General features: G+C 43.6%; 1 protein-coding gene across 3 annotated transcripts; it reads left to right on the top strand.

Annotated features, from left to right (window-relative positions):
- Positions 1-24,781: 24,781 nt before the first annotated feature.
- Positions 24,782-43,678, top strand: ZNF286A (zinc finger protein 286A). Of its 3 annotated transcripts, XM_081110807.1 has the most exons (7): positions 24,782-24,884; positions 25,177-25,463; positions 26,384-26,472; positions 30,978-31,092; positions 33,211-33,303; positions 39,746-40,997; positions 41,845-43,007. In XM_081110807.1, exons 2-6 carry the CDS (start codon positions 25,427-25,429, stop codon positions 40,972-40,974), a joined length of 1,563 nt encoding a protein of 520 aa, XP_080966933.1. In that variant the 5' UTR covers positions 24,782-24,884; positions 25,177-25,426; the 3' UTR covers positions 40,975-40,997; positions 41,845-43,007. The 3 variants fall into 3 exon arrangements, with proteins under 3 accessions (XP_080966933.1, XP_080966931.1, XP_080966932.1); XM_081110805.1 differs by having other exon boundaries at positions 39,746-43,678; XM_081110806.1 differs by lacking the exon at positions 24,782-24,884 and having other exon boundaries at positions 25,061-25,463; positions 39,746-43,678.
- Positions 43,679-71,872: the final 28,194 nt, after the last annotated feature.

The following is a 71,872-nucleotide window of genomic DNA, read 5'->3' as shown; positions in this document are numbered from 1 at the left end:
TCTTTGTCTGTCATGTTGCATGCTTCTGTATTACTTAGCTGCTTTTCTGGAGAGTCCTCCTTCTCTTTCCTTTGGGGGTTTCTTTGTCTACCCATGTTTGATCTCACTGACATATCTATACATTGAGTCGTTCAGTGGTTGCTCCCTTGGTGGCAGTGACTCCTTGGTCTGTGGTTGCTCTTCGGGCGGTTGCGGTAGCAGCTGCTCTTCAGTTGGCAGCAGCTCCTCTGGTGGGTGCTGTTCACAGCTGTGGTGGCTCTTCTGGCTGGTGGGGCGAGGTTTCACGTACAGCTGCTGTTCCTCAGCAGAGGGTGTTGGTGCTCAGGAGGTTGCTGTTGCTTAGATCTGCTGCGTTGATTTAAAGGCACAAAATACAACACAACAAGGCACCACGTACTAGGCACTATACACAAATATTTTCACGATATTAATAACCCCAAATAAAGGTGACCACCTGAATTAAGAGAATTAGGGGATAAGGAAGAAGGAAGAGAAAAAGATAAAAGAGAAAAAAGAAAAGAAAAGTAGGGACCAAAAAAAGGAGTGCAAAAATGAAATTGGGAAAAAGGAGGGGGGAAAATAAAAGCGAGAAAAGAAAAGAAAAGGAAAAAAAAAGAGCGAAAAGAGAGAATGAAGTGGAAGAGGGGAAGAGACTTTTTTATATGAGGAGAATACTCCTATAGAACAGTCATTAATCTCAACAAATTCCAGCAACAGCTCCCTGGAGATGAATGCAAACTAGAAACAACCAATAATATAACGATGAAAATAGAATGGAGAACACTAATCCCAAAATAAAATAAAGAGAAAATAAAATGGCACTTTAAAAAAAAATGGTAAAATGGTAGCAGTAATAATACTGGTTAAAAATAAGAAGGTAGTAATTAAAAGGGTAAAATCAGGTGATGGAAAAAAGAAGAAAGAAAAAAAGAAAGAAAAAAAAAGAAGAAAAGAAAAAAAAAGAAAAAAAAATGGTTTCTTAGTTAAAAGATGAAAAAAGAAAAAAAAAATTGCAGTAGTGAAGGTCCTTCGGTTCTTCTATTCTTCAGTGTGGCTCGCCTTAGACCTGCCAGGTATTCAGGAGAGTGTTGAGTTTCCCTGCGATACACTGTTCCTCTGTGTTGTAAACCACAGTCCTTATTTTAAAGCAAGCCGCGTTTGTTTCCCAGACTGCCTTATTTTGTGTTTAGCAAAGAGTCAGTTTGTGGGTCAGCCTCTGGGTGGCAGAGTTCTGGGGTTGGCCTCTGAGGCTATAGGGCCTCTCTGTTCAGTGGAAGTTCACTGCCCAGAGCTGGCTGCGTAATAGTTAGTTACTGGCGCTGTGTTGTTGCTGGGATTGAAAATCCCTCTATAGGCCTGACCCTGTTAACTCCCAGGGACTGATCAGGTTATTTTAATCCTTGATCTCCTACAGGGTGGAATCTGGGTGTGGCTGTGCTCCTTGCCTGGGGGCTGGGGGGAGAAGTCTCACTCTCCGGAGAGAATGGCTGCCCCAGTCCTGGGCTCAGGGGTGTCTCAGCACTCAATTCGCTGCCACCTCTCCCGGCCCCCCTTCTCTCCTCAGTCTCTCCCCAGATTCCACTCCTCCGCACACTCTCCCTCTCTTCAGCACAGGTGAGTGTCTGTATCCGAAATGTCCCATGAACAGGATTCAGTGAAAACAAACAAACAAACGCCGACCTCGGAAACGGGAAAGGCTTGGTTTCTGTAAGCTTCTTCTCTAACCGGGACTGCATGGTCTGGTAAGCTCTTCAGGCTGCCCCCTTTAGGCTCAGTCCTCTGTGATGACAGAACCCAGCTCTCAACTCTCCTGGCAGTGCCAGGAATCCCGCGGTTCTCCTTTCCCCCGTCAGGGGCTGTGCCTGTCCCAAGGGACGCGGCTGTCTGCCACGCGGTCTCCCTCCGACTCTCTGGGATCAGAGGTCTGGCAAACTTTCCTGCCCAAATCCCTGGTTTTTTTTTACCTTTCCAGAGGAGTTCTGCTCTTCCCGGCTGCAAACTGTCTCACCAGCTGAGCAATTTCGCCAATTCGGGGTGGATGTTACTAGTTTCAGCTGCTCACTCCATTTGCTCCGGGACATAACCTGGGACGCGTCTGCCTATACCGCCGCAATCTTCTTGATTGTGGTTTTAATGGATGTTTTATTTTAGAATACTTCCAGATTTACAGAAAAATTGTGAAGATAATAACCATGTACACCATACACAATTTCCCTTATTACTAATATCTTATGTATGGGGCAAATGTAACATGAAGTGAATCATCAGTGAAACAGAGTGAAACCTCACTTCTCTAGTATCTCCAATATACAGCAATGCTGTTCTACACCAAGTTGTTAAAGGAAAAACTGGAACACTTGTGGCATAAAACTTCAGATCTTGAGCTGACCATCCTTTCAATAGTTTAACAGTATTTAATAGTCTACCATGTAAAAAGGAAATCAAATTCATTATTATACACTGCCAGCACTAACACAACACCCTGTTCCTCATGACTGTGACCACCACCATGCATCCCACCCCCCCAATCCAAACCAAAATTAAACATCAGCTTCTTTTTTCCTTACCAGTATGAGAAAGTGTTGAAGAAAAAAAATCCCCATTCAAACTTCTCCTTGTCCTTATTCTAAGTGTTTGGCTCATTATGGAATGGCTTGTCTGGTGCCACAACTAAAGAAATCTACATTACTCCCTTCTCACATCCATCCCCCTCCTTTAATCCCTCCCCATCAGTGAAAGAGTGTCAAAACTCACTTCTCTAGTATCTCCAATATCCAACAATGCTCTTCTAGACCATGATGTGAAAGGAAATACTGTACCAGTTGTGGCATGAATCTTCACACCTTGAGCTGACCATCCTTTCAATAGTTTAACAAGATTCAATAGTCTGCCATGTAAAAAGGAAATCAAATTCTTTATTATACACTGCCAGCCCTAACACAACAACCTGTTCCTCATTACTGCGACCACCATCATCCATCCCACCCACCCCCGCCACCTCCCCCACCCCCGCAATACAAACATTATTCACTTTATGACTTGCAGTTTCTTCATCCATCCTTGGGTTTGGAGTCTTAGTCCTTAAATCTACTAGTCTACAATTTCGTCTATTAAGATTCGCTATCTTGAGGCAACAGACACTACTCAAAGGGTCCTGGACTCTGCATATACTCTTTGGTTAATGAGGAGCCACTTACTTCAGCTCTGGTTGCCCAAAATCAGTGGTTGCCATGGTGTGGCTTGACATCACAAAGCCTCAACTTCACCATCCAGGAGGGGCGGGGGTGGCAGAGGATGCAGAAAATTCAGACACTCTGGTTCTAGAACAGAGACCTTCCTCTTAACTCCTAAAAATTTAACCAAACTGACCTCTCCCTCTCTCTCTCATTTCCTCTAGTACCATTAAAGTCCAGCATTTGGCAGGGAGGTGGTGTTTCCTCTAAGACTATTCCCATACTCCCCCGTCATTTCAGTGGTCCATTCCACTATATTCAGTTGCTACCATTTCCTAAGATTTTGATTGTTGTTTTAATGGATGTTTTATTTTAGAATAGTTCTAGATTTACAGAAAAATTGTGAATAACCATGTACACCATACCCAATTTCCCTTATTACTAATATCTTACTTATGTATGGGGCAAATGTAACATGAAGTGAATCATCAGAGAAACAGAGTGAAACCTCACTTCTCTAGTATCTCCAATATACAGCAATGCTGTTCTAGACCAAGTTGTTAAAGGAAAAACTGGAACACTTGTGGCATAAAACTTCAGATCTTGAGCTGACCATCCTTTCAATAGTTTAACAGTATTTAATAGTCTACCATGTAAAAAGGAAATCAAATTCATTATTATACACTGCCAGCACTAACACAACACCCTGTTCCTCATGACTGTGACCACCACCATGCATCCCACCCCCAAATCCAAACCTAAATTAAACATCAGCTTCTTTTTTGCTTACCAGTATGAGAAAGTGTTGAGAGAAAAAAAATCCCCATTCAGACTTCTCCTTGTCCTTATTCTAACTGTCTGGCTCAGTATGCAATGGCTTGTCTGGTGCCACAACTAAAGAAATCTACATTACTCCCTTCTCACATGCCTGCCCTCTCCTTTGATCCCTCCCCATCAGTGAAAGAGAGTCAAAACTCACTTCTCTAGTATCTCCAATATCCAACAATGCTCTTCTAGACCATGATGTGAAAGGAAATACTGTACCAGCTGTGGCATAAATCTTCACACCTTGAGCTGACCATCCTTTCAATAGTTTAACAATATTCAATAGTCTACCATGTAAAAAGGAAATCAAATTCTTTATTATACACTGCCAGCCCTAACACAACAACCTGTTCCTCATTACTGAGACCACCATCATCCATCCCACGCCCCCCCCCCCCGCCACTTCCCCCCCCACAATACAAACATTATTCACTTTATGACTTGCAGTTTCTTCATCCATCCTTGGGTTTGGAGTCTTAGTCCTTATCTCTACCAGCCTACAATATCGTCTTATTAAGTTTCGCTATCTTAAGGCAACAGACACTACTCAAAGGGTCCTGGCCTCTACATTTACTCTTTAGGTTAATGAGGAGCCACTTACTTCAGCTCTGGCTGCCCAAAATCAGTGGTTGCCATGGTGTGGCTTGACATCACAAAACCTCAGCTTCACTACCCAGGAGTGGGGGTGGTGGCAGAGGATGCAGAAAATTCAGACACTCTGGTTATAGAACAGAGACCTTCCTCTTAACTCCTAAAAATTTAACCAAACTGACCTCTCTCTCTCTCTCATTTCCTCTACTTCCATTAAAGCCCAGCATATGGCAGGGAGGTGGTGTTTCCTCTAAGACAATTCCCATACTCCCCCGTCATTTCAGTGGTCCCTTCCACTATGATCAGTTGCTACCATTTCCTAGGATTTTGAGTGTTGTTTTAATGGATGTTTTATTTCATATTAGTTCCAGAATTACCGAAAAATTGTGAAGATAATAACCATGTACACCATACCCAATAACCCTTATTACTAATATCTTACTTATGTATGGGGCAAATGTTACATGAAGTGCATCATCAGTGAAACAGAGTGAAACCTCACTTCTCTAGTATCTCCAATATCCAGCAATGCTGTTCTAGACCAAGTTGTTGAAGGAAAAACTGGAACACTTGTGGCATAAAACTTCAGATCTTGAGCTGACCATCTTTTCAATAGTTTAACAGTATTTAATAGTCTACCATGTAAAAAGGAAATCAAATTCATTATTATACACTGCCAGCACTAACACAACACCATGTTCCTCATGGCTGCGACCACCACCATCCATTCCTCCCCCCAAATCCAAACCCAAATTAAACATCAGCTTCTTATTCCTTGGCAGTATGAGAAAGTGTTGAGAGAAAAAAAATCCCCATTCAGACTTCTCCTTGTCCTTATTCTAAGTGTCTGGCTCATTATGGAATGGCTTGTCTGGTGCCACAACTAAAGAAATCTGCATTACTCCCTTCTCACATGCCTGAGCATTAGAATCACCTGGCAATCTTTTAAAATCCTGATTTCTGGGCCTCATCCCCTAGAAATTCTGTTTCTTTGTTATGGGGTGGGGCCACAACATTAGTAACAAAGAAACAGAATTTCTGGAGGATTAGGCCTAGAAATCAGGATTTGAAAAAGATTCCCAGGTGATTCTAATGTGCAGCCAAGGTTGAGAACCACTGGTCTAGAAGGTATTATGCTAAGTGAACTAAGTCAGGCAGCGAAAGACAATTACCATAGAGTTTTATTCATATGTGGAATCAAAAAAACAAAACAAAACAAAAACAGACTCATATAAAAAGAGAGAAAAGATGTGGTTACCAGAAGGGATGGTGTGGAGTGGGTGAAAAGGGGAAGGGAAATATAGTCAATAATATTGGGATAAGTTTGCATGATGACAGATGGTTATATGAATTGGTGAGGTGATAAAATTGTTGATTCACTATATCATACACCAGAAACAATATAACCATATAAGATTGTATATCAACTATACTTAAATTAAAAATAAATAAATAAGTTTCTCAGATGCTGTAGGTTTGTTAAGAAATTAAACCTAGGGCCCTAACTGGTTTGGCTCAGTGGATAGAGCATCAGCCCGCGGACTGAAAGGTCGCAGGTTTGATTCCGGTCAAGGGCATGTACGTGGTTGTGGGCACATCCCCAGTAGGGGGTATGCAGGAGGCAGATGATCGATGTTTCTCTCTCATCGATGTTTCTACCTCTCTATCCCTCTTCCTTCCTCTCTGCAAAGCAATTAATAAAATATATTTTTTTAAAAAAAGAAATTAAACCTAGGAATGAATATTCAAAAATAAAAACCGTGTCTTTATAAAAGTTAATAAAATGTACTAGGTACTGCAAAAGCATCTGATCAAAAATGCAACAGCCAAGTCTGATTATTAAAGTACTATTTTCAAATACAAATAGAAAGATAGTTGCTAAATGTCTTTCACTTAAAATCCTCTAAAAGTCCTCATGGCACTTGGAATAAATTTTACAGCTTGAGCAAGACTCTGCAGGATCGGGGACCCCATTGACCAGCACAACGTCCTGTCTCACACTCTCCTCTTAACTCCAGCCACCCTGGCCCGTGTGTCATTCCTTCACCCCAGTGGGCTCTTTCCCACCTCAGGCCTTTGCACACATACCTCTCTGTCTGCAAGGCTCTTTGCTCAGGACTTCATAGGACTGACCTTTTCTCTCCTTTACATCTCACCCAAAAAAGACATCAACATGTGGGAAGTGTTCTCTATATCATGGAATTAAATAGAGTTTATGTATATTCTCTCATTTTTTATTTTTAAAATTTTGATTCCACCTTCATTCGATTTTCAGAAGGAAAAGACAGTAAAATATATTAATCGTAAATACATTAAAATGTCTTGGGTAAGATCTGAAATATTGATCTAAAGTTTTCCCCTCAATAATTGAGCAGCTGCCCCAGTGCTATTTGCTGCCAAAGGGCCCCCACAATAATCCCCTGAGTCTCATGTGTGCTGTGCCCTGTTCCTGATGTCGCTACCCAGCTCCCAGGACCTGCTCACTCCAGCACCAGGGCAGCACTTCTTGAGAATCCTTCCTAATTGACAAAGCAAGTCCCCTTCCTATAGTCTTGTCAACTGTTTCCTGATTTGTTTGCATATTTATTTGTAGATAAAATTTAGAACAATGTTTGTTTCCCCAAAATCCTATTATAATTTTTACTTTAAACTAGAGGCCCAGCACTCTATTGAAATCGCTGGACGAGGTACCTCGAGGGCTGCCACAGGAGTTGGATCTGACCCGCGCTGCAGGCAGCAGGACCCGCACCTGACTTCTGCCCCAGGCACCCCCTGACCCCCTGCCTGTGTCCCTTCCAGGGCTGCCCTAGCCAGGCGCAGTGACTCAGCCAACCCCAGTCCTCCCTGGCCCCCCTGCCTGTGTCCGCTCTGGCTCAGGCAAGCCCCCTGTGTCTGTCTCCATCTCTGCCCCTGGCCTCACTTGCACAGGCAACCTCCTCCTGTCTTGTCGTGACCCTTTAAAGCAGTGGTTCTCAACCTTCCTAATGCTGCGACCCTTTAATACAGTTCCTCATGTTGTGGTGACCCCCAACCATAAAATTATTTTTGTTGCTACTTCATAACTGTAATTTTGCTACTGTTATGAATCATAATGTAAATATCTGATATGCAGGATGTATTTTCATTATTACAAATTGAACATAATTAAAGCAAGTGATTAATCACAAAAACAATATGTAATTATATATGTGTTTTCCAATGGTCTTAGGCGACCCCTCTGAAAGGGTTGTTCAACCCTCAAAGGGGTCGCAACCCACAGGTTGAGAACCACTGCATTAAAGCTTCCTGGCCTAATCTGCATATTACATATATATGTGCATTTTAGATTAATTCAGGAGAGTATGTGCCTTTGCAATATTTTATCTTTCTATCCAGAAATGAGTAAGTCCATGCATTTATGATTAAATGGAGAAATAGAGCATTGGAAGGCCCTGGGCAATTCCTGTTAACATCTTAGTGCTTTAGATTATTTTGTCGATGTTACACATGGTCTTTCCACTTGATGATTGTTTACATACATATCTTACCTAATAATAGACAAACATGCAAATTGGTCATACCTTTGCTATGCCAAGCAGCCAATCGTATGAGTATGCAAATTAACCAAACAAACATGGCAGTTAATTTGCATACATAGGCGCCCAGCGGCAATCGGAGCCTGCAATCAGAGCTGAGGGGTCTCCTGCCCAGGCCCAATGCCTTGAGGAGTTAGGCCTGGGCAGGTGTGGAGCCGGCAATGGCGCGGTGAATGTGAGGAGTCGGTGATCGGTGATCACTGGGAGCTGGGAGTCCCCTGCCAGACCTAATGCCTCGGCCACAGGCATTAGGCCTGGGCAGGGGCAGAGCCGAAAATTGAGGAGAGCTGGGGATCCCCTGCCCAGGCCTTACACCTTGGCCAGAAGCGTTAGGCCTGGGCTGGTGTGGAGTCAGTGATCGCGGGGTGCAGCGGCAGAGTCAGCGATCGTAGGGCCTGGGGCGTCCCACGCCTAGGCCTACAGCCTCGGTGAGAGGCATTAGGCCTGGGCAGTGGTGGAGCCAGCGATGGCAGAGAGCAGGAAGTGGGCTTGCGATGGCTGGGAGCAGGGGCAGAGCCAGTGATCGCGGGGAGCAGGGTCAGATCGCACAATTGGGGGAGCTGGCGGTCCCCTGCCCAGGCCTAATGCCGAGGCATTAGGCTTGGGGATGGGCGGAGGGGGGATTGCAGGAGCTGGGGGTCTCCTGCCCAGGCCTAATGACTCGGCCAGAGGAGTTAGGCCTGGGCAGAGGCCGAGCCGGCAATTGATGTAACTACAGAGGAAACACCTTTTCTGACTGCTCATTGGCTAAGCTCCCTGTATGCCATTCATAATATTATTAGTAACTTGGGTAATAAGACTCCAATAAGGTGATCTAGGGTTTTTTACCACACTCCTGTTGAAAAAAAAGGAAGGTCCGCTGCTGGAGGGCTAAGAAATGTCATATCCTGCCCTAGCTGGTTTTGGTCAGTGGATAATGCCTCGGGCTACCCACCACAGGGTCCGGGTTCAATTCTGACTAAGGGCATGTACCTAGGTTGCAGGCTCCTCCCTGGCCTGGGCCCAGGTCAGGGCTCATACAGGAGGCAAACAATCAAAGTGTTCCTCTCACTTTGATGTTTCTCTCTGTCTTTCGCTTTCTCTTCCACATTCTCTAAAATTCAATGGAAACATATCCTCAGGTGAGGATAAAAAAAGAAAGAAAGAAAGAAATGTCATATCCTATAACACACATCTTGAAAATGCCTAAAGAAAGTTGTCTTTTTTTCATGGTGAAGGGACTGGAGTCCGTGTTGATGAAAACACCTTGGTGACTGCGGTAAATGGCAATGGCTGCAACAGCGGGGTGATGGGGCTGATGAGCCTGGTCGCCTCCCACAAAGGGAGGCCAGACTGTGGTTTAGGCCCGCTCCCCAAGGGGAACAGGGAGCAGCCCTAAGCCGTCACTAGGACATCCCCTTAGAGCTCCCAGTATGTCATAAGGGGTAGGCTGGGCTGAGGGACCCCCCCCACGACCAGTGCACAAATTTTCGTGCACCGGGCCTCTAGTGTATTTATAATAGTAATGGGCAATATATACTAAGTGCCTACCATATGCCAACTCTCTATGTTAAGCACTTTATTATTCAATTTTATCCTTGCAACTCATTTTTCACGTGAAAAGAACAAGACGTAAAGAATTCAGCTAACGTGCCTGAGGTTTTAATGCAAGTGGCAGTGCCATTCTTATCACTACAGTTTTCTTTGTCAATCCTCACCCAAGGATAATGTTCCCTGGCCCAGACCAGGGCCAAGAATCTAGCCTGCAACTGAGGTATGTACCTGGACTGGAATCAAACCCAAGATGTTTCAGTCCACTGGTTCCCAGCTCTGTCTCTTTCTCTCACTCACAGGCTGCTCTAATTTCATTGGAAACATCCAGAATTGTCTTCTGGTCACTAGTATAAATAATCTTATTAAACTCACTGGGTTGGCAGGTCTAGGACTGGAAAGGTGAGCTCTATGGAGGCCAAAAGCATGATCAGGCTGGGAAATTCTGGCGGCTAATAAAAATCTTCAGGGTACTGGTCCAGTTAGATGCCCAAGATGCAGGAGATGACCCTGGGGAGAGAGATAGACAGACAGCAGGGTTTGAGACCTGGGCTTTTTTCCACATGACCCTCCCAGAGCACCACTCAGAGAGCCTGGGGTCCTGTGCCTGCTACTCCTGCCCATCCAGAAGGCAGACCTATCCCTTGCCCACATTCAACCTGGAAGTCCTGGCAGAGATGTGCCTGGTCATTCAAGAGGGCATGGCAGAAAGCCCACCTAAATGACAGCTCTGCAACAATTAGGGAACCGCCGTCGTCTTCTTCAGGGGAACCTGACATGCTCTCTCAGTGTCCCTATACCCTCCTACTACCCTCCTGCCAAAATGTCAACTCCATGAGGACAGGGAGAGCTGGTTTCCACTCTGTTCATGTCACTCATTGGCACACAGTAGGTGCTCCAAGAGTAGCTGATCAATGAATAAACGAAGAAAATCCATCTGCATTTCTGATGTCCAGAGACTACCTCACACCTCAAACTTTGGCTCCTGCTCCTACATGCTGCCTAATTCACTAGCTGCTCTGTGGGGTTCTTCTCCTCTAATTGACAGTTAACTCCCATGGGTAGAGAGCAACAGCCAAGCTGCCACTGAGGAGGTTCTACCAGATTAGTGAGCAAGGTCCCTGGATAGGGGTGCAGACTGGGCTGGGATTAGAAGCAGAAGGGTATGAATTTTCTGAGGGGCTCACTCTGTCCATTGACTTCCCCACTCGCCCACTCCACCCATATCTACATGCACAGCTCTCTGAGTCCTGCCCTTTTTCCTAGAAGAAGCCCTCAGACCTCTGCCCTCTTGCAGAAGGAAGAGTCCTTGTAGAAGGACTCTCGACTAGAAGGAAGCTCTGGAGTGCAGGCTTGGGGTCTGCTCTGTGCACTGGATTATGGTCAGTGCCTAGAGACGTGTCTGTACCTGGCAGGGCTTCTCATATATTTGCTGAATGAATGAACCTGTTAACGTAAAAAAACCATTGAAACCTGTAAAGAATTTTTGTGAGTTTATTTGAGCCAAACTGTCGACATATGCCGGGAAGCAGAACCTCAATGAATTGAGATAGTGCTCCGGAGAATGGCAGGGTTACATCCGTATTTATACATGAAATTCATTGGTGGACTGTCTAGGGCGGGGGGATAAAATGGACACATATGTAATACCCTTTGTAATACTTTAAGCAATAAATTTAAAAAAAAAAAAAAGAACACTGATAGAAAGGTAAAAAAAAAAAAAAAGAAATTCATTGGTGACAGATTTAAGGAGGTGGGATTAAGCGAAGCAGGGAAACCTCTGTGATAGGATAAAAAGTAAAATGATGGACACATACTTAGGTGGGTGCAGGATCAATCAACATGATAATGAAGGAATTTGTAGTATCTGCCCTGGCGCCCAGAACATTTGGTTATGCCCCAGGGGTTCCAGAAAAAGGGAAGTTACAAGTTACCCAGACACTTCAAAGGAATGTTATCTTAGAGGCAAAAAGGCAAATGGGCTCAGTAAGGATCAAAGTTGATCTTGTCAGTGAAGATACTGGCCTAGGACATAACTGCCCACCATAACTGCTTTTAGTCAAAGTTTAATTTCAGACCATCCTTTGTGGTTATTTTAGGTCTCTGAGTCTGCTAGGCTGCCACGCAGGCCTTCCCTGAGCTTGTCAGGTCAGCGTGTGGCCCCTTTCGTCCACAAACCCAAACCATGCCCAGCTCAGACAGCTGGGTGAGTCTGAACTCCACCTCTCAAACATGGGGTTTCTGATCTGGCTTCACCAAGGACCGGGACTCATAATGGATCTCCAATCTCTTTATCTCATGAGAAAAGTGCTTAGCCCTGAGCCCTGAGTAGAAACACAAATTTGGCAGAGACTTTGTCAACAGAATGAAAAAATAAGCAATTGGCTAAAACACAGCCCTCCAGCAGACCTCACCACTGTCCAGGCACCCAGAGGCACCCCACTGAGACCCTACAGTAACCCTATTGGGCCTCACATTCTGGGGAACAATCACTTAGAGACATGCAGTGACCTGAAGATTCACAGCAAACAAGTGGCCAAATGACCACTGTGCTGTGCAGGGGCAGGAGCTCACCTGGTACATGGTTGATTCAACTCCTGTTGTAGCAAATGTTCCATAAAAACACGGAGAGGTGGGGACAAAAGTGGGGTCCCTGCCCAGGAAGGTGGGCATCAGGTATTTGCCCAGTTTGTCCAGTCAGTGTGCCCAGGTGGTCAGTACCACATTGGTCCTTGGTTTTTCTCTTCTGTTCTGCCTCACGAGGCTGGAGTTTATTGGACAGCATGAGCGGGTAGTGCTGGGGCCACTGGGATGGTTGGCAGTGGGGCCCAAGGCTGGCTGACCAGCCTCTGCTTTCAGTCAGGTGCCCCCATGGGAGGCCAGCACTGAGTCGGGCAGAAAGTGAAGCTGACTCCCCGGGAGGCGGAGTCCAGGCTTCCAGGATGGGCAGGTGTTGGCACTGAGAAGCTTTCTCAATGGCAGTTTTTGGGTCCTGAAGACCATCACCTTCAATGATTGCCCAGCTCAACACTGTTGGCCTCCCACTTGCCAGAGCATTCTGGGTAATAAGCAGAGCAGTTGGGGGCTCCCTGTGGGCACCACCACGTTAGTTTCCAGGTTATGAGCTTATTCACACTGAAAGGGTTACACTTTGTGTTTCAAGAGTCTGTCTCGGTGCTAAACCGAAATGTGAACAGAAAAGCAGCTCATCCTTCAAGGGCTTGGCCAGGGCAGAGGGAAGGGTAGGGGACGGGCAGGCTCAAAGGTGGGGTTGGAGCTTCCCACTATGCAGGTGGGGAAGTGCTGGACGTGGGAGCTCCAGGCTGTTCCACTCCACACCGTCAACAAGGACCCACAGTTGTCCTGCTGGTGCTTGGCCCTGCTGAACAGGCGGCTGATGCCCTCCAGGCACTGGCTCTGGTTCTCCAGTTCCTTGTCCTTGGTTTTCTTGGGAAAACACATCACCTTCTTGTTGTTCTCCTTGTCCATGACCTGGAGGGCGTGGCTGCAGCCTCACCACTGCTGGGCAGCCTGCTCACCTAGAGAAACTGGAAGGGGAACTGGAGGGTGTTGTTGGCGGTAGCCTGGGCTTTGTTCTCAGAGTCTCCTTTTCTGTCTGTGGGCTTGGCTGCCATCCAGGAGTCCACCTGCAGCCCCATCAGCTCAGCTCCAACACCCTGGCTGGGGGAGGACTCATCTCCTCTCACTGACGGGGAGTAGAGAAGGATGTGTGATGTCTCCTTGTTTGCCGCAGACCCGTATGGAGGGTGGACAACAGCACTCCAGAGCCCAAGCGGGCCGCATAATCTGAGTGTCCTGAGGCGACCCAGAGTGGTCTCACAATACCAAGCTCCACAACCCCCACGAAGGGAATGATGTTCAAGGACTCCTCACTGGGGCTCCTCTGTTTGTAGCTGAGTGTGGCCTCCACGATGGGCAGTTGGTGGACACAATTGGCTCCTGTGACGCACTGTGTGGTTCTCAACACCATGGGCAGCGTGTCCTGCACAGCCCTCTGGGCCTCCTTGTAGAACAGGTCCCACCTGGGCAGATCTTGGAAGAGGCAGTTGTAGCGGTAATGCACGGAGCCCGGGTACCTGGCCACGAGGTGGTAACCCAGCAGGATGACCACCAAGTGAATGTAGCCCAGCCAGGGGGACAGGGGCACAGGTTGTAGGAGAGCAGCTTCAGGAAGAGCCATAGCACAGCACTAAAGTACTGCTGTGCCCCTGACACCACGATCTTCACAGGCTGGGGGGCTGGGAATTGTAGTGACGGTATCTCTACATCCATGAAATGATGGTGATGAAGGCCATCTGGACCTCAGTCTTGGAGCAGGTGCACAGCCCAGGCAGCATGTGATCCTGTGGGACTCAGACGGGAACTGCCCCTGCCAGTCGGATGTGGGAAACTGCTTATTGCTTTCACTATCTGATAAGCATAGACAGAGAACCCCCCGAAGGCTGGGTGCCTTTGAAGCCCTCCCAAAGGTCTGAGCTAGGAGCCACCTCTGTTTGTCCAGACAGTGGTAGCTGAATCTACTCCCCCATTTATTATTATGTAAGTCCTTGCTGATGGGCTAGTCTGCCTGAAGCAGGGGGTCACCTGCCTAGGGCTATGCTATGGGTGCATCCCAGATCAATAAAAGCTTGGTGAGGCCTGAGCACAGGGAGGGGAAGTCCTTCTGGACTTGCCGCCTGGTCCCCCAATATTGCAAAATTATCTCGTGTCTTTTGCTCTCATTTGCTGTGCGGCTCCTCTTTCAGATACCGAACCCTACTCCACGCGAGTCGTGGAAGGAAACACACTCAACATCTGGCGCCCGACGGGTAATCTGGAAGTGCAGGTCTCACTGGAGCGAGAAAAGGAAGTTTTCACCGAAAAGGTGTGGAAAACTCACAGAAAAAAGGTGAGGGGAAGTCTACCGCACGCAATGCCCTGGATCAACTACAGAAGCCCGGGTCTGTAAGTACACTGGGAACGTTTTCTTAACCAGGCTAACAAACGGGGAAGGATTTGCCTTTCAAAAAGTAGATTCAGCTTTAAAAAGGTATATTTGGCTTTAAAAAAAGTAAGAAACTTTATTATAGACTTTTGATTTGCATGTTTAAAGTATTAAAATTTTAGAAGGTAATATCTTATAGTTTTTGCATGTTATTATAGAACATAACCCTTGGTTTCTTGAAAAAGGTACATTAGATCTTAAAAGTTTGCCAAAAAGTTCATCAGAACTTGCCAAAAATTGTTTCCCCTTGTGGAACACGGCATTTCATTTCCTAGAGCCTTTAGGAGAGGTCAAGGAGGATAAATCTCCTCCCCTTGCACCCTCCGCTCCTTAAGAGGAACAGAAAGAAAAGAAAAAATGGGAGGAATGGCATTCATGGCTCCCTCCACCTCCATGTCCTAATCCTGATATGTTTAATTTGCTGTTAATAGAATCACCTGTGCAAAAAGGCCAAATTATAAAGAAATTGGAATATTAAAAGGTACTCCTTAAAATCAGGCTGAAAAAAGAGTGCCATGGTCACATCAATGTGGTTTCTTGTCCAAATTAAAATCTTAATTTGTATTTGGAATCTAAAATCTGTAATAAGAAATGAAACCCTGCTGCCGAGTCCGCCTCTGGTGCGGAGAGATTCAAAGGTGGCAGGAAAAGGCAGAGTTATAACCTCTCCCACAATGAGATTACTTAATGTTTTGTTTAAAAATTACCAGAGAACATCTTATGACAACCAAACTTTGGCTAAGATAACCTTGGGTGCTAGCCATGACTTTAGAAAGCGAAATAGGAAAAAATTTAAAATGTTTTCTATTAAGCATGACTTTGGGAAAAATACGCCATCTGAGTCATTTGCTGAAACTTCCCCCAAAAGCAGGATGTGGGGAAAGGGAAGAAGGAGCACGTGGCGATCCAGTGTGGACGCCCCCTCCCCAAGTATTCTAATTTAAAGTCTCCTTCTCTTAATTGAAAAGCTTTTACAAATTTATAAATGCATCTGGGATTTCTGTGCACATGTAAAGGGAAAAGGCCAGTTTAAAAACGAGTGCGCATAGTTTTGAGCTGAACTTGACCTTTTGCTGTGTACAGAATAAAAACCTGAGACTGTTTTGGCCTTAAAAATGGCAAAGTTGAACCTAAGAAAGAAATACAGGCAGGTTTCCCAAGGCGATTTAAAGTAGCTTTTGAAATTTCCCACCCTGAGGCAAGTACCACCAGGAAGTTGATAGTCAAGTTTACATGTGAATAGCTATGGTTTTGTTTCTTGACTTCCCCAACAGGAAAATTGTGACCATTTTAGCAGCTATGCCAGGCTTATTGGCTGGAAACGTAAAGCTTTTAAGTTCAAATCATCTAAAAGTATTGAAATTTATAATACTGAAATGTTGATCTGAGTATGCCTATTATGAAGTCTAGAAGATAGAAGTTAATCTATTAATTGAAAATGCCTTATATTTTATTTGAAATGTCTAAGATTTAAAGCTCTGAAAGTTTAAAGTGCAAATTGAATCGGGAGAAATTAAATATCTAATGTATAATTTGTTTTTGAAAAAATAAAATGTGTTTTCTCTTAAATGATTAGGAATTCAAAATATGTTACTCATTGGTTCTATTTAAAAAAAAGATTAATTTTATGATCTCAACTGAAAATTTTTTAATACAAAAACCAGTTTAAATTTGATTGATATTCTTTAAGATAATTAAAAAATGTATAAACAGCTAATGAGATTTCGGTTTGTCTACAATATAATGTTGGCCATCTACCTTTTAGGAGTTTTGGTTTGCTCTGTCAAAGAACAGTGTAGACAGCGCCACTTTGAGCTGCCTGACTTGGCAGCCACCATGTTGGCCGCATGGCTTACCGCGCCCCTGGGGGCTGCCATCTTGGAACAGCCCTCTGACTTAGCCAATCACAAAAGGAGTGTCTTCTCACTGAGGCAGGATGGAATTTCAGGGGTGGAGTTTTAAGGCGGAGTTTTACTGCGGAAATGCGGATGGGGCAAAAAGTGTGCTTGCCTCGCGGATTTATTTAATACTATTTTTAAGAAGATATTTTTAATGCTTAATAAATTAGCAATCATGGTCTTAATATAATTTCAGTGGTATGATAGACCAATGTTTTAAGCAGTTGGCTTTATAAGGGCCGACAATAGAGGTCATATTTCTTAAAAGGCTTGTAGATACATTTTTAATAGATACCTTAAATTCTCAGTAGAACCACAGTTATGCATATATCATAAACAAATTAATAGTAATTGATTCCATGGTCAAGGCTAGATCCTATTATGTTGAAAACTGTTTTTTAGTGTTGAAAATGTTTTAATTAGATATGTATTTGACAGTTTTTCCAGAGTACAATATTTCAAAATATAATATACTTGGTTGCATAAGGAATTTCTGTCAAATAAAAGAAAGAATTGATTTATTAGTAGCAAAGTCTTTACTTAAACTAGCAATGTCTTTTATTTAAAAGCTCCTCACCGCTGCATTTTAAATTAGGCTGGAAGTGAAGCAGCGTTTGCACCTCGTGTATCAGACATAAAACTTTACTGAATTTACTAATCCTTGTAAGCAATTGAATCCTAGTAAAGTAAAATTCTTCTAAAAAGTTACTGAAGGCTTCCCATGATCCCTCTGTATATGCAAATAAGCCGAAAGGGAATGCTGTTTAAAAATATTATTCTAAATTTAATAAAAAAAAGAAATTTTAATATTTTGAAATATCTTCCACTCATATTTATAGGATAATCTAGTGATTTGCTGTTAAAATACCAAATATGAAAACAAGTACAGTCACCATAAATGTTTAATGACTTTGACTTGAAATACATGGCCTTGTGGCACTATCAGTCAAGATCCAAGAAGTAATCCTATAGGTTACTTGGTGTAAAAAAGAAAGATTTTTCTTTTTTAAGTTGAAGTTCTCCAAGTATAATCCAGCAGGAAGAAGACAAACCAGACAACCAACAGCCCAGAGACCACCTGGGGCATGGTAAAGTGAAGTATGGTAACAATTAATTCAGGTAAGAACTGTAAGTTTCATATGTCTTAGAAGGCACATTTTTTCCTTTACCTGGGAAGGACAGCACAACTATCCCAAGGTCAGAGGGCTGTAGTTAGTGTGTCAATTCAGTGTTCTGAAGACCCAAAACTGTAATTTAAATAACATGCCTAAGTTTAACCTGGGTTACCCAAGGACTCTAGATAATGTGTTTACCCAAAACTGTAGTTTGGATGGCATGCTGTCTCTGTTTCTGTAAATTGCTTTTTTTTGCAAACTAGGTTCCTCATTCCAAACCTCGAGACAGCCAATTTAAAATTGAATTGTCATGACCTAGAACAAAGAATATTCTTACATGGTATTATTCTACAAGTTTCATTAATAATTGTTGATGCTTTACAACAGTATATTGTGCATTTATCCCAAACAAATTTACAAATGAATTTGAATGTTTTACATGAAGGAATTTGGATTTATTCCTTTCCACTGTGTGGAGGGCCTCCTGGGGAAGGCACTTAAGCATTCTGTATTGACCTATCTTGACTTTTTTTGCCAAGAGGAATCCAATTGCCTACAGCTGTTATCTGAGCTCTCTGTTCAAGCTGGGATCATGAAAAGCTGGTACCATGGATCTGTCTCTTGCCCAATGGCGTAAGCTGGGCCCTCTCTAGAGGAGAAACCTGGGTTCCCTATGATCAATGCCGGGGCCCCGCCAGCAGGCGAGGAGACCCAAAGGCAGTTGCTGGGCATGGAGGCCAGAGGGACATAGGCTATCAAGGAGACAGAACTGAACCTCACATCACCCTACTTGGCCCAGAGATAGCTGGTAGTCAACGACGGGTAAGATCCCACAGGGTGGGATGACCTAAGACAGGCACAGCTGGGGGCCAGTAGGAGAAAACTTGGGGTGCAACAAAGGTGGGGCACAGATCCTCACCCCCCCCCAATGGTGCACGGGCTTGAACACTCGCCCCTTCTGAGGAAGGTCTCCTGTCCCCATGGCTGCTTCTTGCTTCCCATGCCCAGCCCAGGTCAGGAACCAAAAAATAGAAGAGATTTGGTCCAGCTGAAATCAGTACCCAGAAAAACGGAGGCTTGGCTAACAGACCCTATGTCTAAATCTAGCCTAACAACAGGAATGCTTAGAGCCTTCACAAGGATGTAAAGTGATCCTTTCAATTAATATTTACAGTGTAAATTAAGATTATTGTTAAAATATTAAATTTGACAGCAAAGTAGTTTTCAAATTAATTAAAGTCAAGTTTTAAAATTAATTTGAAATAAGTAATTATTCAAAAAGTATTAACAAAAACTTTCATTTCATGCTAAACATGCTATGAACCTAAAGCATGTTCAGGTTCAATTTTTTTGTGCAAAAAAATTAATATTTGAAGCTATCTAGACTGTATTATAAAGTTTCCAAGAAGCCTCCTAATTAAATCAAAAAAAGGGGGATAGTGGAAGAATACCATGTAAGGAAAAATATCCTGTAACTAAATTACATCTAGAATTTTTTTTTTTCATTTTGTAATGCTAACAGCAAGACACCCATGAAAAACATATGTGGTGTCAAAATAAGCCAAAGGAAAATCATTTGGGCAAATATAAAAAGGATTCCCCAAGTAAAATTTCAATTATTAACCTTTGGTCGAGAATATGTTTGTATACTTTCAGAGAACAACTCCAAGACCATGTGGATTCCTGCAACAAGGGATCCAGGAGAGATATGGAACAGATTGCTCCAGCCACAAAGACAGGAGAGACAGTTCAGAGATGGAGATGGTGAAGACGCCTTGCCATGCTAGCAGTCAGCAGCTGTGCGTCGCTGCAGGTTGCCCAGGACCAGACCAGAAAGGACCGGACCTGCATTTTCCACCATCCAGAACCAACATTTCATTGCTGGCATGTACACATGAACTGTCAAACATTGAAACTTGGACTCAGAACTGTTGGACATTGAAATTGGGACTTGTTCTTTTATGTTTATTTCTGGTTTTATAAGGAAAAAATAAGGGGGAGATGTGGGAAACTGCTTATTGCCTTCACTATCTGATAAGCATAGACAGAGAACCCCCCGAAGGCTGGGTGCCTTTGAAGCCCTCCCAAAGGTCTGAGCTAGGCGCCACCTCTGTTTGTCCAGACAGTGGTAGCTGAAACTACTCCCCCATTTATTATTATGTAAATCCTTGCTGATGGGCTAGTCTGCCTGAAGCAGGGGGTCACCTGCCTAGGGCTATGCTATGGGTGCATCCCAGATCAATAAAAGCTTGGTGAGGCCTGAGCACAGAGAGAAGTCCTTCTGGACTTGCCCCCTGGTCCCCCAATATTGCAAAATTATCTTGTGTCTTTTGCTCTCATTTGCTGTGCGGCTCCTCTTTCAGATACCGAACCCTACTCCACGCGAGTCGTGGAAGGAAACACACTCAACAGTCGGAGATGTTGAGCAGGAGGATGTTCTGGGGCAGCTGGCTGTCAGAGATGAGGAAGTGGTTCAGCTGGTCATATACCGTCTCCCTGGGGATCTGCAGCTGGCTCAGGGGGTCGGGGCAGTGCTTGTTGTCCAGGCTGTTGGCCCTCTTGTTCCTGGCTTTACCACCTGCTGCTCCATCAGGGATGTGCTCCAGCCCCAGCAGCCCGCCTGCTCCCCCTGGGATCTGGTGGAAGCGATGAGGAGAGACTCGGTCTTGGTGATGTGCCTGCTGTTTGCTTGGGGCTCATCTTCTCTGTCACATGAGTTGGACCTGGAGGCCCCTCCTGGCGCTGGCACTGTGGATGCTCTAGCTCTCCATCTGACAGCTGGGCTGGGACAGGTCTTCCAAGTATGGCGTGGGCTTCGGGGTGCTGAGGACACTCTCATGGGCCACTGTCACGGTTCTCTAGTGAGTCATACAGCAGATCCAGGTCCTCCTCCACCTCAGGGACATGCTCCGAAGACTCCTGCTCTGAGTCCAGGACCTCCTCCCACTCTTGCATCCAAGCCCCAAATTTCTTGTTGGCATCTCGTTGCCTGGTCATGAGTGGTGATCTTACTACACTTTGGCGTTGCTTTTTGGGCTCCTCCAAGTCGAAGTCCTCCTCCTCTTGGTCCTGCCCATGCCAAGGATCATAGCTGCCCTGCTGATCTGAGAATATTTCATACTCCACCTCTGAGTAATGAACCCGGGACTTGGACTTGGGGCCAGCCTACTGGGTGCTGTCCTTGGGGTCTATGGGCTGGCTGGACAGGGAGGACATGCTGACCTCAGCCATGTGGGCAGATTCCTCCATGTTGGTGCTATGGAGTCTCAGCATCTGGCCACCCTCGAGGGGTCGCTGCATCACCTCAGCCATGTCGATGGTGCCCACGGTGAGCCTCCGGTAACCCAGGATGGTCTGTTTGTTAAGGCGCTGCTTCTGCTGAAGCAAGATCTACAGCTGCTTGCCTTCTCTCTTGATGTAGTGAGGATACAGCAGGGAGGTCCGCACCAGGTCAGTCTTCACTTGACCACTAGGGGGCAGCAGAATCTCATCAGACCTCAAGATGTTTTTGGAGCCTTGCATTTTAGTAGTGGCCACCACAGTGCTGAGCTCCTTCTCCAGCTTCTTATAGAAGAGCAGCTTGGTTAAGGTGAGGCTACACAGCCTGGGCACGCAAGTGGGGCTGGAGCATTCCACCTCCCAGGTGGAAAACAAATGCATGGGTATCTGTGTGTTGAATGCAGCGGGCATGCAGTCCAAGCCCGCGGCCGTCAAGGTGGTGGTCTGATTTCTAACCTGTGTTGGGAGAGGGGACTCATGCCATCAGAGGCAGTTCATAAACTGCCAGGTGGGCTGGGGGCTCCAGCTCAGACTGAGTCCCAAGCACTCAGTGATTGGCGGCAAGAGGTGGGACAGGAGTGATCCCAGGACCAGATGCTAAACTGGGGGTCTTGCAAACTCGGAGACCTAAAGTAACCACAAAGGATGGTCTGAAATTAAAGTGTGGTGTTTTTGTGTTGTTGTTGTTTTTAACTAAAAGCAGCTTATGGTGGGTACTGGTGTCCTAGGCCAGTGGTCAGCAAACTGCGGCTCGCGAGCCACACGCGGCTCTTTGGCACCGTGAATGTGGCTCTCCCTAAGTCTTAGGATACCCTAATTAAGTTAATAACAATGTACCTACCTATATAGTTTAAGTTTAAAAAAATTGGCTCTCAAAAGAAATTTAAATCATTGTATTGTTGATATTTGGCTCTGTTTACTAATGAGTTTGCCGACCACAGTCCTAGGCTGTCATCTTCCCTGAAAAAAGTCAATCTTTATCTTAACTGAGCCTGTCTATTGTCTTTTTGCATCTATGACAACATATTTTTGGAATGTCAAAGAAATTTTCCTTTTTATTCAGACCCTCAGAGTCAAGCACTGCTCTGCTCTCTGCAGAGACCACACATCCCCTCACTGTTATTGAGTTCATTGTTGACTGTTAACTGTCCCATACACACCGAAGTGAAAGAAGTGCATGTCTATCATTTTACCTTTTTTCCAGGCCCAGAGATTTCCCTGCTGTGTTTTCTCCTGCTTCCCTCATCTACCAACAATGAATTTCATAAAACCACACAAGTCTCCACTTTTGATTGTAATGTATAGAATGAAGTGCAAAGCTGCCATTCTCTGGGGCATTACTATCTCATTCCGTTGAGATTTTGCTTCACTGCAATTGTCTACACTTTGGCTCAAATAAATTCACAAAAATTCTGCACAGGTTTCCACGTTTTCTACATGGACAAGAGAAAAGGTTCTCGGAAGGCAACATAGACTTGGAGGTGAGTTTTGATGAGACACACTGGTATCTTAGTCATTTCTTAGTAGAGGGTGGACAACAGCTCCCTGTGTTAAGAAGGTCACCCCGGGATTTCTGACAGAGCATCCCATTCTAAGATGGGAACACATAGGCTTTTCCTGGGGTGAGAGAGTCTGGATATGAGGACAAGTGGGATGTTCAGGGCAGCACCGTTGACAAGAAAACAGGAGGGAGTCACGTCCAAGTCCCACAGAAATGAACAGCTGCCTCGCCAGCCCTGATAACAGACCCCCCCCTCTCGGTATGTTGTACATCCCAGGGCAGCCCCAGCTCCTGACCTGGAGGGGCCACAGGGATGTGGTCCTCAGGGCAGCAAAGGGCAAAGCAACAGACTTGGTACCTTAAGCCCCATGTCCTTTTGGGAAAAGCATCGCCACTAATCACAATGATGTGTAAGAGTGGGAGAAGGTGTGTAAGGCTTGTGAGGCCGACATGGACACTTGGAGATGGGCATTAAAAAGGGAAAATCTGTAGAAAAATGCAAAAAACACTCTTGACTGAACATGATGGGAAATGGTACAAAGTCTCTCTTCTAATATTCCAAAAACTTTGTGGGCAGTGACTTTCATCTCATCTGAAAGGGACTGGACAGTGAGAGTGGGTTGTGGGGAGGATACGGGCCCCAGATCCCTTTGGAAATTGGACTCTAGGAGGGACCTAGGGGAGTAGCAGGGCAGCTTCTGGAACCTCGGGCTGCCTTTGACTACATGGGACCCTGGAGTCTGGGTCACCTCAGCACCTGCACTCACCCTGCGGCCATGCTGCACGCTGGAAGGTGTATGGGCACCTGTGCCTCCTCCAGGGGCATGGAGTAGAGGACCCCATCAGTCAGCTCCTCTCTGTTCTCCTGTGCGGAGCTCAGGACTGGGAACCATAAAGACAGTTCCCAGTCACCAGGAGGAAGGCCTCAGAGCCCTGTTTTGCTGGTTCTCTACCCCTGTAATCCTCCACTGCAGACACACACACACACACACATAGTGTGATCTGCTGAGACCTCCACTGCAGAGGAAAAGGTGTGACAGCCTGAGGGCTAGGATTCCCATTGGCATAGATAAGGGACCCCTCTGGAACCCCATTTCCACCTGCTGGCCCTGTCCTGGGGTCTGATCACAGCAAGACCTCTAGGGGATCCACTGCCCGAAAGCTGTTCCTGCCCCTGGTTTCTCCCTACAGGTCCCTCTTTGCAACACATGAAGGGGAGGGGATGTGGGCTGCACAGGGAGCGGGGTGGGGGGAATGGGGGGGGGGTGTAAATAAGGTGTGAATACCAGGAGGCACAGACAATGGGAGCTGGATAAAGGGTGTCATCCTGTGGGAACTAAAAACCATTGTTCCCCAAGGTGTGCGAAAGCCACTGGCAAGTTTTAAGCAGGAAAGTGCCGTTATGTTCTTGCTTTAGGATGGTCACTGGCCGCAAAGGGTGGAGAACAGATTGGTGTAAAGCAACGCTGAGTGAGTCAGAGAAATCAGTTGGGAGGCTGACCGTAACCCTAGTGAAAGGGCGGGGGCCAAAACGACGGGAAAGCCAGTGGCCAGAGAGAGATGGACACGTGGGAGAGTTCTTTACGAAATAAGAAACAGGACTGGGCGGTAACCGCAGTGGGAGAAGAGCTGAGGATATTCTCACTCCTGCTTGTGCAGATGGGCGTGTGAAGAGGAGGCAGCTGACACACTGAGCCGGGTGGGGAGGTGAGGAGAGACTAACCACGCTTTGAGGGAACCGCCTCTCCTGATAAAGCTGATGTCACGCTTGCTCACAAGGACATGGTGCTCAGAGTTACTGGGACTGTTTGAACACTTTCCACTTCTCTCCCTCACTGGGGCATTTTCAGTGTTACAAGTCGTCTATGGAGGCACGAACATTGGTGTCCCTGTACACCCCACTGTTCCTAAAAGTACACCTTCCGTGTTATTTGAAGGCCAAGGAGTGTGTTGAGGTAAAATATACGGAAAAGGCTGCTCGCATACATCTTACGTTACGTTAACGCAGGTGGAACTCCTCGGCGGCCCTGAGCCCCGGACCGTGGTCCCCCAGCGCCGCGCCGCACAGACTAGGCTCCGAGTCCCTGACGTCAGCGCTCTCCCGGGCGATGCTCCTCACGTGGGTGATGCAGCCCGTCCTCTCGCGAGAAGGAGCGAGTCGGCTTCTTCACATCCCGACCCCAATTCCCACCCCCACCCCCCACCCGCCCCCGACAGCGCCACGTGTGCTCCCACCTGCTGAGAAACGGAGGTTGGCCGTGCCCGGGGCCTTCTGGGAATCGTAGTTCTGGGCTGGATGAGGCTCGCCAGCCTCGCCCCATCCCCTTCTTACGCATGCGCGGCTCCGGGCTGGCCCGAGAGGTTCGGAGCCTTTGTCAAGCCCGGATGGGAGGTGAGTGGGGTTCGGAGGCCGCTTTTCGGCGCTCGGCTCCGGTGGCGGCCCCCGAGGCAGCAGTCTGTGCCGAGCCGGGGCCGGAGTGCGCATTTGTGGAAGGGGCCTCGAGGGCGGACCATGAGCCCACCCCTCCCGCTCCGGCCGGACTCCCTCCGGCGGCTGCCGCCTCCCGGGGACGCGGGTGCGAGCGCGGTGCTGGCGGGCGCGACGGGCGGGGCGCGGGCCGGCGCGGGCTTCAGAGAGAGCCCGAACCCGGCGCCATCTCCTCCAAGCTGCTCGGTCCCCGCAGGTACAGTGCCGAGCGGCCGGAGCAGGCATCCGAGGATCGGTCTCGGGGACCTGGCCCCCCGCGCGATCCAGGTGCAGACATCCCGGGACCGAGGAAGAAGCGGGGCCTGACCTGACCCGGCCTTTCCGCAGCGCCCCGAGGGCCGGCCGGCGGGAGGACGGGGCTTCTCGCGGTGACGTGCCGAGAGGTCCGGATTGAGGAGCGCGGAGACGGGAGCTCCGAATCTTCGGAACCGGGAGGATTGGGGATCATGGAGGCAGATTGGGCCGAGATGCCCGCGAAGAGAGGTGAGAGTTGCGGGGATGTTGGACTGTGTGTGGAAGGGGCCGTTCCTCCCCGAAAGGAAATGGGCTGCCCCCGGGGAGGTGGCCCTTGGCGGGCGGCTCTGCCAGTCTCCTTTGTCTGGGACGTGGCTGGGCTCCTTGCCTGAGCATGCAGGGCTTGGTGTGGGGGACCCCCTCTCCCCCTGAGCTGGTGCACAGTGGGTCCTGGAAAGCCACCCCAAAATGTTAGCAGCTCAGGCCAGAGCACAGCCTCAGTCACTTTTTCTCCCACGTTCTTTTCACCCAGCTGTCAGGGAGTCTGAGAACGTAGCGTATTTGGCTGGCAGAAAACATCTCCCCACCTCTGTTACTCCCGTGGCACAACAATCCTGTTATGTCAGTGGCGCAGATACTGCTGTTTTGCATCGCAGAGAACAGGCGCAGAGGGCGGTGATTGACTAGCCCGGACTTTCTTGAAGTTTGGTCTGTGACCTCATGTCAGCCTTTTCTAATGGACTCAGTAGAAAACGTTTTCTCCTGACCCATGGCCTGCTCATTAGATTTCTGGAGTGCACCTCAGACCCAACTACTAGTAGCAATTATTAGGAAGGGGAATCTAGTGATCTACATTTAAATAAGCTTGCAGGGTGATTTTTGAGAACTGAGCCTATTTTTCTTATATTAATTTAAAGTAGATTAAGCTTGGAAATAAACTGGCTTATTCTCATTTCTAGATGAGAGAGTGCCCCTGCCAGTAGGTGTTATGTCCAAGTGGTTGCAACGTTCCTGGACTCTCTCCATGACCCCAGGGTCAAGGGTTGTCTGGGCTGCCTTCAGGTGCAGTATTTGAGGGAGCATCATTCCTAGAGGGAGGAATTTTTGTCTTGTAAATCTGAAGCACAACATAGATTTAGATCCCACAATTACCGCTTTCTTGCCCGTAGCTACGTCTTTCCAGGATTCTTTCTATTCCCAAGAGAAGAGCACAGAAAAGGGAGAAGTGGCAGCTCTCCGCCTCACAGCCAGATCCCAGGTGAGTCTGTACTGATTATTGAAATTCCACCTTATTTCTCAGAGTACAGGCGCACCCTTCTTTTTGATGTCAAGTTTCTTTGTCTACTAGAGCCCATCTGGAGAGCTGAGTTCTAATCTAAGACTACTCGGGTGGCTAATGGACTCAGTAGAATGTTTTCTGCTAACCCATGGCATCTTCTCCATCTAGTTATACTTATTGTCAGTCACCAGGCAGGTAAGGAGCATAATTACCCTTCTTTGCCTATTGTGCTAGTTGCTGAGCTTGGTAATGGTAGGAAACTATTTTAATAGAAAATATGGGGCATATCTTAATCTTTAGTTGATTATTCAGGATTCTTTTGTATTTTGGTTGTAATTCCAATTTGGTCCTGGGAGCGTGTCTGTGTAGCATCCACTTACTCTGCCACCATTTTTAATCTTTGGGGTATATCTTAAAATTTATGTTTCTGCAAGGGAATCAACGTACACATGACTGTTATGTAAGAAATTAAGAAAGCACCTTTCTTTAGAGCTGAAGTGAGTTATGAAAATAGTAAGTGCTCAAAAGTTCAGAAGAGCACTTGAATAGGAAAGCCTATGGAAGGCTTAACTTAAAGAGTTAAAATCCAGCCCTCCAAGATGATGAATGCACAAGTTTAGAAAGTGAAACAGTTTTCCAATCTGTCTTAACAAAGTCAAATATTAAGAATTGTTTCATTTAAGTGGTGGTTGGCCTAGCTGACTTGGCTTAATAGGTAGAGTGTTGGCCTGCGGACTGAAAGGTCCCGGGTTCAATTTCGGTCAAGGGCACATGCCAGGTTGTGGGCTCGATCCCAGTAGGGGGTGTGCAAGAGGCAGCTGATTAGTGATTCTCTCTCATCATTGATGTTTCTATCTCTTTTTTTTTTTTTTTAAATATATTTTATTGATTTTTTACAGAGAGGAAGGGAGAGAGACAGAGAGCCAGAAACATCGATGAGAGAGAAACATTGATCAGCCGCCTCCTGCACATCTCCCACTGGGGATATGCCCACAACCCAGGTACATGCCCTTGACCGGAATCGAACCTGGGACTTTTCAGTCCGCAGGCCGACGCTCTATCCACTGAGCCAAACCGGTTTCGGCTGATGTTTCTATCTCTATCTATCCCTCTCCCTTCCTCTCTGAAATAAAGAAGAAAAAAAAAGAAAAAATTTAAATGGTGGTCGTACTCTATGGGTGATTCATGTATTGGTCTTTCAACGTTTTGGATGTTTGAAATTTTTATTAAAAGAAGTTAGGTAAGAGAAAAGAGCTCTTCATGATGTGTGTGGCATGCCACAACCCACGATTCCTGAATTAGCCTTTTTCTTTGCTACTGTGATTCCAAGTGTAAAAAGTCCATATGTGCATTGGTACTGTTTGTAAAAGTGACTTCTTGGGGTCCTTATATACTTCCCTGTCTTCATTGGTTTCTCAACTGCCTTACATTAGTATTGAAGACTATTAGTCAAGAAGCTTTAAGTTGCAGATGATAAAAACTCAACTCAAACTGATGTAAGGGAAAGGTATGTATTGGCTATCGTGACTGAAAAATCCAGGTCTAACTAGAAAAAGAGCTCAAGTAATAACATTAGAACCCATTTCCTCCATTTCACTGACTTCTTCTTTTCTCTCTGTGGGTTTTCCTCTCAAGCAAGTTTTCTTCCTCCTGCTGGCCCCTTCCACATCTAGGCTTACAGCTTCCCACGCTGAAGACCCGAGACAAAGGGCAGCTTCCCTCCTGGTCATTCCAGCAGAAGTCCAGGGGTTAACTCTTTAACGGCTATTAGGCCCATTCTTGGACCAATTTGGGCAGACCTATGGAATATACCTGCACACACACATGGAAGCACACATACCACCATGACTCAGAGATACAATGAATCCTACCTGAACTCACTGGCCAGCATAGTAGCCAAGGAAAATCCAAGTACAAGTGCCAGAGGAACACTTTGATTCAAGACAGTTAGAGCCTCAGATAGATTAAACCTTTTATGGAAATTTTTTAAAACTTTTGTCCTTTTTGCATTACATTAGGTGTGGTGTGATGCTTTGCCTGGACTGTGTATTTCGTGTATTCAGTTTTTTAAAAGTATTAAAGTTTTAATTCTTGTCTGGTTGTAACCAGGTGAACAGCACAAACATATGTAAATGTAAAAGTAATATTACTTCCTCCTCAAATTCAGTCCCCTTTTTCTCCCTACTGAGGGTAACAGTTTGATTTCCCAGTATATCTCTCCATATGCTCTTGGTGAACTTGCACTACTATATTCAGACATGTACTGTTTCCTTTGATTTCTCCCACTGCCAATCCCCAACTTTTGGTGTTTTTAGAAGGGTTATTGTATAAACAGGTTTTGGCTTTTTTTTTTTTTTTTTAAGGGAAATTAATTCACCTGGCCAGTGTGGCTCAGTTAGCTGAGTGTTGTCCCATGCACCAGGAGGTCACTGATTTGATTCCTGGTCAGGACACATGCCTGAGTTGGGGGCTCAATCCCCAGTAGAAAATGAATAGGAGGCAGCCAATCCATGTTTCTCTCTCTCTCTCCCTCTCCCTTCTCTCTGAAATCAATAAAAAAAAAAAATTTACTTTTTTTTTAAAAGGGAAATTAACTTATTCGCATTAATATGATTGTATGTTTCAAATTTTTTTTGCCATGTGATTTTTATAGTTCTATTTACTATGCTTTCCTTGTTTCTTTTGTGTGTGTTTCTGCTTTTTGTGCATTGGTTTGCAGTTGTGTCCCGATTTTTTTCGTCTAATCGTCTGAAGTTAATTTTCATTGAGTGTCAATTTAGCTGTGGATATGCAGGCTGTAAGATCTCAGTCATTTTTCCTCAAAATGCCTTGTCTACTTAGAGATTTACATTTATTTTTATTTTCCAAGGATGATTGTTGTATGTTTTTAAGTCTCAGATTATTTCCGTTTTTGAAAACTATTTTGAAATAATTTAAGGCTTAAAGAAATGTAAATGGTAGAAAGATTTCTTACATACTAGGGTTAGGGTTAGGATTTACCCTCCAATCATATTCTCCAAAAGTTAACACTTTACCTCACTTTATTCTTATTTTCCAAAATCAGGACCCTAGCATTGATACAGTACTACAACCTACTGACCTTATTTAGACCTCCCAGCTAACCTATTGTTCTTGTCTCCCCCCCCCCTTTAATTTCTGCTTTTATCCTGTAATTCTTTCTGTTTCTCTTAGTATGTTGTTCTTTCTCTAACTTGACCTGTATGCTTTGCTCATTTATTTACATTATTTTTTAATGAAATGGTAGTGTTTAAAGCTATGAAATTACCTCTGAGTATAGTTTTAGTGATTTGGCATTGGTTTTGCATTTATTATTTTGACATTCGGATGTTTTTTTCAATTATCAGTTTTTGCTCTGTTCTATTTATGCTTGGAATCTATTTAAATTTACTTTGTTACTTTTGCAAATGCTTCATGAATGTTTAAATAGGTGTTTTCTATCCAGTTAAAGGCATTTGAAATATATTTATTTCAGTAACCTTGGAATATTATTCACATTCTGTATGGTTTTATTTTAAAAGGCATGTAATGCCTTGGCTGGTATGGCTCAGTTGGTTGGTGTGTCGTCCCATGTACCGGAGGTCACGGGTTCAATTCATGGTCAGGGCACATACCTAGGTTGCAGTCAGGGCACGTATAGGAGGCAAGGGATCGATGTGTCTGTAGCACATCAGTGTCTCTCTCTCTCTCTCTCTCTCTCTCTCTCTCTCTCTCTCTCTCTCTCGTGCATGCTCTCGCTCTCTCGCTCTTGCTCTTTCTCTCCCTCCCTCTCTAAAAAGTAAAAATAAACTTCATATTCTTTAAATAAATAAACAAAAAGGCATATAATAATACTTATATGTGTTCACCTCCTTACAGTTTTGTATTTTTTTTGTCTTATAGAAACTCAATTCTATGGTATTTACACATAAACCTCAGTTCTTTCTGTTCCCTTACTCAATCCGTTGCCATCGTTTTTCAGTTACCGCTTTTGCTTTAAATTAATTCCATGCTTAATTGGATTTGGTGCTCACTGCCAGTCATTTCATTCCATGACTTATCCACTCACAAGGTCTGTATTTCAACTCATCTTCTGATTGGCTAGATTGATTCTTCAAGTTTTCATTGAGGACGCACGAGGAGAGTTATGCAGACAGGCTTTTTCCTCCTCTATTTTGTTTACTTTGCCAAACTGCATCGTCAACTCGTTAGTTCATGTTTTATTTTTAACTCTTTATTTCCCAGAAAAGTGATGTCTCTCAATGGAGAAACTCTCATATTGAACCTAGCAGAGCGCGCCTGGCACATAACTGATACCAGTGGCTGTACATAGAATATTCAGACTCTGAATACTAGTAGAACACTTGTCATTTATCGCTGTCACTTCAGATGGACTCAGTCGCTCTGCTCCAGGGCCACCAGAACTGCGGGGGCGAGGGATGCTGTCAAGTGAAAGATGGTGAACAGAAGTATGTTTTGTGTCTTAGGCGTCCGTGACGTTCAAGGATGTGGCCATGGACCTTACCCCCGAGGAGTGGGGGAAGCTGGATCCTACACAGAGGGACGTGATGCTGGAGAACTATAAGAACCTGGTCTCGCTCTGTAAGGACGGCTTCTCATTGTGACGCTGCAGTCTGCTCAGGGACATCATTCTTTATTGACAGTGAAATAGCTTCACAAAGCCTTCACTTTTCCATTCAGGAGTCATAGAGTCTGAATCCTGTTGGACCCAGAGACAATCTATTCCTGTTCTAGGTTCTTGGTGAACTGCCTATGCTTGTTTTGTATTAGGATTTTTTGGATTCAAGTGACAGAAACCTAATTCACACTAGCTTAGGGGGCAGGGAGTCTTCTTTTTTTCCATTGATTAAAAAAAAACCACCATATTTATTGTAAGTTAAGTAAATTAATCTATTTTTTTTAAAGAGATAACATTTTCCTGAGCATCTTCTGGAATTGAGTAACTGTTGATCCTGCCTAATTTTTTTTTTTTTTTCAGATGGTTCTGTTTTCGTTTTCCCCTTACCCCTAAGTGCAGTGCTTACCCCTAGAGAGGGCAAATTACTTTTTTAGGTATTTCTCTTCTCTGAAGTTTGTGGCCTTACGAATTTTCAACTAAAAGCCCATATTAACAGCTTGTCGATACTGATATGGGATAAGTACAACCGCACTTTCTAGAAATCTGTCATTTCTAAAGTCTGTCCTCAGCATGTTACCCCCCAGCTGTTGTGGTCTACTTAAAGTTGTGCTTTTCATATGCGCAGCTCAGGACTCAAAAAGATTGGATGGTATTTGTATATAGATTTTGGTGCTCCTCCATAGTTACTTTCTCTATTGGTAGTCCTTTGATAGAACTAAATTGCACTTTCTCAGCAGCAGTAAGACTTTTGCTTTTTACTTGTACTTGATTGCCCCACACCGTGATCTGGAAGTATCCTCAAGGTGAATATGAATACTACAACATATGTTTGCTTCTGTACTTACTGTAGCCCAAATGTTATTGCTCATCTCTGCCTTCAAAATGTGGCTTTTGAAGTTAAATTGGGTTATTTACCTGTCTTTCTACAAAACAGTTAAATCCATTGGCATATTGATGGGAGGTGGGAAAGATGGGGTGTTTTTTATCTGAATAAGCTTGCTCTTACCTAGGCATTGTGAACCTGGATTAAGTGTGGACTTATAAATATTTGTCTTCCTTCAGTCATAATGCTGGGCCTCATACGTATCCCTACCTTTCCTCCAGGGGTAGATACTTCTCCCAGCTGCACTGGGTTTCCGCCACTTTCCTCAGGTAACAGTGCTGGAGCCCATCGCCTGGCGATGAAGGCTTCTGTTAATGAAGAGAGGTGGGTTTAGGTAGAGTTTAGGTATTGGATTCCATTCCCCACATGGGAAAAATCTTGATTCAGGGAATCAAATATATAACCAGGAATTTCTTTCTTTTTTCTTTTTTAAATCCTGTGGCTTGGCTTTGCCCTACTGGCTTTATTCCTAGGGTCTCCCCATGTGGCAAAGATGGCCTTTAGTAGCTCTAGGGTTATATTATTCTTCCAATTAGAGAACTAAGGGAAAAAGGTAGTGCTTCTATCCTAGGAGTTTCAGCAAAGAGGGTCACATGTTGGTTAATGAAACAACGACTAGAGCCAGGGAAATAGGTTACTCTGGGCAGTTTGGAGCCTGTGTGTACCTGTGTGCATGTGTGTGCACACATGTGTACAAGTGCATATATGTGTTTGTATGGATGTGGTAAGAACTATGTTACCCCTCCCCAACCTCATGTAATAAATTCCCTAGGAAAGTGGGTTCTAGTAGCTAAAGAAGGAAGAAAGGAAAAGCAGAAGACAAAAATTCTAGTTACCACAGTCACAACGTGTGGTGCTGCCACTGGGGTCCTCTTTTCTCCAGCTCCTTCCCTAAGCTGAGGATTGGTCTGCAGCGTCTCTCTGGAACTTCCTCAGTGAAGAAAGATGAGTTCTCCTCTTTTGACGGGCACGAACACTTGTGTTTTCCAGTGCATAGAAACTCCTTACCAGGCCCAGATTCCTGCAGATATTTTAAGCTTCATGTGGAGGTCCATCTTTCCTCACTCCAGATCTTCCTGTAATTCCCGTCCTCTTTGTAGATCAGGGATTTGGCACTATGCTCTAGGATAGATGTTTGCCCATCACAAATAGCTATTAGTAAGTCCCATTTCTTCCTTCCTTTCTTTCTTTTGAGCAGGGCTTCCAGTTTCCAAGCCTGAGAACTACAATTTGGAGAATGGAAAGGAAACATTGAATCTTGAGAGAAAAGTCCCCAGAAGCAGCTATTCAGGTGAGTCAAATAGATGGGAGTCCTCAGAAATAATAGCCCCTCAGGACAGTGAAGAATAGGCACTTTTTGGTGCTTAGGAAAGACTATATTAGCAGTGCCTACATGCTTTATCCTATAATATAGGACCTATATAATAAAAGCGTAATATGCAAATCGACCAAACGAGGGAACCACCAGTCGGCAGGGGGGCGGGGCCGGCGAGCAGGTGGCACCAGACCAGCCAAGGTGCATGCCAGTGGGCAGAGGGGGGGAATGGCGATGGGGCGGGGGGGGGTGGGGAAGGGGGGCCCATCAGTGACCGGCGGCGGTGTGATGGGGTGCCCATGCCAGCCAGCGCTGTCCCCTGATCAGCGGCCCTGTCGCCTCCTGCAGAGGGGGCTGGCAGCAGCAGCAGTGGCTGGGTGATGGGGGTGGCGCCTTCCCCTGTTGGTCCAGTTGCCTCCCGCAGAGGGAGGCCTGTGGCGGGGCGGGGGTGGGGCGGGGGGAGCACCATCCCCTGATCTGCCTGCCCCATCACCTCCCACAGAGGGGTGCACAGGAGCGGGGGGACAGTCTCACAATCCAGGACCCCTCGGGGGATGTCAGGCCTAAACCAGCAGTCAGACATCTCTCTCGCAATCTGGGCTGCTGCATGTACCAATGACCATACTTTTCCTACAGGTGAAAGGCATCTTACTGTTGTATGGGCAGCTACATTTTTTTGCCCTAATTATAAAAAGTAGTACATAACATGATCCTTCTGAGGCAGTAGTACCATTTTCCCCATCTTATGGGTGGAAAACTTAAGCATAGAGAAGTTAAGTAATTAATTGGCTTTGTCACACAGTTATTAAAAGTGTCAGAATCAGGGTTGACCACAAAATGTGCAAGCCAGAGTCCATGCATGTCATCACTGCATCATCCTGTTTTTTTCAGTGTTAGAGTAGCCTTGCCAGATTTTAATTTTTAAATCTAAGAACCTGTTCCCAGTATATAGCATAGGGTCCCTAGGCCTGACCGGCAATCAGGTCCATCTGCAGGGCGACCGGCAGGCAGGGCGATGGGGGTGGGGGGCAGGGCAGCCCCCAGCTGGTGGTCTGGCACCATCCGCTGGCCCGCCCCACCCCCAATCGCCTCCCTCTCGGGAGGCAGTGTGTGTCATAGCCACCAGCCATTCCGCCTTTCAGTTGGTTTGCATATTAGGGTTTTATTATATAGGATATATATATATTTTTTGTTATTAATTTCAGAGAGGAAGGGAGAGAGATAGAAACAGCAATGATGAGAGAGAGGCATTGATCAGCTGCCTCCTGCACGCCCTTTACTGGGGATCGAGCCCGCAACCTGGGCATGTGCCCTGACCAGGAATCAAACCTTGACCTCCTGGTTCATAGGTTGAAGCTCAACCACTGAGACACACCAGCCGGGCTATTTTTTAAATATTTTAAATGAATATAGCAATTTAAATATATATAAAAGTTGAGAAAAAAATCAAACACGCTAATATTTTGCTTCATTTTGCCTCTTTTTCTTCTTTTTTTCAATATAAATAAAAATGTAACTACAGGTCTCTGAATTTTCACAAGTTGAACACAGCTCCCAAATCAAGAAACAACCTTTCCAGCAGCCCTAGAGACACCTGTGCCCTCTTTAAGTCACTGCCCTCCTTCCTAGAGTAACCTTATCCTAACTTCTAATACCCGGATTAGTTTTGATTTAGTTTTATATGAACAGAATCATACTGTATATACTCTTGTGCCTGACTTCCTTCACTAAAGATTACTGTGAGATACATTCATTTTGTAACATTTAGTTATAGTTCATTCTCATTGTTGTACAGTCTTTCATTATGTCAGTATACTAGATTTTTGAGTAGTTCCAGTTTTTAGCTATATGAGTCGTGCTGCTTATGTATATTCTCTCTTTTGATGAGCACATGTGTGCATTTCTGTCGGATATATACATTAAGTAGAATTGTTGGATTAGAGGATAGATCATGTTCACTTTTGGTAGATATTGTCAAAAGATCCCCAAAGTACACTGCCAGTGTGGCTCGACTTCCTTCACTAAAGATTACTGTGAGATACATTCATTTTGTAACATTTTGTAACAGTGTGGCTCGGTCAGTTAGAGCGTTGTCCTGAGCACCAAATGGTCGCAGGTTCAATTCCAATTGAACCCAGGTTGTGGGTTCAATCAGTGCTTCTCTCTCACATCAATGTTTCTCTCTCTCTCTCCCTCTCTCTGTCCCTCTCCCTCTCCTCCTCCCTCTCTCTCTCCCTTCCTCTCCCTCCCTCCCTCCCTCATTCACTCACTCCCTTCCTCTCTCTCCAAATCAATAAAAACATATGCTCGGTGAGGATTTAAAAAATAATAAAGAATTTTTTTAAAAAAGGAAAGAAAGAAAATCCAGCCTCACCCCCAATATATAGTAGGAAAAGGGAGGAGGATTTTATGGTCTCTTCCGATACTTGTGGCTGTTCTGATACTACACCAAAACTGAGCAAGTGGTAGTTTCTTAAAGATTAGTTAACAGTGTGGCATCTGAAACTATATCCATGGTTTTTCATACTCTTACATTAAAACCTATTGATATTTTCACCCTAGGTGGGTTGGCTCAGTGGCTAGAGCATCATCCTGCATACTGAAGGGTCCCAGGTTCAAGTCTAGTCAAGGGCACTTACCGAGGTTGCAGGCTCGATCCCCAGTAGGGGTATGCAGGATGCAGCTAATCAATGATTCTCCCTCATCATTAATGTTTCTATCTCTCCTTTCCTCTCAGAAATCAATAAAAATTAAAAAAAACCTATTGATATTTTCGAAAATACTGGTTCACTGAGTTATGGAGATCTTCCAAATATTGGCACATTACATTATACAATATTAAAAATATAACAGTCCTGGCCAGGTAGCTCAGTTGGTTATAGCATCATTGGATACACCAAGATTGTGGGCTTGATCCCCAGTCAGGGCACATACAAGGACCAGCCTATAAGTAAGTGGAACAACAAACTGATGTTTCTCTCTTTCTCTCCCTCTCTCAAATTAATAAAGATATTTTAGACAATTTTTGGTGTCACCACTGACATTGTCAAAAACGTCTTCTAAGTATTTGGAAGACCAGATGTCGGCCCCTGACTAGCTATCAGGCTATCAATGGTAGTTAAATGTTTTTCAAAATTGTAATTTATTCCTGGAAGCTCAAATTTTATCAAACACTGTCAGTTGTTTTTCTTGACGTGACAGGCTCACTTCATTCATCTTTAGAAAATATATGCCAAATATCCAACACTGGTAACATAACTTGTCTGTCAGTTGTTCTTTCCAGAAATATGTGGTCCATGAAAAAGATGGCTAGTTCAGCTCACAACTCAAACTATCTCATGAGTGGTTATCTTCAAGACAACCATCATACTGTGACATGACCAGCATTGCTTTATGAATATGTCCTATTTCATCAATCCAGAACATTAAAAAGGCATGTTCTCAAGGTTTGAAGTTTTTAAAAGTTAATAATGTTTACTGTTGTCCAGCTGGAGTGACTCAGTTGGTTGAGAATCATCCTGTGCACCAAAAGGTTGCAGGTTTGACTCCTGCTGCAGGTACCTACCTTGGGGATTGTGGGTTTGATCTCCAGTAAGTTAACTGATTGATGTTTCTTTCTCTCTCTCTCTCTCTCTCTCTCTCTCTCTCTCTCTCTCTCTCTCTCTCCCTCTCTCTCTCTCAGCATGTCCTCAGATGAGGATTAAAAAATAATAACAATAATACTGTTTACTCAGGCTTTTTTTAATATATTTTTTTTATTTCAGAAAGGAAGGGGGAGAGGGAGAGAAACATCAGTGATGAGAGAGAATCATTCAATCAGCTTCCCCCTGCATGCCCCCTACTGGGGATCAAGCCCACAACCCGGGCATGTGTCCTGACCGGAATCGAACCCGGGACCCTTAAGTCCACAGGTCGATGCTCTATCCACTGAGCCAAACCAGCTAGGGCTACTCAGACATTTTTAAGTGAAACTGGTTTGTCTGTTTTTTAACCAAGAGTACATACTGGGAAGAATACAATAACTACTAGTAACTTTGGAGTCATTGTCCTGATTCATGCTAAGTCATGAGCAGTTTTACCACCATTTCTTTTGCAACATCAATGCAAATGTCATGGCACTGGAAAAGGTAGCATGTAAGTATTATTTTGAAAATAGTTTTGAACTTACATACTTTCAGGGGTCCATGGACCACACTTTGAGACCTCTACCTATACTAACCTTATATCAATTTATATTTTATATATAGTACTTATGCTGTGTCAGAGTTTCAAGTGCTTTATAAATATTTTCATTTAATGCTTATTAAGAAAGATGTTTTTATTTCTCATGAAGTAGGTATTATTGCCCCATATTACAGATAACTGAGTAAAGAGGTTAAATAACTTGCCCCAGGTCACACTGCTTATAAGGGTAGAGCTGGGGTTAAAGTCGTGCATTCTGACTCCAGAGTCCATGCTCTCATCCACTGTGCTTTTCTTGAATGTCCCTCTCACCTCAGGGCTTTTGTACATAGTGCTTCCCTCTACCTAAAGCACTCAACTCAGTGCTTTTATATCTATTACCTGAAATACTCACCTGAATCCCAACCCCACTTACATTTCAGTTGTGTTTTACTTCCTCGGGGAATTCTCCCCTTATCTCCCTAGGTTCCCTTTCTTATATTTCATAACATCACTTGCCTGTTATTACTTAGTACTTACCACAGGTACAATTTTATATGTATTTGTGAAATGTTAGACTAAATTTTCTCTCTCTCTCTCTCTCTCTCTCTCGGGGACTTTGTGTGTGTTTTTGCCCAGTGCCTAGAACAGAGCCTAGTGTATGTGGGTAAAAGAATAGAGAAATGAATGAATAGAATTCATTTGGCTGTATGGAATGAGGGACAGATCTAACTTAATTTTTTTCTAAATGTTTAATCAGTCACAGCACCATTTTTTGGAAAAACAAATTATCTTTAGTTCACTGACTACAATATCACCTTTATACTGTTATATTCTCTATATACTTGACTTAATTTCTGAATTTGCTGTTCTGTTTTATTGATCTATTTATTCCTTTAAATCACACCCTTAAGTTGTTTTAGCTTTATGGTTTTATATTGGATATAAAAATTCTACTATATTTATATTAGATATATGTAGAGAAGTCTAGCTTCCATCCCTGTCCTCTGCTCTGTTACTTTCCACATAGGTAACCATTTTTATTGATCTGTCTTTGGTTTTGGAAAATATAACCAAATATTATATATATAAAAGGTTAAGTGACCGGCCAACCGGCCGGTAGGTATGACACGCACTGACCACCAGGGTGCTCAACACAGGAGCTGCCAAGCAACAGCAACTTTGTAGAGTGCCCTCTTGCACTCCAGGACCCCTCAGGGGATGTCAGACTACTGGTTTCAGCCTGATCCCCGCAGGCCAGGCCAAGGGACCCCACCTGCCGGAGGGACCCCACTCACTCCGCAGAGGCCGTTCGAGCACTGGTGCTGCCTTCAGGTGCAGCCGGCCGGGGTGGGACCATGGGAGGTTGGCTCCAGGGCATGTCCAGCCTCTCTCACCCAGTCGTGCCCCGCCGGCCACCTTCTAATTAATTTCCTTTCAATGTGCACGAGTCTGTGCAGCAGGCCTCTAGTGTCTAAATATTTGTATCTCTCCTTCTTTCCCTACACAAAAAGTAGCAGACTGTGCATACTAATTTGCAGTTTGCTACTTTTGTGTAGAGAAAGAAGGGGAGGTACAGATATATAGACACATTTGTATCCTGAAGATCACTATGGCAATAAAGATCTTATTTTTTAAAACTTGCATAGTACTCCATCGTTTATTTAATCAGTTCTCTGTAGTAGGATATATGATAGGATACCAAGTTTTTGCTACCTATATTAGTGTGGTAATGAATATTCTTGTTTCATGTATAATTTTATATATTTGCTATTATATCTTTAGGAGCTCATAGGAAATTTTTTATCAGGTGTGTGTTATAAAAGCATTGTTAGGGAAGATTAAACTAGAAATGGAATGCATATTTGGATATGAGTAGGATTGGTTGACTAAAAATTTAGAAGTTGTAACTGTCCTCAACACTAAGGTGATAACTGCCTGGATTTTTATTACTGCAGTAGTATTTTGTATGCACATTTCCTGCTGACCCAGGGATAGATTGCTTCATCTGCTTCCCTCCTTCTTTATTTCTAGTCATCTTTCCCCCATTGACTCTCCTGGATGTGGTCTCTTCATTTTCTCTGCATATACTCTTCATCTCCCTCCATTTGCCTCTCTTTGCCAATCATCTCATGAGTCAATTCCACTTATTCATTGAAGCCATGCTTTTTGCCTTCATTAACTCTTACCTGTTACAGAACTGCCTTTTCATTGAGCACAGAAAATGAAAGCAATTTGCATTTTCAATTTTTTTCAGACTCAGAGTATAGACCTGAGAGCAAGGATTCAACTTCAGTGCAAGATTTTTCCAAAGAAGCATCATGCCAGGTTGCAATAATAGACAGACTGACAGGAAATAGTGTCTATGATACCAACTTGAAAACAACTCTTGAATGTGAAAATTTGTTAGAGAATCAGCAAGGAAATCAGGGGAGACACTTAAGAGAAATGTTCACCTACATTAATTCACTCCCTGAAGAAAGAGCTCATGATCATGATGTATACTGGAAAAACTTTAGTCAGAAGTCTGTCCTTCTCACTCAAGACAGAGTTCCAAAAAGATCCTATGCCTTTCATACACTTGAAAAGAGATTGAAACAGAAATCAAGTTTAAGGAAAAAGAGAACCTATAAAGAGAAAAAACCTCATAAATGTAATGATTGTGGTGAACTGTTCACTTACCATTCAGTGCTTATTCGACACCAGAGAGTCCATACTGGAGAGAAACCCTATAGCTGCAATGAATGTGGGAAATCTTTTAGCCACAGAGCTAATTTAACTAAACATCAGAGAACTCATACTAGAATTCTCTTTGAGTGCAGTGAATGCAAGAAAGCCTTTACAGAAAGCTCGTCCCTTGCAATACATCAGAGAATTCACATTGGAGAGAGACCTTATGAATGTAGTGAATGTGGGAAAGGATTTAATCGAAGTACACATCTTGTACAGCATCAGTTGATCCATACTGGAGTGAAGCCTTACGAATGTAATGAATGTGATAAAGCTTTCATTCATTCCTCAGCACTCATCAAACATCAAAGAACTCATACTGGAGAGAAACCCTATAAATGTCAGGAATGTGGGAAAGCTTTTAGCCATTGCTCATCCCTGACTAAACATCAGAGAGTTCATACTGGAGAAAAGCCATATGAATGTAGTGAATGTGGAAAAACCTTTAGTCAGAGCACACATCTTGTTCAACATCAAAGAATTCACACTGGAGAGAAACCCTATGAGTGTAACGAATGTGGGAAAACCTTCAGCCGGAGTTCAAATTTTGCTAAACATCAAAGAATTCATATTGGAAAAAAACCATACAAATGTAATGAATGTGGTAAAGCCTTTATTCATTCATCAGCTCTTATTCAACACCAGAGAACTCATACTGGAGAGAAACCCTATAGATGTAATGAATGTGGGAAAAGCTTTAAGTGCAGTTCATCCCTCATCAGACATCAAAGAATCCATACACAAGAGCAACCATGAAAAATTATTAAATGTGAAGAAATGTAAGTTGGTTTTATCACTGTGTTCAAGAGTGTTTAGGTGGAAGAGCCTTAAAATGCTGCTTACAGACCAATTTGTATACATCTGATTTTACTTGCATAGTACATGCATATTTTTGAGCCATAAACAAAATGTCCCTTATATCCATTGATTTAATAATTATGAAAGCTACTAGCCAGAGACTTCATATTTTGAGCCCTAATCCTTCCCTAATACCTTTTTTATGGATATTCAAGAAATCCTTAGGAATGGGTAGCAGTATAATCATTGTAGAATCCATTTTCTCTTTGTAAGGAAGTTCTTATTTGTTAGGTTAGGCAGAGGGTTCATATCCTTATCAGGAAGATACAGAGTTGTTCCTCTTTGAATCCAAAAATAGAGATCCAGATTTATCGATAGTGTCATTTCCTTTATATTAGCTATAAAAAGCTAAAGGTTAAGAGTTGAAATATGCTTTGTATTCCTTCCCTACCCCAAAGGCTACTCTCAAATTTGATGAACATAAAAAGAATTTATTTACAGCAGATTCTAAGTTAGATTCACATGGATTCTGCTTGTAGACTTACTGGTAGATAATTGTGGTCATTCTGCTGTGTAGAACTTCATTTTCTACTTCCTTGGAAGTTGCCCTGAAGTAGAATGGGTCAAAATCTTAACTCTAGTTTTTTATCAAATCCTTCTTATCTTTGGCATTCACTGAATGAATCACTGGTTTTCTATAATTACAGTATTAGGGATATTTTGTTCTTTACATTCTGCTTTCTGTAAACTATGCTTTGTCACTTTGAGAAAAAGCCACAAGGATGTTGAGAGTCTGAAAAGTTGATGGGTTCAATGTGTTATGTTTAGGATCCCAGTCAAGAAACATAACTGAAGCACCTGTGAGACGCAAGGACATATCTTTCTGTCAGATATGGAAAATCGCTCACAGGACAATGACTCACTTGAGGATAAACAGCTTTCCTCTATGAAGAAGTTGGCCATTTCTCTGACCTTCATGTTTACCCACATGGTTTGTTCCTATTCTCTCTACATGATGTATCCCAGAATCCTAAAGAAAATTGAAATTGCATATCACATGATATATTGACATACTTACATGGGTCACGAAAGACCACTAATGGGATAAGGAACACAAAAGGGCTCAAATATCTAGCAAAACACTATACAAATGTCAGGTTTTTTTTGTTACTGTTACATATTGTGTGAAAAGAAGTTTTAAAGTAGAGGAAAAAGTAGTTACAGATTTCTTCTTCCCTTCTAAATTCTTTTATGAACATTCAGCACCACCAGTCCATGTTTTGCCCCCTCCAAATTATCCCTGTGACATGTAATTGCCTCTCTGTAGACTTCTATTATTGAAGAAGAATAGGAGAATAAAATTTTAAAAAGTGGTGGTAGTAGAGAGCAAGATCACTAAGGATAGATTGAGCATAAATCCAGCAGTGATGGATATCAAACAGTGTGAAAGAAATGGGGCTGAAAAATTCTTGTAAAGAATTTTAAACACATTGAAAGGGGTTGAGAAGATTGGGAAGGCTCAAGGTCTCAGAGGTCAGGGTAGGAGAATGGCTGATGAGCAAAATAAAGGAAAGGGAGCTCAACCCTTTTCATCACTTTAATATTCAATATTGATCTAAGGCAGGAATTGACAAACTGGCCTGTACCCACAGACAAAGATCATCTGCTATTTTCTGTGAATGTTTAATTGGAATACAGCCACACACATTCATTTACATGTTTTTGGCTATTTTATACTATAATGGCAGAGTTGAGTAGTTGCAGCAGAGAGCATATAGCCTGAAAAATCCTAAAATACTTGCTATTTTTCAATATGCCAAATGCTTGAGTGAAAAATAAATGCATCATTTGGGGGCCAAAATTTGACTAACAAAATAACATCAACATGGGCTTTTCAAAGCTGGGTTTTAATTCTGCCATCTCTGTTTAGAATTATGTGGCCTTGAAAAGGACCTGGAACAATAAATTAATATAGAGTCCTGTCTCCCTCTACCACCCCCTCTCTCGATATGTGTACACACACACACACATTTTAATGAAGTGACGTCTTAGTTCATTTGGGCTGCTATACAACATTGAATTATAACAGTTCTGGAAACTAGGAAGTCCAAGCTCAAGGCCCTGGCAGATTCGGTGTCTGGTGTGAAAGGGCATTTTTTGAGGGGACACAGACATTCAGTCTATAGCAAGTAACTAAGCATCCATCAGAAATTAAGAATGAGCATCTCCCACCCCTTCCATTTGCTGATTAAGAACTATGTGCATCCTGCTATCAGCTCATGATAGAGAAGGGGCTTCACTTTCTACTCTTGTTTCTATCTGGTACTGGATCCACACACTCCCCTTTAGACCTGGAGGAATCTGCTTTTTTGCCTTCTGAGTACCACTTAGCCAGGAGCTATCTGGTAGTTCCAAAGACTCAAGTTTGTAATCTGAAGGCAGTTTAAGTGCTGTTAAAGGATTTGCTCTGTTTTACTGAGAACTCTGGCCCTTTGCATTTTAGTATTTGTTCTTGTTATACCTGGTGTTCAATCTGACTGTTTGTACCTTAACATGAATCTCGGAAGTTTTAGCAGTCTGCTTTTCAAATATTTTTTGTTACCTATAAGCTAAATTTGACTGCTCTTATTGGCCCACTGTCAGTAAAGATGTTTATATATTTATTGTCAGAAACTTTTGTAAATTGCTTTTAAATTCTCCTAATTTAATCTTATTTTAAGAGATAAAGAAAGGCCAACCATAAAATATACCCATATTATTCAGGAAACCAATTACATTTCTAATTGTTCATCTGGGCTTCACAACTTCTGCAGACATAGATCCGGGAATACCCACCACAGCCCGCGTATTTGCTGGAAGGTTAAAGAGTAGAGGAAGGATGTTTTTGTCGTCAGAGTCCTCGGGCCAAGTACAGGCACCACACAGAGGGGTAATAGGAGGAAAAGAGAGAGAAAAGTTAATTTCATATAAAAAATACAGTTAAAACTAGGCAAGATAGGGTAAAAAACTGATTTAGTGTAAATTATAAATTACATCTGGCTTTTAAGAAGATAGTGTAATGTCACCCAAACGAATAAAAAAGGTAGTATAAGAATACCAAACATTCAAATTGTTGGCAATTAACTAATTCAATTATCTATTAAAATTGTTTTATTTTCTCAGATGAGTTTTCACTTTTTAAAGAAATATTACAATAGGACTTGGGTTGGAAGCTCTTTGTCCCTGCTGTCTCCCTTTCCTTACCTAATTCTTTTTTAGGCCCCAACTGGGCAGTCTTGGGATCCAGAGCCAAATGAGCTACCCCTCACCCTTTGCCTTATATTAATTGTCAAGGCAAAGGGTGTTCTGTGATATATAATGTGACATCTATGTGATTACCTTGTAGTTCCAATTAATGTCCTCAAAAAATTAAATTTTTTCATTGAATTGTTCTTTACATTTTCCAAAGTGTGTAATCACTTATTTTTTTAACCTTTCACTTAGAAGGGGTTAATAGCAGGTTCATCCATAAACCAGACAATCTGCCCTTAGATTGAGTTGACTGTACATAAAATGTTCATACCTCACCCCCAGCAGTTCATCCATAGTACATTATCATCACGTCAGAAAAGGAACCAGCCTTCCTCAGTGAAATGGCTGATCCTAAGTGAAGGCAGTTGCAATAAGAGCCTGAAACATCATGTTCCAGAAAATAAGGTGGTACTAAAAGAATGATGACAGTAGGTCACAGAGGCAAAGGAGCTAATTTGAACTAGCCTTCACTAGCCAAGTCTGGTATAATTTGAGCACCAAAACAGTTAAGGCAGTAATGAATTATTAAACCAGTGTGTGTGTGTGGGGGGGGGCCCCCGCGGGAAGGGGGGGGGAGGGAAGGAGTGCATAAGTTTACATTGATAATTAGAAGTAAATAAACAAGGGAGAATAGAGGGCCCTTGCTTACAACAGAATGCCAGATGCAAACTGGTAAAAATGATGCTGAAAATCACTATATTGCAGCCATCACAATAAGATTCTGACAAAAATCAATCAATATGAATCTAAGGGGAAATTTTGATGAGGAACAGGATATTTGCATAGTATTGAGGTATCTTCGCCATAGATTGCTTTTTACAATTGGCGATTGCAAGGAAAAAATAATTATGTAGTAATAATTTTTAAATTATTATATAATAGCCCTGGCTAGTGTGGCTCAGTTGGTTGGAGTGTTCTGTACCCATAAAGTGGTGGGTTTAATTCCCGATCAGGGCACATACTGGGGTTGCAGGTTCAATACCCGGTCTGGTCACATATGGGAGGCAATCAATCTCTCATGTCTTTCTCTCTCTCTTCCTCTCTCAAATCAATAAAAATATATCCTCAGATGAAGATTAAAAATAATTAAATGCATAATAATATAAAGGAAACACCTTGATTTGCATGATCAAATTAATATGAACAAAAGGTAGATAGCCATTGTGCGCCTCAGATTTGATCCTATGAGGACACAACATGAGTTATGTGATATTAGGGAATGCATAACTGGAATTTGATCATGAGAAAACATTCAACAAACCTCAAAATGAGGATTATTAAAAACAAAAGGACTGTATTCAAAAATGTTAATGTCATAAAAGACAAAGACTGAATACCTATTCCACATTAAAAGAGACATGAGAACTAAGAGGGAGAACACTATAAAGGTCACTATTGGTTCAGTTTTTCAAAACTTCAGTATAAGCAGTAGAGTGGGTAAATGTATTGCATTAATGTTAAATTTACTGAAGTTCATAACTGTGCCATGGTTATGTAAAATAATATTGAGAAATGCACACTGAAGTATTTAGGGGTAAAAAAGTATAATGTGTGCAATTTTCTCTCAAATTATTGAGAGAAAAATATGTGCATAGAGAGAAGAAATGCTAAAACAAAATGTTAACAGTAAGTAAATCTTGCTAAAGGGAACGTGGATAGCTACTTCTAATACATCTTTTCTGTATGTTTCAGGTTATTTTCAAATAACAAAAAAAAGTAAATAAACATACATTAAGATCCAAAATTAGACCTCTTTGATAACATAAAAATAAGAGGTAAAAAGTATGCACAATACGAATATGTTAAGTGACTCTTTTTTTCTTAAAACTTATCTAAGTATCCAAAGATTACCCATTGAGAAACTTTGTTTTCGTCTTAGCTGGGTGTTCAGTTGGTTGGAGAGTTGTCCGGATACACCGAGGTTACAGATTTGATCCCCATCAGGGCGCTTACTAGAGTCAACCAATGAAGGCGCAGATAAGTGAATCAATCAAATCAAGCTCTCTCCCCCTAAAATAAACAAATAACATTTTTAGTGAGAGAAGATATTTTCACATTTAACTGAAAAAAGTCACAAGAATTTATATCAAGAATTTATTTTGTTATGTTCGCCAGGCCTCACAGGGTAAGTGGCGGAGGCTCGTACCCCGCCCTGCTGGTTCCTGTCTTTATCGCCTTTCCAGACCATTACCCTCCATTCCCTGGAGTCTCAGCCTCTCCACCCCACGTGCAGCACGCAGTGCCACTGTGCCCAGGTGTGCCTCCGCTGGTCTCAGTGTTGACACTTTGTGGGGTCAGGTAGTGGCAGATCGCTTCCCGTCAGCCCGGTGGGTTTGGCCTTGTAGTATTTTGCTCCGCAGGGCTTTTGGTTGCTCATAATGGGGAACGAGGGACTTGGGGGGAGGGGAGGGGAGGGGGGAAAAGGAACTTGGGGGCATAAAGAGTGTCACTGTCCGACGGAAGGTGACTCACCGGGTGTCACATGGGAGACGCCTCTTCTACCAACCTTCCCTCTGCTGTCCCTCCAGGTTTGCTCGGGTATCCTGGCCTCTGGGCAGTCAATACAGCCCTTGTCTATGGAGTCCTGGCCCACCCTCTCTATCACTGGAAAGTGCCCTGGCCTGGGAGTGGGTGGGGAAGCTGCTGGTGCCTTCACTCCTCCCGGGCCCCATGAGCCCCTCTAGCTGGGAGTCTGGGGTCATTTTTGATAATACAGGACATTTAGAAGCCAAAGGAAACATGAGATGTGTACTCACTAGAGCAGAGAACATCTATGGCTCCAGCTCTCAGTTGCTCTTACCCCAGGACATTTGCACACACTGGTCTTTGAGTCTGACAGACCTGCCGGGAGCCGGTCCATCCTTGCTGTTTCAAGGGACCTGGCATATATGGCATACTGTTCTTAATATGTTTGCTCACCTTCTTGGCACTATGTGTTTTAACCAAGGTCACCTCTCTGAGAAAGGTTGTTTCCCCAGGTAGGGATTTTTCCCTGAAGTTAGGGAGGGAATAAAACCCCTTAACTAAGTGACCGAACCTGGCTGGGGAACCTGGAGCACCTGGCTGGAGATCCTAACCAGAACTTCGCTGGAGATCCTGACCAGAACTTCGCTGGAAATCCTGACCAGAACTTGGCTAGATTTCCTGGCTAGGCTGCTGATCAACTGAACGCTGTCTCCATGTCATTCCTTCTTCGCCGACTCCGTCCACACCTTTGGGGACCCCTGGACCTGCTGGGGTGGGACCCCAGCACAGACCCTCACTAAGCCCTGGTCTTCTATCAACTCCCCCAGCATAGCTAACTTTTCTCTCTTTTTAAATATATTTTATTGAGTTTTTTACAGAGAGGAAGGGAGAGAGATAGATGAGAGAGAAACATCAATCAGCTGCCTCCTGCACACCTCCTACTGGGGATATGCCAGCAACCAAGGTACATGCCCTTGACCGGAATCGAACCTGGGACCTTTCAGTCCGCAGGCCAACGCTCTATCCACTGAGCCAAACCAGTCAGGGCTAGCTAACTTAAGTCTGACTTCCTCTCAGTCTCTTGCTTCAGTTTCTTTCTACCCCACTACCCCAAAGCAACCCTCCTCCTGACTCCTCAGCCCTGGACCGCTGGCGCTGCACTGTCACAGAGCATGTTGTCTTTTCACGCTATCCGAATGTAAGTTCACTGAGAGACGGGCCAGGCCCCAAAATACAGCAAGTTCAAAGCAAACAACTGAACAAAAATGTTTTCCAATACAGAGTAAAAAATGCAGAGCGTGTAAGGGTGTTGGGAAAACTCCATGTCATTCCTACCCCTGACCTCCAGGCCTGGTTCCCTGGGGCAGAGATAAGCCAGAAAAAGAAAAAAAAAGATTTCTTTACATTTCTCAAAATCATTTAGAAAGATTAACAGCATAGTAGAAAAATGCAAAACAAAATGTACCAAACCTTAAACACAGTATATAAAAATTTTTAATAAACACATATAACAATGTGTTCAGGTCTTTTAATAATTAAAATATCAAAATAAATAAAGATAAAATACCACCACCAACTAACCAGAATGGCTGAAATGAGAAAGGAATCTCACTTTACTTTTAAATAAGTCCCAGTATTTCATAGAGGGAATAGCTATGACTACCATGGTTTCTACTGTGGCCATCAGGACAAGAAGAGATGTAATAATTAGAACTCTCAAACTGGTGGATGAATTGCATACTGATCAAATATCTTTAGAAAACTTCTCAGTGACATGTATTATATTTGAACATATGCAGTCACTATGACCAAGCTATTTTATTTGTAGGTCCCTACTTAACTAAAATATCCATGCATGGGAACCAAAAGAAACTAGTTCGAACTCCCTGGCCAGGGGCGATGCCAAGCGGGGCTGCCCCTTGGGGACACGGCCCCGCTGCGGCTCAAGGTCCACACGGGCTGGAAGGAGCTCGCAGGATATGCATGAGAAGACCAGACAGCTCCTACCTGGACCACGCGTGGGAGGAAGGCTGCGCTGTGTTTGACCTGCCAGAGTCCCCGAAGCCAGGCCCCATGGAGGCCCCTGGGCCACACGTGGGCAGATGCTGCTCGGACTGGACAGCTGACTGACCAGGAGTGGAGCCCAGGCCTTCCAAGGCCACGTGGCTGGGGCCACGCACAGGGCCTGCTCCGTGTGCGTGGGAGCTGTGGACAGGACGGTGGCCTGTGGCCTGTGGCCAGTGTGAGCGGGCCCTGTGGGCACACTTGCAGCAGCTGCGGGGTTGTGGCCTGTGCCCTGTGCGCCCTTGTGGACTGCAGTGACGTCCATGAGGGAGTGAGTGTTCTGAGACACCTATGCCCTGTTTGAAGCCTGAGGGCCGACCTCACTGGCGTTGACACAGAGGGACCATGGTGGGAGGGGCAGCTTTCTGTTTGATATTGTACTCCTGATGCCACTCAATAAATCCTATATATTGGGGGGCGGGGGGGATAGGAGAAACTAACAAGAGTGGTCACAATTGCATTATTGCTAATAGCCCCAAACTGGAAATAAACCAAATGTCCATAAACAGCAGAATTGATAAATGTGGTATATTCATTCAAAGAATACCACAGAGCAGCTAAACTGAATTGTTCCGTGATGAAGCAATTAGCACATGGATGAATGTCACAGATATAATGCCAAGGGAAAAAAAACAGACAGAATAATTCCTACTGTATGGCCCTAAATACACTAATTTATACAATAGGCAATACTAATCTGTATTCTTAAACACTAGGTGATTGTTAAATTTGGTAAGATGGAATGGGTGGTGATTGGGGACTATGGAGAGCAGCGCTTCTGGGTTGCTACTTTTATTTTCTTGAACTGTGTTGTAGTACAAGGGTGTATTCACTTTGTGATAAATCACTGAGTAGTAGAGTTGTGATCTCTAGTTTTTTGGTGTGTATGTTATACTTCAATAAATGCATTTGAATACCTCTTTGCTATTAAGACAAATAATATAGGTTATAAGATTTTGAAATCTTAATACTATTTCCATTTCATGAAAAATAGTCACCCAAAAGATTGCAAACTTAAGTGCTTCAATTATAGAGCTTATATTTACAAGTATATATTTTTTTAGATTCACAACTGTTATTTAATGTCATTTGGGTGTAGAAAAGCACAATATGTTTACAGTTAACTGAGTCCGTAATCTATTAGATGAAAGTTGAGCGAGTTATCCACACCCATCGATGAAACTACTTTCACAGAGGAGTCTAATTCCTGACAATTGATAGAGATGTTTCTTCATTATCTATGTAAAATTATATTTCTTAGGAGCACAGGCCATCAAACGCTCATTTCTGGTTTTGCTTTCATTACTTTATATGATCTTATCCGGAAAGAATTTTATGTTCCAGTATTGCAAAGAGGGAATAACTACTGTGGCCATCAAAACAAGGCACATGATTCCCACGATCCCAGCAATAAGCCTTCCTGGATGTAATCGGAGGGAAATTTGCCTTCAGCCAAAAAGTCATGGCTCTCTCCAGGGGAGGTCCAGTCACTGTCTGTAAAGAGACCTGCTCTGGGAATTGTGGGGGCTGAGTAACAGTCTCTGCAAAGCTGTCTCTGTGTCTGATGCTTGAAGTCCACAGGCAGTAAACAAAGGGAGATCACAAACAGGCCAAGGTCCCTTGAGTAGGGGCTGGACCTCATAAAGGCGGACTGAAAACTGTGTCCATTCTTGATGCCTTTGACCTTGATGGCTGAGGTGTCCTGCAGAAACCAGGACACTTTGCCATGGAGCTAAACACACACTTGTAAGCCAGGAATCAGAGACACTAAATGAAAAATTCAGGGGAAGGCAAAGCAGTTGCAGGTCCAGCTTCTGTTTTTTGCTGGTGGGGTCAGTCAGAAGATCAGCCACAATTTCATGTGTATATGTGCTCAGGCTACAAAATACAATTACCTCATTTTATTATCAGTTCTAGGTCTTAAAGTTAACTAAGGTCCTTCAGAAATTATATACTATGTATAAGCTAACTACAGAGCAACACAATTGTTGATATCAAAAAGTTTGTCACAAGTACAATTCAATGCAATTAAATCCATAATGTTAAATTTTTCATAATCTTAAAGATATGGACATAATATGATTTACTGATAAGTAAGACCAGAAGTTTAGATTAACTAAGCCCCCACTGAAGAATAGGAGCTGGTTGCCAGGAGAGCCAACCATGTGATAAGAGGATCAGAACTTTCACTCCAACACCCTGCCCTTTTGAGAGAGGAGAAAGGCTCAAGGTTGAATCAATAACTGATGACCAATGATTTAATCAACCATGCCTGTGGAAGGAAGACTCTATAAAACTCAAAAGGACAGATGGGGTTCACAGAGCTTCCAGGTTGGCAAACATGTGGAAATTTGGGGAAAGTAATGTGCTTGGAGTGAACATGGAAGCTCCATGCCCTTTCCCCACACCTTGCCGTAAGCATTTCTTCCATCTGGCTATTCCTGAGGTATATCCTTTTATAATAAAACTAGAGGCCTGATGCACGAAATTCATGCAAGAGTAGGTCTTCCTTCCCCTGGCTGCTGGCACTGGCTTCCCTCTGGCACCCAGAGGGAGGCCCAGGCCTCCCTCTGTGGGGCGATCATGGGGCAATGGCCAGGCCCCCAACCAATTGCATCGCACCCACCTTGGCTGGACTGGCGCCAGTAGGTATCATAGCGTGGTCATCCAGAAGGTCATTCGATCTAATTAGCATATTACACTTTTATTATTATAGACTAGAGGCCCAATGCACGAAAATTCATGCAAGAGTAGGCCTTTCTTCCCTCGGCTGCCGGCACTGGCTTCCCTCTGGCACCTGGGACCCGGGCTTCCCTCCAGCTGCTGCCAGGCACTCGGGACCCATGCTTCCCTCGCAGCCCCAGCTTCATCCGGAAGGTCGTCCAGAAAGACGTCTGGTCTAATTAGCATATTATGCTCATCATTATAGATGATGACCTAGTAAGTTAAATGCCTTTCTGAGTTCTGTGAGCCTTTCTAGCAAATTAACTGAACCTTTCATTTCCTTTTGCTTTTCCCTTGGATAACACCCCATTCTAGCATTCCAACCCACTTTCACTGCAATAGAATCTCAACCACTCATCTGTCACCCCTTAACAGTAGCGCGATGGCGACTACCCTCTCAGTTTGGAAGGCAGAACTAACAAAAGGAAACTCATACCCTTTAGTTCACCTCTTCTCCCGACACCTTCTGGCTTGTCTCCATGATCAGGGATTTTTTCTTCCTCTGTGGGGAAAAACACATATATCTGCCCCACCAACTGGACAGGAACCTGTACTCTCATCTCTGACCCAATGTAGATGTAGCCCCGATAACCAGTCTTTACCCGTTCCTGTAACCCTTCATGTATGACACAAAAGGGCAGTCCAGATAATCCTAATAACCCTTCGCATCCCAGCAGGGCTTGGGAAGGGCACAGGGGACCTAACCACTACTCTATCATACTCTGAAATCCTGTCTCAGGACCTACAAGAAAGCCTAGATGACATTGCCAAAAGTTTAGTTCAAATTCAGGATCAGATAGACACACTAATAGCTGTCAACCTCCAAAATCAGGGAGAACTAGACCTCCTAGCAGCAGAGAAAGGGGGCCTATGCCTCTTTCTAGAGGAAGAATATTGTTTTTATGTCCATCAGTTTGGCCTAGTCAGGGATGACACCCAAAAACCAACAGAGAGGACTGCAAAGATCAGAGAACGTCAGTCAAATTCATGGGCCTACTGGCTAAAGAATATAAATTGGCATACCTGGCTACTTCCCTTCTTAGGATCATTAGCATTCCTATTCCTCATCTTTGTTTTTGGCCCGTCTGTTCTGTGCCATTTTTCATCTTTCCTTCAAGACCACTTGGAGCTTTCACCAACCAGTCTCTCAGGGAAATCATGCTGCTGCAACCCCTCGCTCCAACCAGGAAGGATCTATACAGTGTTCCAGCCGACTACAATCAAAGCCCATCCCTTTAGGATCTCGATCCCCTCCCCCACATCAGCAGGAATTAACTACAGGAGATATTACCTTTGTCCCTATTCCATAAAAAAAGGGGGGGGGCAGAATGTTAGGTTTGATCAAATAATTGAATTGATACCCCTCCCCTAGGAATTGACCTTTAGGTCACTTCACAACAGACATTCCCTTTTGCTTAGACCACATCCCACTTGCTAAGACTATTATCTCTCCCCTCTGGACCTTCCCAGGATCCAGATATGCACAGAGAATTCTCCACCCAGAAAAAGCCTGCCTAGAGTCCTTTGAAAACCTCCGACTCCCCATCTTTGGGTGCTGGAACCATTTGGGGGCTCAGCCCATCTAGTACCCAGATAACCTAATAAATGTATAATCCCTTACCACTTTGGACGCATGCGTTCCTTCTTCGGCAACCGTAACACTCAGTAATCTGATTATTATCTTTCTTAGACTGGATTTCTTTGTGTTCATTCTGCTTGGCAGTTTCTCCACTTCTTGAATTTTCAGATTTGTGTCTTTTGCCAAATTTGGGGGCACTTTGAGTATTATGTATGGTACTGAGGATTTTTTTTTAAGGTAAAAAGTTATTTATTTATTTTTTAAAATTAAACATTTATTGTTCAGATTATTACAGTTGTTCCTCTTTTTTCCCCCCATAGCATCCCTCCACCCAGTTCCCACCCCTCCCTCTGCCCTTACCCCTGCACTGTCCTCATCTATAGGTGTACGATTTTTGTCCAGTCTCTTCCTGCACCCCCCACACCCCTTTCCCCCAGAGAATTGTCAGTCCACTCCCTTTCTATGCCCCTGATTCTATTATATTCATCAGTTTATTCTGTTCATCAGATTTTTTATTCACTTGATTTTTAGATTCACTTGTTGATAGATATGTACTTGTTGTTCATAATTTTTATCTTTACCTTTTTCTTCTTCTTCCTTTTCTTAAAGAATACCTTTCAGCATTTCATATAATACTGATTTGGTGGTGATGAACTCCTTTAGCTTTTTTTCTTTTCTGTGAAGCTCTTTATCTGTCCTTCAATTCTGAATGATAGCTTTGCTGGGTAAAGTAATCATGGTTGTAGGTTCTTGCTATTCATCACTGTGAATATTTCTTGCCACTCCCTTCTGGCCTGTATAGTTCTGTTGAGAAATCAGCTGACAATCTTATGGGTACTCCCTTGTAGGTAACTGTTTTTCTCTTGCTGTTTTTAAGATCCTCTCTTTGTCTTTTGCTCTTGGCATTTTAATTATGATGTGTCTTGGTGTGGGTACTGAGGATTTTTATTTAAATCTTATGTTTTAGCAGGCCTTCCCTGACACCACTCTGGTGAGAGAAGGAAGGTCACCACCTCCTGGTTATTTATTGTTTGGTGGGGTTGGAATTCAAGTTACTCAGCCTCTGTGGATAGCTCTACAGAGGGGGATTTCTTGTTCCTGGTGGGCAGAAGTTGAATTTCAGGCTCCCCACTAGGCCACCACCACTGACAACACTTTGTCTGGAGGGGAGAGGCATTTTATTACTTCCACGTGGCTGCCACTGACATTGCGTGGGGGAAGGCTTAATAACACAAGGTGTAAATGACAGTCCCAGCTCCTCACAAAGCCTCCCCTGACAGCACCCCTGCAGGGACAGAGGGACACCTCATTAGGGAAGGGTGGAAATCTAAGTTCCTCACGCAGCCTTTGCTGATGGGGATGAGGTGGGACTAGTTTTTTCTGTAGTGTTTGACAGGAGTGGAGTGGTGTGTGTTTTTGTTTTCTGTCATGCTAGGCTGCTTTTTTATTGGTCCTTTGGCTGGAGAGACCAGGCTTTTCTTGGGGCTTTTAAAAAATCTACACCAATTGACATGTCGGTTGCCAACTTCTCCAGAACCCAGGCCAGGGTAAATGAGGGAAAAGAAAACCTAGGCAACTCACCACTGTATCTTTCCTCAGGTCTTAAGGTCGCTACCTGGACTGCCTTCTGTCCAACTTTCAGAGTCTTCTTATACTTTCTTTATATATAATATTGAGGGGTTTTAGCTGTACTTGGCAGGTATAGGGAGAAGTGTTGTTTACTCCATCTTAACCCACTACCAGTTCACCTTCATTAATAAAAGTATTTTTGATGGGTATACATTTCTGGGCTGATAGGTTTCTTTCTTTGAGTACTTTAAAGATGTTGTTCCATAGTCTCCTAGTTTACATTTTTTTAATGAGAATTACCTTTGTTTCCTAGTACTACAGGGTGGACAAAGGTAGGTCTACAGTTGTGAGTACATGAAAGTTTATTCTTGTATTATTATTTATTATATTACTAGAGGTCCGGTGCACAAAAGTTTGTGCACTGGCGGGGGGACGGGGTGTCCCTCAGCCCAACCTGTGCCCTCTCACAGTCTGGGACCCCTCGGGAGATAACCACCTGCTGGCTTAGGCCCGCTCCCCGGGTGGCAGATGGCAGGCCCGATCCTGTGGTGCCTGCCCTGCTTCCCCGGGTCGCAGATGGCAGGCCGGGATCCCGTGCTGGGTCGCAGATGCTAGGCCCGGATGGCAGCTGGTGGTGGGGTGCGCAGCGGATTGCACTGTCCCGCCCCACCTGCAGTATGCAAATTTAATAGCCATCTTTGTTGGGTTAATTTGCATACTTTTCTGATTGGCTGATGGGCATAGCAAAGGTATGGTCAATTAGCATCTTTGTCTTTTATTAGTGTAGATTTGTTTGTATTTCAACTGTAAACCTACTTTTGCCCACCCCTGTACATTATCTTTGTTTGTAAATTTTTACATTATTACTGGTTGTAGCAGTGTGATTATAAGGTGCCTTGAGAACCAAGATGGCGGCATAGGTTAACGCCGGAGTTTGCTGCCTTGAACAACTACTTCAAAAGTGAAACTAAAAGACGGAACGGACATCACCCAGAACCACAGGAACGCTGGCTGAGTGGAAGTCCTACAACTAGGAGGAAAGAGAAACGCATAGGGACACTCAGAGGAGGCGCAGTGCTGAAGTCAAATTCTGAGGTGAGGAGTGCGCAGAGCGAGCTGGCGGCGGAGGGCGCAGTTGGCGTTTTCAATCGGGAGGGAGTCGCAGACTCTGAGCTCCAGATCCGGGCGAGTCTTTAGGGACCCAGACTCAAACGGGAGAAGCGGGACTGTCTGGCTTTGGTCAGAGCGAGTGCAGCTTTCTCTCCGAGGTTTGCAGCCATTGCTGGGACTCAGAGAGGCAGAGCCCCTGGGGACAGGACTGAGAGCCGCCATAACTGCTCTCTCCGGCCCACCCTATTGATCCTGTGCGACCCGCCCCGCCCAAGCCCTGCACAGAGGCATTTGCCGGATAGCCTCAGGCAAAGGCTAGATTAGCACCTCCCTAGAGGACAGAAGTTTTCCCACTGCAGACACAGCTGATTCTCACAGCCACTTGGCCTGGAGGTCAAACCCTCCCTGGTATTAGCTACAACAATCAAGGCTTAACTACAAGACTGTTCACAAAGACCACTAGGGGGTGCACCAAGAAAGCATAACAAAATGCGGAGACAAAGAAACAGGACAAAATTGTCAATGGAAGATATAGAGTTCAGAACCACACTTTTAAGGTCTCTCAAGAACTGTTTAGAAGCCGCCGATAAACTTAATGAGATCTACAAGAAAACTAATGAGACCCTCAATGTTATGATGGGGAACCAACTAGAAATTAAGCATACACGGACTGAAATAACGAATATTTTTTTTTTTATTGGCTAATTTTTATTTTATTTTTTTTATTTTTATTTTTTTCCTTTTTTTAAATCTTTATTGTTCAGATTATTACATTTGTTCCTCTTTTTCCCCCTCCAATAACTCCCCTCCTCCCAGTTCCCGCCCCACCCTCCGCCCTCACTCCCCACCCACTGTCCTCATCCATAGGTGCACGATTTTTGTCCAGTCTCTTCCCACATCTCCCACATCCCTCTCCCCCCCAAGAATAGTCAGTCCATTCCCTTTCTATGTCCCTGATTCTATTATAATCAACAGTTCATTCTGTTCATCAGATTATTTATTCACTTGATTCTTAGATTCACTTGTTGATAGATGCATATTTGTTGTTCATAATTTGTATCTTTACCTTTTTCTTCCTCTTCCTCTTCTTAAAGGATACCTTTCAGCATTTCATATAATCCTGGTTTGGTGGTGATGAACTCCTTTAGCTTTTCCTTATCTGTGAAGCACTTTATCTGACCTTCAATTCTGAATGATAGCTTTGCTGGATAAAGTAATCTTGGTTGTAGGTTCTTGGTATTCATCACTTTGAATATTTCTTGCCACTCCCTTCTGGCCTGCAAAGTTTCTGTTGAGAAATCAGCTGACAGTCGTATGGGTATTCCCTTGTAGGTAACTGAGTTTCTTTCTCTTGCTGTTTTTAAGATTCTCTCTTTATCTTTTGCTCTTGGCATTCTAATTATGATGTGTCTTGGTGTGGTCCTCTTTGGATTCCTTTTGTTTGGGGTTCTCCGCGCTTCTTGGACCTGTAAGTCCATTTCTTTCAGCAGGTGGGGGAAGTTTTCTGTCATTATTTCTTCAAATAGGTTTTTAATATCTTGCTCTCTCTCATCTTCTGGCACCCCTATAATTCTGATGTTGGTACGCTTGAAGCTGTCCCAGAGGCTCCTTACACTATCCTCGCATTTTCGGATTCTTTTTTCATTTTGCTTTTCTGGTTGGGTGTTTTTTGCTTCTTCGCATTTCAAATCTTTGCCTTGATTCTTGCGCTCCTCTGGTCTGTTGTTGGGAGTCTGTATAATATTCGTTATTTCAGTCCGTGTATGCTTAATTTCTAGTTGGTTCTTTATCATAACATCGAGGGTCTCATTAGATTTCTTGTAGATCTCATTAAGTTTATCGGCGGCTTCTAAACAGTTCTTGAGAGACCTTAAAAGTGTGGTTCTGAACTCTATATCTTCCATTGACAATTTTGTCCTGTTTCTTTGTCTCCGCATTTTGTTATGCTTCCTTGGTGCACCCCCTGGTGGTCTTTGTGCGCGGTCTTATAGTTAAACCTTGATTGCTGTAGCTAATTCCAGGGAGGGTTTGACCTCCAGGCCAAGTGGCTATGAGAATCAGCTGTGTCTGCAGTGAGAGAACTTCTGTCCTCTAGGGAGGTGCTAATCTAGCCTTTGCCTGAGGCTATCCGGCAAATGCCTCTGTGCAGGGCTTGGGCGGGGCGGGTCGCACAGGATCAACAGGGTGGGCCGGAGAGAGCAGTTATGGCGACTCTCAGTCCTGTCTCCAGGGGCTCTGCCTCTCTGAGTCCCAGCAACAGCTTCAAACCTCGGAGAGAAAGCTGCACTCGCTCTGACCAAAGCCAGACAGTCCCGCTTCTCCCGTTTGAGTCTGGGTCCCTAAAGACTCGCCCGGATCTGGAGCTCAGAGTCTGCGACTCCCTCCCGATTGAAAACGCCAACCGCGCCCTCCACCGCCAGCCAGCTCCGCGCACTCCGCACCTCAGAATTCGACTTCAGCACTGCGCCTCCTCTGAGTGTCCCTATGCGTTTCTCTTTCCTCCTAGTTGTAGGACTTCCACTCAGCCAGCGTTCCTGTGGTTCTGGGTGATGTCCCTTCCGTTTTCTGGTTTCACTTTTGAAGTAGTTGTTCAAAGCAGCAAACTCCGGCGTTAACCTATGCCGCCATCTTGGTTCTCTCTGAAATAACGAATATTATACAGACTCCTGACAGCAGACCAGAGGAGCGCAAGAATCAAGTCAATGATTTGAAATGCGAGGAAGCAAAAAACACCCAACCGGAGGGGCAGAATGAAAAAAGAATCCAAAAATGCGAGGATAGTGTAAGGAGCCTCTGGGACAGCTTCAAGTGTACCAACATCAGAATTATAGGGGTGCCAGAAGATGAGAGAGAGCAAGATACTGATAACCTATTTGAAGAAATAATGACAGAAAACTTCCCCTACCTGCTGAAAGAAATGGACTTACAGGTCCAAGAAGCGCGGAGAACCCTAAACAAAAGGAATCCAAAGAGGACCACACCAAGACACACCATAATTAAAATGCCAAGAGCAAAAGACAAAGAGAGAATCTTAAAAGCAGCAAGAGAAAGAAACTCAGTTACCTACAAGAGAATACCCATAAGATTGTCAGCTGATTTCCCAACAGAAACTTTGCAGGCCAGAAGGGAGTGGCAAGAAATATTCAAAGTGATGAATGCCAAGAACCTACAACCAAGATTACTTTATCCAGCAAAGCTATCATTCAGAATTGAAGGTCAGATAAAGAGCTTCACAGATAAGGAAAAGCTAAAGGAGTTCATCACCACCAAACCAGGATTATATGAAATGCTGAAAGGTATCCTTTAAGAAGAGGAAGAGGAAGAAAAAGGGAAAGATACAAATTATGAACAACAAATATGCATCTATCAACAAGTGAATCTAAGAATCAAGTGAATAAATAATCTGATGAACAGAATGAACTGTTGATTATAATAGAATCAGGGACATAGAAAGGGAATGGACTGACTATTCTTGGGGGGGGAAGGGGTGTGGGAGATGCGGGAAGAGACTGGACAAAAATTGTGCACCTATGGATGAGGACAGTGAGTGGGGGGTGAGGGCGGAGGGTGGGGCGGGAACTGGGAGGAGGGGAGTTATGGGGGGGGGGGAAAGAGGAACAAATGTAATAATCTGAACAATAAAGATTTAATTAAAAGAAAATTAGGAAGCAAAAAAAAAAAAATAAGGTGCCTTGATGTGGTTTTCTTCGTGTCTTTTATTTGAATTTCATTGAGCTTCTTGAATCTGTGGATTTATAATTTTCTTCAAATTTTGAAAATATTTAGCCATTATTCAAGTATTTTTCTACTCCCTCCCTCTCTCCCCTTTCCTTCTAGAATTCTAATTACACATAGTTAGACTGCTTTATATTTTTCCATAAACTCACTGCTGCCCTGCTCATTCTCCATCTTTTTCTGCCCGTTTAATTTTGGGCAGTTTCTATTTGTATGACTTTGACTTCACTAATCTTTTCTTTTGCAGTTTCTAACCCAGCCGTGGGCAAACTATGGCCCATGGGCCACATCTGGCCCGTTTGAAATGAATAAAACTAAAAAAAAAAAAAGACCGTACCCTTTTATGTAATGATGTTTACTTTGAATTTATATTAATTCACACAAACACTCCATCCATGCTTTTGTTCCAGCCCTCCGGTCCAGTTTAAGAACCCATTGTGGCCCTCGAGTCAAAAAGTTTGCACACCCCTGGAACCTGTTCTTAATCCAATCCAGTATATTTTTCATTTTGGATATCGTATTTGTTATCTCCAGGAGTTTCGTTTCCCCCTTGTATTTCTTTCCCCTGATAATTCAAAGGCCATTGGGTTATGTCATACTTTCCCCAAAGTTATCCATTGGCTGGTTGAGACCTCAAGAGCCATTTTATACTGTGTTCAGCTTCACTGAGCTTTATTTTTCCCTGAAAATCCCCATCTGGAGGGGGCTGACCTTGAGTGGGCCTCATACAGAAAGCAGCACAGAATCCCAGGCTCACAGAGTAGGAATGGATTAGAGAGGAAACAATCTCGTGGTTGAAGGAAGCTGCCCTGGAGCCCTTGAGGACTGTTTGTGGAGAATATGGCCTTTGGGCATTAAAGCCATGGAACTGAGGCAAAGGAAAGCGGGCCTTTAAAAATAATCATAGAGCCCTGGCAGGTGTGGCTCCGTTGTTTGGGCGCTGTCCTGGGCACTGAAAGGTTGCCTGATTCCTGGTCAGGACACATGCCCAGGTTGCCAGCTTTATCTCCTGTGTGTGTGTCTGGGGGGGGGGGGGGGGGGGGGAGGAGGGGGAAGGGCCCCATGCAGGAGGCAGTCGATGGATGTGTTGATCTCACATTGGTGTTTCTCTCTCCCTGAAAATCAATGAAAAATATTTAAGAAAATTATTATTATAATTCTATAACACATATGTAATATATCATCATTAATAACACTGCATATTAATAATACTATTAATTGTATGGTATAATATATTAATCACATTTTATATTAAAATTATTTGAATAAGCCAAGAGAGAAGCTCCACTATACTAAAGGCATTACCGGTGTTTTCCGTCAAGAATTTGAAGGAAAGACCAGCGAAGGCGGGGCCACGCACCTGCGGGCGGGCGTCTGGGGCTGTAACTCAGTCCTGGGAGGCTCCCTGTCCTAGTGGCTCTGTCCTTAGTCACAGGAAACTTCTCAGGCAAAGGTTGTGTCCTTCCTCTTTGTGACGCTAGTCTAGTGTCTTGTGTAGGGCTTGGCACACCGTTGTGGCCTCTCAATACAAAAACTGACTCAACTTGATTGAATTTCCAGGTCACCCAAATTCACGATCAACACAACCTACTCCCTCAGAAACGAGAACAAGGTGAGGCGCTGAGGACTCTGGGCGCTGTAGTTCCCACGCCGCCGCGCAGGCGCACTGTCGAGCTGGCGGCCGTGCCAACCCCGGCGTCCCGGCCGGGACGCTCCCGCCCTGCTCCGCGGCGGGGCCCTCGCGCGTGCGCAGTAGGGTCGCCAGGTCCTCCCGCCCCAGACGCCAGGTCCGGCGCTGCCGCACCTCCCGGCTCTGTCCCCTGGCGCGCGGGCGTGGCCGCTCCTGCAGAGCCCTGAACCCGTAGACCCGCCCCTGGGGCGACTGGGGCTGGGCCTCCTGCCCGCCTGGTCGGACTCAGCGTCCGCTCGGCCCTCGGCGCGCTGGGGTGGGGATCGCCCCGCGCGGGGCGGGGCGGGGCTGGGGGCGCTCAGCCGCACCTCCCCTCTCTGCGTCCCCGCCGTGGGCCGAGAGGGGCCGTCGGGGAAAGAGGGTGCGGCTGCGGGGGGCAGTCTCTGACCTGGCTTCTGACCCCGCAGGATGGGCGACCTGTCAGGTGGGCAAACCAGCCACCTTTTCCTTGTCTGCTCATTTCACGGCATTTCACATAACCGCCTTTAAGTCGCCCATCTCTCCCCGACCTGGCGGTGACATTGCTTTAGTTGGGAAATGCTTCTCGGGTCCATGCGCTGAAGTTCTCCGTATTTTTAAATAACTGCCCTGGCTTAGGAGCCACAGCAGGTGAAGTCGCTCCCAAGTCTGATACTTCTGCCGTGCTTGGGGAGACGGCGTGGGCGAGTCACAACGCCCAGAAACAATTAGCTAGGAAATTACGACTCAGAATATGGGCCTGATTTCTTTCTGCACAAAGTCAAAGGCAAAAGTAGAAACATTCTTTGGTTAGTCTCATTTGGTGATGTCTGATTCATTGTGCTTAAGTGACCTGCTTATAATCACATTTCTACCGTAGCCAAACCAATATTAGAAGCTGGGGGTGTGCAAGCTACTCTGGAATTTTACTCCTGTACTAAACTCCTGTGTATTGTCTCCTTGGAAAATATGGAAAAATAGAAGAGTAAAATCAGAGGCCCAGGTCTCATGGATCTCAGTGGGTTTGGCTTACTCACTTGCAGTCTTTTTCTATATTATTTTACACAATTGAGATTAAACTGAATATATTAAATTTTAAATACCATTGTTTATTCTGATTGTAAAATTAAAAACACGTTTGTTGTAGTTTGGTTGTTAAACGCTATTAAACTAGCGTTATCTACTGGTATATTGCCAAGGAGAAATTAATCTTTACAAATTTAAAAAGAAATGATGACTCAGATCATTCTTAATAAGTTTTTTTTTTTTAAACAACTGCCAAAATGGAAAGTGGTTATTCCATTTTGCAATGGGTAAGATTTCCAGACACTCCCCTCACTAGCACTTGGTATTTTAGTGGATGTGGAATGGAGATCATTCTTAATAAGTTTTAAAGATGCAGAAAACCATTACTGTAGTTCCTTGGAGTTGAAAATATCTTAAGTCACATAAGCAGTGTTTTGGAAAAAATAGTTTTCACTTGTTATTTTTTAGCCTTTTTTTCCCCTTTCCAATCTTATCAAACTGGACTTCTTAACTTGGGGGTCAGTGGGGCTTCAAACTGCCTGAAATAATATGCGCATTATTCTGTGGACAAGGTCAGATTCTCAGATGGATCCCCCAGAAGTTAAGATCTACTGTTGTTGATATGTAGTCATTATTAATATTGGTTAGAACACCTTCAATTGTTGTTTTAAATTGTGTTTAAACTTGGCACAGGTACTGCTGCTGCACTGTGAGATGGAAAGTGGTTCAAGAAACTCCAAGCATGAAGCAGAAACTCAGCTGACAGAGCTGAGCCCATTTTCAAAGGGCTCCACGTATCAACTTTTCACATCACAACAAGCTGATTTAGTGGAAAAGGTGTGGACATTGGAATTAGACTGATTTGGAGTCCGGGGTGGCTTAGGAGAAGTAAATTAATTTTTCTAATCCTCAGTTTTCTCATCTATATATGTAATCCCCATTGGGTTGATGTGAAGATCAAATGAGAAGTATTTTTTTTTTTTTTTTTTTTTTTTTTTAATTTTTTTATTGCTTAAAGTATTACAAAGGGTATTACATATGTGTCCATTTTATCCCCCCGCCCTAGACAGTCCCCCAGCCTCCCCTATCCCCCAGTGTCTTTTGTCCATTGGTTATGCTTATACGCATGCATACAAGTCCTTTAGTTGATCTCTTACCCCCCCTACTTCCTGCCCCCCAACCCTCCCCGGCCTTCCCACTGCAGTTTGACAATCTGTTTGAGGCAGCTCTGCCTCTGAATCTATTATTGTTCAAAAGTTTATAATGGTCTCTATTATCCATGAATGAGTGAGATCATGTGGTATTTTTCCTTCATTGACTGGCTTATTTCACTTAGCATAATGGTCTCCAGTTCCATCCATGACGTTGCAAATGGTAAGAGTTCCTTCCTTTTTAGAGCAGCATAGTATTCCATCATGTAGATGTACCACAGTTTTCTAATCCATTCATCTACTGATGGGCACTTAGGCTGTTTCCAGATCTTAGCTATGGTGAATTGTGCTGCTATGAACATAGGGGTGCATATATCTTTTCTGATTGGTGTTTCTGGTTTCTTGGGATATATTCCTAGAAGTGGGATCACAGGGTCAAATGGGAGTTCCATTTTCAGTTTTTTAAGGAAACTCCATACTGTCTTCCATAGTGGCTGCACCAGTCTGCATTCCCACCAGCAGTGCACAAGTGTTCCTTTTTCTCCACATCCTCTCCAGCACTTGTCGTTTGCTGATTTGTTGATGATAGCCAGTCTGACAGGTGTGAGATGGTACCTCATTGTTGTTTTGATTTGCATCTCTCGGATGATTAGTGACTTTGAGCATGTTTTCATATGTCTCTTGGCTTTCTGAATGTCCTCTTTTGAAAGGTGTCTATTTAGGTCCTTTGCCCATTTTTTGATTGGATTGTTTATCTTCCTTTTGTTAAGTTGTATGAGTTCCCTATAGATTTTGGAGATTAGGCCCTTATCAGATATGACATTGGCAAATATGTTTTCCCACACAGTGGGTTTTCTCGTTGTTTTGTTGATGGTTTCTTTTGCTGTGCAGAAGCTTTTTATTTTGATGTAGTCCCATTTGTTCATTTTCTCTTTAGTTTCAAGTGCCCTAGGAGCTGTATCAGTGAAGAAATTGCTTCGGCATATGTCTGAGATTTTGTTGCCTTTGGATTCTTCTAGAATTTTTATGGTTTCCTGTCGTACATTTAAGTCCTTTATCCATTTTGAGTTTATTTTTGTGTATGGTGTAAGTTGGTGGTCTAGTTTCATTTTCTTGCATATATCTGTCCAATTTTCCCAACACCATTTATTGAAGAGACTATCTTGGCTCCATTGTATGTTCTTGCCTCCTTTGTCAAATATTAATTGAGCATATTGGTTCGGGCCGATTTCTGGGCTCTCTATTCTATTCCATTGATCTATATGCCTATTCTTGTGCCAGTACCAGGCAGTTTTGAGAACAGTGGCTTTGTAATACAACTTGATATCTGGTATTGAGATCCCACCTACTTTGTTCTTTTTCAGGATTGCTGCAGCTATTCGGGGTCTTTTTTTATTCCAGATGAATTTTTGGAGAGTTCGTTCTAGATCTCTGAAGTATGCCGTTGGTATTTTAATGGGAAGTGCATTGAATTTATAGATTGCTTTGGGTAGTATGGACATTTTAATGATGTTGATTCTACCAATCCATGAACACGGTATGTTCTTCCATCTGTTTATGTCTTCCTCTATATCTTTTTTCAACGTCCTGTAGTTTTCTGAGTAGAGGTCTTTTACCTCTTTAGTTAAGATTATTCCTAGGTAGCTTAGTTTTTTTGGTGCGATGGTAAACGGGATTGTTTTTATAATCTCTCTTTCTGAAAGTTCACTATTGGTGTATAGAAATGCCTCAGATTTCTTGGGGTTAATTTTGTATCCTGCTGCATTGCCAAATTCATGTATTAAGTCTAGTAGCTTTTTGATGGAGTCTCTAGGGTTTTGTATGTATAATATCATGTCGTCTGCAAATAAGGACAGTTTTACTTCCTCTTTTCCAATTTGGATGCCTTTTATTTCTTCTTCTTGCCGAATTGCAATGGCTAACACTTCCAGTACTATGTTGAACAGGAGTGGTGAGAGGGGGCATCCCTGTCTTGTTCCTGTTCTTAGGGGAAATGGTGTAAGTTTTTGTCCATTGAGAATGATGTTGGCTGTGGGCCTGTCATATATGGCTTTTATTATGTTGAGGTATGATCCTCCTACTCCCACCTTGCTGAGAGTTTTTATCAAAAATGGGTGTTGAATTTTGTCAAATGCTTTTTCTGCATCAATTGATATGACCATGTGGTTTTTTTCTTTCAATTTGTTTATGTGATGTATCACGTTTATTGATTTGCGGATATTGTACCATCCTTGCATCCCTGGGATAAATCCTACTTGGTCATGGTGTATGATCTTTCTGATGTACTGCTGGATCCGATTTGCTAAGATTTTGTTGAGGATTTTGGCATCTATGTTCATGAGGGATATTGGCCTGTAATTCTCTTTCATTGTGTTGTCTTTACCTGGTTTTGGTATTAGGGTGATGCTGGCTTCATAGAATGAGCTTGGAAGTGTTCCTTCCTCTTGAATTTTTTGTAGTAGTCTGAGGAGGATAGGTTTTAGTTCTTCCTTGAATGTTTGGTAAAACTCCCCTGTGAAGCCGTCTGGTCCTGGGCTTTTGTTTGCTGGAAGCTTTTTGATGACTGCTTCAATTTCTTCCATAGTTATTGGCCTGTTGAGATTTTTAGATTCTTCCTGATTGAGTTTTGGAATGTTGTATTTTTCTAGGAATTTGTCCATTTCCTCCAGGTTGTCTAGTTTGCTGGAGTAGAGCTGTCCATAGTATTTTTTAACAATCATTTGTATTTCTGTGGGGTCTGTTGTTATTTCACCTCTTTCATTTCTGATTTTGTTTATTTGGGTCCTCTCTCTTTGCTTCTTGATGAGTCTCGCTAGAGGTTTGTCAATCTTGTTTATCCTTTCGAAGAACCAGCTCTTGGTTTCATTGATTTTCTGTATTATTTTTTTGGTCTCTATGTTATTTATTTCTGCTCTAATCTTTATTATCTCCTTCCTTCTGCTCACTCTGGGGTTTTCTTGTTGCTCTCTTTCTAATTCTTTGAGTTGTAGAGTTAGCTGATTTACTACCATTTTTTCTTGTTTTTTGAGATAGGCCTGTAGAGCTATAAACTTCCCTCTCAGGACTGCTTTCATTGTGTCCCATAGGTTTTGGATTGTTGTGTTTTCATTGTCATTAGTTTCCAGGATGTTTTGAATTTCTTCTTTGATTTCATTGGTAACCCAATCAATATTTAATAGCATGCTATTCAGCTTCCAGGTGTTTGAGTATTTTGGGTTGTTTTTATTGCAGTTTATTTCTAATATTATGCCATCGTGGTCTGCGAAGACGCTTTTTACGATTTCAATCTTCTTGAATTTGGGGATACTTTGCTTGTGACCCAATATATGGTCTATTTTTGAATATGTGTCGTGAGCACTTGAGTAGAATGTATATTCCGTGGCACTGGGGTGAAGTGTTCTGAAGATGTCTATTAAGTCCATCTGATCTAGTGAGTCATTTAGTATTGCTGTATCTTTGCTGATTGTTTGTCTAGAGGACTTATCCAGTGATGACAGTGGTGTATTAAAGTCCCCTACTATGATTGTATTGTTGTCGATCTCTCCTTTGATATCTTCCAGAAGATTTTTTATGTATTTGGGTGCTCCTGCATTGGGTGCATATATGTTTATCAGGGTTATATCTTCTTGTTGTATTGATCCTTTTAGTATTATGAAGTGGCCTTCCGTATCTCTTGTTATGGCCTTCACTTTGAGGTCTATTTTGTCCGATATAAGTATTGCTACCCCAGCTTTCTTTTCTTTTCCATTAGCCTGAAAGATATTTTTCCATCCCTTCACTTTCAGTCTGTGTGAGTCCTTTCTAATGAGGTGGGTCTCTTGTAGACAGCAAATGTATGGGTCATGATTTTTTATCCATTCAGCCACTCGATATCTTTTGGTTGGAGCATTTAGCCCGTTTACATTTAAAGTTATTATTGAAAGGTACTTGTTTGTAGCCATTTCTTTTTTTGTGTGTGTGGCTGTTTTCTTTCTGGGATTTTTATTTCTTCTTTTTACACCAGTCCCTTTAGCATTTCTTGCATTGCTGGCTTGGTGGTGATAAACTCCCTTAGCCTTTTTTTGTCTGTGAAGCTTCTTATTTCCCCTTCAATTTTGAATGATAGCCTTGCTGGATAGAGTATTCTTGGATTCAGTCCTTTGCTTTGCATCACTTTGTAAATTTCCGTCCATTCTTTTCTGGCCTGATGTGTTTCTGTTGAGAAATCATTTGATAATCTAATGGGAGATCCCTTGTATGTAACTTTCCGTCTCTCTCTTGCAGCCTGTAAGATTCTCTCTTTGTCCTGAACATTTGCCATGGTAATTATGATGTGTCTTGGTGTGGGTCTTTTCGGGTTCACCTTGCTTGGGACTCTCTGGGTTTGTGTGACTTTTTTCTTCCCCACCTCAGGGAAGTTTTCTGATATTATTTCTTCCAATAGGTTTTCTAATCCTTGTTCCTCTTTCTGTTGTTCTGGCACCCCTATTATTCGTATGTTGTTTCGTTTCATGTTGTCCCAAAGCTCCCTTAGGCTCTCCTCCTGTCTTTTAATTTTTTTCTCCAACTGAAGTACCGTTTGGGTGTGTTTTGCTTCCCTGTCTTCTAATTCACTAATTCGGTCTTCCGCTTCTCCTAGTCTACTGTTGATACTTTCAATGGTGTTCTTTATTGCAGCTATATCGCACTTCATTTCTTCTTGGGTCTTAGTTAAGTTGTCGATTTTTTCATCTGTTTCTTCTTGCTTCTTGGATAAGTTGTCGATTTTTTCCTCCATCCGGTGTATGCACTCTAGGACCCTTATTCTGAATTCTTTTTCTGTCATGTTGTATGCCTCTGTATCACTTAGCTGCTTTTCTGGTGAGTCCTCCTTTTCTTTCCTTTGGGGATTTCTTTGTCTACCCATGTTTGATCTCACTGACGTATATAGATATTGAGTCGTTCAGTGGCTGCTCCCTAGGTGGCAGTGGCTCCTCGGGCTGTGGTTGCTCCTTGGGCGGTTGTGGTAGCAGCTGCTCCTCTGTTGTTAGCGGGTCTTCTGATGGGTGCTGTTCACAGCTGTTGTGGCTCTTCTGGCTGGTGGAGGGAGGCTTCACCCACAGCAGCTGTTCCTCAGACAGAGCGTGTGGAGATCAGGAGGCCGCTGTTGCTTGGATCTGCTGCGTTGATTTAAAGGCACAAAATACAACACAACAAGGCACAACGTACCAGGCACTGAACACAAATGAATTACGGTATTAATAACCCCTAATAAAGATGGCCACCCAAGCTAAGAGAGTTGGGGGTAAGGAAGAAAGAAGAGAAAAAGATAGAGAGAAAAACAGAAAAAAGAGAAAGAAAAAAAAAGAAGAAAAAGAAAAAAAAAAGAAAAATAGAATGAAGTAGAAGAGGGGAGGAGACTATTCATATGAGGAGAAAACTCCGATAGAACCGCCACTAATCCCAACAAATTCCAGCAACGGATCTCTGGAGTGAATACAAACTACAAACAGCCAATAATATCAAGTGAGGCAAGGGAAAGCAGAAGCACAAAAATAACTGGCCGGGGGTGGGGTGGGGAGGGGGAATGGGAGACAGAGAAAGAAAAAGAAAAAGCAGAACAACCTCACATACAATCCTTAAAGAAAAGAAAAGAAAAAAAACACAATATACTCAACAATCGAGCAAGCAACAACAGAACAATAGAGAAAAGGAGAGAATAAAAAATTTGGATAGTGAAGAAAGATAAGGGAGAGGTGGATAAGGATTTAGAGCAGGTGATTGGAAAAGGGATATATAAGTAGGGTGAAATTTAGACAGGGCGTATGAAGAATAGGAAAAATCTAAAGCAGGAATAGGGTAAGAGAAACAGGACAGCAAAAGGGGAAAAGTGGGGGAGAGAGTTTTAGCACAGCAGCACAATTGAGGTAGAGGAAAATGATGCTAAAGGAACGATGAAAATAGAATGGAGAACCTTAGTCCCAAAATAAAATAAAGAGAAAATAAAATGACACTTTAAAAAAAAAATGGTAAAATGGCAGCAGTAATAATACTGGTTAAAAATAAAAATGTAGTAATTAAAAGGGTAATATCAGGTGATGAAAAAAGAAAATAAATGGTTTCTTAGTTAAAAGGTGAAACAATAATTAAAAAAAAAAATAATTAAAAAAAAATGGGCTGTAATGAAGGTGCTTCAGATCTTCTGCTCCTCTTTTTGGCACACCAGGTATTCAGGAGAATGTTGAATTATCCTCTGATACACTGTTCCTCTGTGTTGTAAGCCACAGTCCTGATTTTAAGGCAGGCTACATTGGTTTCCCAGACAGCCCTTATCTGTATTTACAGTAGAGTCAGTTCATGGCTCTGCCTCTGGGTGGCAGTGCGTCGGGATTGACCTCCGAGGGTATAGGACCTCTCTGACCAGGTGTTCTCTATTGTACCGGAAGCTGGTTTGGGAATGTCCTCCGCCCAGAGCTGGTTTTCCAGTAGTCACTCCCCGCTCTGTTTCCCAGGCTCCCCCAAAACAGCCTTCCCTTACAAGCTCTGTGACTGACCCCAACTGGGTAGTCCCTTGCACTGGGTTCAACAATCAAACGCACAGATTTAAGAGCCTGGGAAGTTGTGCGAACTCGCAACGCTTCACCTTCCAAATCTGCGCAAAGTCTCTGCGCGCGCTCTGGCTCCTGGCACCGAGTAGCCGGCAAACTGGCGTAATCTGAGGCTGCCCGTTTGTGTCCCGTCCAACTGTGGGCTTATTTATAGCGTTCCCTTCTGCCAGCAGCCCTGGGGGTGCCCTTCCCCACTCGTGGGTCACGCTGGCTCCAACGGCCGCGGTCTTTGTGGGGCGCAGAGCCCCCACCCCCCTGCGCGCGTTCCACTCTCCAACCTAAACTGCAACCCGCACCTTTGGGGAAAGTCTAACCTTTCTGTGGGGAGAAGCCGAGTTCCTCTGAGTTCACGTAGCCGCGCTGCTTGAGAGCCCTTGTTGCCGGGTTAGTAGCTGGTCTCTGGATGCCGGCGACAGTCACCCAAGATGGCACGGTCTCCGCGGCTGTGCCGGCGCACCTGGAGAGGTTTCAGCCTCAGCCTCTAACCGTTCCCTTTATCTAGGATTTCTCTGTCTTTCCTGGCTGCAGACTGTCTCAGCTGAATCTCCTCTGCTTATTCGGGCTGTATGCTACCCGTTTCAGCTGCCCGCCCTTATCTGCTCCGGGACAAGGCACCGACACGTCTGTCTAAACCTCCGCCATTTTCTCCTCAAATGAGAAGTATTTTAAAAGCTTCTTGTACAATGTTTGACCTCCTATGTGTGACTACATTTAATAATATTAAAATTTTCAAGATCTTCAGGAGAAAAAATATTTTTTTCTCTCTGATCTTGGGGGTTGATCTTGTGTTCTTCAGGGAAGTCATGCTTACTTGCGTGTCAGGATTCCAACATGGTAGGTCTGAGATTGCCAAGGCAGACTGGTTTTCATGGCTTATTTCTCTTTCTCAGACATGTCTACAGGACTCCACTCCTTCTAGGGAGGGGAACAAAGAGGCAGAGATCATGGCTGCTGTGATTTCTTCAGCTGAATCTCTGGTAAGTTTGGGTTTCCTTTGTTTCTGATCTGCTGTCTGGGTTTGAGGGCGTCTTTTCCTGAAGTCTTGTGACTTCTCTACCTTGTCCACATTCCTCCTGGTAACTGAATCAAATTGTTTGATTTATGAGTAAAGGCTGTAGTCTATAGGAAGATTCAATACACATACTGAAGCAAATTTCAAGATCTTTCAAAAAATATCAGGCTATTGTTAGATATGATAGGCAGTCTGGGAATTTACTTATGCTGTTAAATGTGTTTTGTTTCCAGGAAATTTCAGTGATTTAAGGGGTAGTAAAATGGGATATTTTCCTATTGAAAATTTCATTTAGAAAATTTTGGGGAAAAATAAATGTACACACACACACACTCAATCTCTTAATTCATAGGGAGCATTCCCCTTGTGCCCACTCTCAGTGATTTCCTCTTTTTTACCCCAGCTTAATAGATGACATGGAGAGAAGAAGAAGTTTAAGACACAGTGGTTGGCTATAGGGAGCTTACAGTCTCATTGAGATAAGGCACAAAAGAAATAGTTACATAATTTATTTAGGTAAGTAATAGTTGTTTAGCAATATGATAAAGACGATGAGTACTATGTAAGGAAAGAAATGGGACTTTAGTATGGGCTAAATTGGTCATAGAAAGCTCATGAGGATAGATTTAAACTGGTATTCAATTGCAAGTAGGAGTTTAAATTGTCAAAGTATTTGTGAAGGTACTTCAGGTGAGAAAGAAGTTTAGGGCAAGACTCTGAGGCAGAGAAACAATGGGTGAGCTAGTGATTCAAGATGGAAAATTGAAAGATAGGAGTGGAAATAAAATATTTAAGCTGAATCTTTTAATGTTTCTCTGAAGATATTGAAGTGTGTATGTGTGTGGGAGCGCGCGCACGCGCCTGTGTGCATGGGTGTGTTTGAGATGGGTATTTATGTGATGAAAGTTGTGTTTT

The sequence above is a fragment of the Myotis nattereri genome (genome assembly GCF_964212035.1).
Source record: "Myotis nattereri genome assembly, chromosome: 16".
NCBI lineage: Eukaryota > Metazoa > Chordata > Mammalia > Chiroptera > Vespertilionidae > Myotis > Myotis nattereri.
The sequence above is the reverse complement of the archived record's forward strand: the minus strand, read 5'-3'. Positions and strand labels throughout refer to the sequence as shown.

What these genes read in the sequence shown, in the direction of transcription:
- ZNF286A (XM_081110805.1), top strand. Translation starts at nt 25,427, where the DNA reads ATGGAGGCAGATTGGGCCGAGATGCCCGCGAAGAGAG. An exon ending in CGAGATGCCCGCGAAGAGAG is followed by an intron (nt 25,464 to 26,383) that starts GTGAGAGTTGCG and finishes TCTTGCCCGTAG; the next exon opens with CTACGTCTTTCCAGGATTCT. An exon ending in TAAGAACCTGGTCTCGCTCT is followed by an intron (nt 31,093 to 33,210) that starts GTAAGGACGGCT and finishes TCTTTTGAGCAG; the next exon opens with GGCTTCCAGTTTCCAAGCCT.